At 40.2% G+C, this 72,089-nt stretch overlaps 3 protein-coding genes and 3 long non-coding RNA genes across 12 annotated transcripts; 2 read left to right on the top strand and 4 right to left on the bottom strand.

Moving 5' to 3' along the window:
* The first annotated feature begins 15,921 nt into the window (after positions 1 to 15,921).
* On the top strand, positions 15,922 to 36,802 carry LOC111254607 (uncharacterized). Of its 5 annotated transcripts, XM_022815614.2 has the most exons (28): positions 15,934 to 16,306; positions 17,445 to 17,620; positions 18,943 to 19,176; positions 19,805 to 19,875; positions 20,167 to 20,211; positions 20,577 to 20,702; positions 21,104 to 21,537; positions 21,804 to 21,954; positions 22,507 to 22,562; positions 22,761 to 22,829; positions 24,138 to 24,370; positions 24,761 to 25,003; positions 25,163 to 25,375; positions 25,688 to 25,805; positions 27,075 to 27,178; positions 29,043 to 29,221; positions 29,457 to 29,529; positions 29,816 to 29,920; positions 30,499 to 30,669; positions 30,995 to 31,217; positions 31,503 to 31,591; positions 31,957 to 32,178; positions 32,464 to 32,564; positions 32,766 to 32,993; positions 33,246 to 33,324; positions 35,314 to 35,439; positions 35,668 to 35,832; positions 36,175 to 36,802. In XM_022815614.2, exons 1-28 carry the CDS (start codon positions 16,201 to 16,203, stop codon positions 36,301 to 36,303), a joined length of 4,269 nt encoding a protein of 1,422 aa, XP_022671349.1. In that variant the 5' UTR covers positions 15,934 to 16,200; the 3' UTR covers positions 36,304 to 36,802. The 5 variants fall into 5 exon arrangements, with proteins under 5 accessions (XP_022671353.1, XP_022671352.1, XP_086832250.1 ...); XM_022815617.2 differs by lacking the exon at positions 35,668 to 35,832 and having other exon boundaries at positions 15,925 to 16,306; XM_086976124.1 differs by lacking the exon at positions 32,766 to 32,993 and having other exon boundaries at positions 15,930 to 16,306.
* LOC147754249 (uncharacterized) lies at positions 31,865 to 38,936 on the bottom strand. Its single transcript, XR_015317967.1, has 2 exons — positions 38,761 to 38,936; positions 31,865 to 38,589 (listed from the first exon to the last, which is right to left on the bottom strand). It is a non-coding gene; the product is annotated as an uncharacterized LOC147754249 (long non-coding RNA).
* A 192-nt stretch (positions 38,937 to 39,128) lies between these two features.
* On the top strand, positions 39,129 to 52,129 carry LOC111254609 (14-3-3 protein zeta-like). Of its 2 annotated transcripts, XM_086976127.1 has the most exons (5): positions 39,129 to 40,175; positions 44,303 to 44,819; positions 46,540 to 46,774; positions 47,140 to 47,351; positions 48,040 to 52,129. In XM_086976127.1, the coding sequence occupies exons 3-5, from the start codon at positions 46,550 to 46,552 to the stop codon at positions 48,266 to 48,268; spliced, it is 666 nt and encodes a 221-aa protein (XP_086832253.1). In that variant the 5' UTR covers positions 39,129 to 40,175; positions 44,303 to 44,819; positions 46,540 to 46,549; the 3' UTR covers positions 48,269 to 52,129. The 2 variants fall into 2 exon arrangements, with proteins under 2 accessions (XP_086832253.1, XP_022671356.1); XM_022815621.2 differs by lacking the exon at positions 44,303 to 44,819.
* On the bottom strand, positions 46,057 to 61,520 carry LOC147754248 (uncharacterized). Its single transcript, XR_015317969.1, has 2 exons — positions 61,308 to 61,520; positions 46,057 to 53,082 (listed from the first exon to the last, which is right to left on the bottom strand). It is a non-coding gene; the product is annotated as an uncharacterized LOC147754248 (long non-coding RNA).
* LOC111254608 (uncharacterized) lies at positions 58,172 to 60,570 on the bottom strand. Of its 2 annotated transcripts, XM_022815620.2 has the most exons (2): positions 58,782 to 60,570; positions 58,172 to 58,353 (listed from the first exon to the last, which is right to left on the bottom strand). In XM_022815620.2, exons 1-2 carry the CDS (start codon positions 59,826 to 59,828, stop codon positions 58,330 to 58,332), a joined length of 1,071 nt encoding a protein of 356 aa, XP_022671355.1. In that variant the 5' UTR covers positions 59,829 to 60,570; the 3' UTR covers positions 58,172 to 58,329. The 2 variants fall into 2 exon arrangements, with proteins under 2 accessions (XP_022671355.1, XP_086832252.1); XM_086976126.1 differs by having other exon boundaries at positions 58,172 to 60,569.
* A 3,576-nt stretch (positions 61,521 to 65,096) lies between the features above and the next one.
* Positions 65,097 to 67,495, bottom strand: LOC147754247 (uncharacterized). The gene is made up of 2 exons (XR_015317446.1): positions 67,273 to 67,495; positions 65,097 to 65,306 (listed from the first exon to the last, which is right to left on the bottom strand). It is a non-coding gene; the product is annotated as an uncharacterized LOC147754247 (long non-coding RNA).
* Between the last annotated feature and the right edge of the window lie 4,594 nt (positions 67,496 to 72,089).

Here is a 72,089-nt window from a genome sequence, read left to right as displayed (position 1 = left end):
TGTAACTCTTTTTATGTGTGAACTACCATGAAATGTTTTGTCCAAATATATTTCCAGATATCTTACATTATTTATCTGATCCGTTTATGAAGACCGATTGCTCGTACCTTTTCCTTTTCAATTAGATTGGCTTTGGAGCGAATTTTAAGTCTGTTTTGGACATTCAACTTTAAACCGTCCCGAGTACATACACTCGAGACATTTTTATACGCTGTGTCCTACAAGAGCAGCCCGAGAATTGATCTTTGTGGGGCAGTCGACTTCGTATCCATGCAGGTCTTCGTACTCGTGACTTTGTTGTGTTGTGTATAATTAAGTAATATTGGGTCAGATATAGGCGGCCCTTTATCTGATCATGCTATCGGGAATTATTCTCCATGGAACACTGTTGAAAGTGTTAGTGACATCTACAAGTACTGACGAATAGATTTTGCGGATCTTTAGAATAAGCTACACACCCGTTCAGTTTTCTGGACCACCCGTTTCAGTGCACCAAACTATGCTTTCACCAAACTATGCTAACCAGTATTCTTTTCGAACGTTTATCGATTTACGCTTCAAAAGTTTTGGCAGAAGTGTTTGTTAGTTAGGCAGATAAATCTATATCCCCTATTTCCCTTTGGTTTCAATACCAACGCCGCTTTGTTTGAGTCTTTGGGTAGTTTGCCCTTGTTAAGGATTTTTTCCGCTATGTCCACAGCTACTGCCAGAAACTGCCGGATTTTAACTGATTCGAAGATATGCCATACGGACCAAAAACATCTTTTCAGTTCTATGGGTGAGAGTTCTTCCTTTATTGATTGTGACGAGTTGGGTATCCCCAAATCAAGACTCGTTTGTTCATATGCTTGATGTGTGAAGCCTTCATGCTGAAACAATAATTAACGCAGAATGTAAATTTGATTCTGCTAGGGAACGTAGACCGTGAGAACGTTTGTGACTTTGCGTCAGATTACTTAATATGGGTGGCTTCAGTAATTTTTGTTAAACACTTCGAGTAACTCCCGCTAGTATTTCCTTTTACTGTTCGCACTGCTCTTAATATGTCGACCCCAGCTCTAACAATCCTCCCTGGCTTCCTTGGTACCTGTTCGAGCCTGCAAAGTCGTCCTTCTAGCATAAACAATAGCTGTACTTTACCAGCATTTTGATTTCATTGGCTTTGTGTTTTGGGAAGTATCGTAGGGGCACTGGTCAGGCAGTAGGCCCTGCTGAATGCTATATGAAGCCGTTCCTCGTCTTTTGTGGGCGTGTTGGGCCAGAAATTTTAGGAGTACCTCCTTGATGACTTCAGGGTTTTTTAATCTGAGTCTGTTTCTAGCTAGGGAAGTTGGTCTGTGTTACTTTCTTTGCTACGGAAGAAATCTATGTAGTTATAATCGCTGATATCTTCTTCGTTCTAAAGCATCTAACATTAAATGACTATTTTAATCAAACCTGTGCCTAGAACAGCAAGGTCTAAAAAGGATCCCTTCCTGCCATTGAAAGGTTGGTTTTATGGAACCACTTATGCAAACTAGGTTGTTTGCAATAATCCTCTATATTTAAAGTTTTACGTGCGGCATCGCAGTTAAGGATTCCATCAGATAATTGGCTCTTAGCACGAAATGAAGTGCGTTTATGCTAGAAGTCGTACTTAGGCCACAACATCTTTCTAAGATTAGTAGGCACAAATATTACCCATTCGCTATTACGGGGATTAACAAGGCCTTCTCTAATACAGCTACCTCTTTTCTGTACTCCTGCTTCTAGAACCTCATATTTCAGATGTTGTGTTTCTGGTCTCTGACCTATTTGGTTTTCCGTATATCAACATTGAGACATCGAACTGTCTGCATGTGCCTGCCTGTTATACTCATAGCGGCGGCAAGATTTGTTGCAATCCTTTGCAGCCAATTTCGTTCCGAGTAAAGCATATTCCTCTTCAACTTTACCGCGTTTACGTTCTCAACCGATACGTGTTCCTCTACGCAACAACCGAGGCTCTCTATAAGGATTTTTATAATGTTCTAATAGTTTGTTGACAGCGCCACGCGATATAGTAGCGATTGTACTTCTAATGTTCTTCGGGTGTTGTACCCAGATTCTTTAATAGGTGTAATACCTTCATATGATTTATGCATGTCTTTGACGGCCAGAAGCTAACGACAAAATGTACGCCAATAATTTTAAAATCGATGCAGAAGTTCGGACCCTGTCAATGAAGTTTTTAAATTCATTTAGTTTGAGTGGCAAGATGCGCGATTGAACCGCAGCAGACAATAATTTGACTGTTATAAAAATACCCACTTAAAAGGTCTTATCCACATAGCGGGTGTATATAAGTATTCTTCGAAATGCTCGAAACAAGTCGAGCTATATTTGCCTATACGAGTCGTTACTTAATAATGGATTACGCGCAGATACTCTTCTATCAATTAAGAAAGTTTTAATAGATAGAGTTTGCAGAGTGGAACGCAAATCTTAATATCTCTGTTTTCAACAATTACCCAACGTGATGGGAGTATACTTAACATACAACATTACGACGGCAATTCATCTACCATGTAATTATAGCTGCCCAAGTACTCAAAATCTTCATTTCGTTTTAGGCTCAAAGTTGCTGGCGAGATTTAAATGATAAGGCCCACAAATCGGACTGTGAATCTGCTTTTATCAGTTTTAAGAGCCATTAGATACTGTAATAAATTTTATCATGGCTTTCCAATGGTTAAATATAATAGCCCTACTAATAACATTTACGTTCGACGATAAAATCCGTGAAGCATTGTGCGTCTTCTGCTCTATCATCCTACTCTTCTGCAATTTATTAGAAAGGCAGAAGTAATATTTTCAAAGACTTAATGTTGGCTCATGATCATATCTCTTACGCATAACCACTTTCAAATTTATCCGAAATCATTTATTTATAATGAATCTACAATATGCACCCTTTTATAGCCAAGAACTTCTTGGAGCGATTTTTCTATTCAGACTTTCAAGGTGATGTTGAAAAAGGCTCCTGCGTTCGGCATCTTGTCGGGTGTACCTGCAATTAAGGCCATCAGAATTATGCAACATTACTCCCCAAAAAATATAGCGCATATTTGTATTTTATGTGAAACCTTGAACATGCTGTTGAGAGGCAGGTAAATCGAAGAACTTATATCCTGTAAGAAGTACTAAAATAAGTGGAGCCTTTGCAAAGTGCACCAAATTTGACGCAGTCATCAAAAGGCCTCTCCAGAGAAAAGGACTGCCAGCCACCTTAAGGTCAGGGCATCTTATATTTCAAACGGCTCGAAATCCGACGGCACCATCACACTTTTGTGACCACAAAAGGAATATTTAGTACCAATGGCCGCTGTGCAATTCCCTTATATTTTTATCATAAACCAATAGTTTTAGGACACTCGATGAAAAGTGTGGATGTCGAAAGGGTGTTTCTGTGCTAGCTAATGCTATTTCGTCCCAGCTGCCATTGAGGCACTGCGTTTGCCCCGCAAAAAATTGTTTCGAATCGAAGCGGTTATTGCACCTGCCATAGCTGATGACGTTAAAAATCTAACTGTTGTTGTACATTGTTAATACAAGGACGAAGCCTAGGGACACGATACACATCTGTGCCAGTCAGTCAGCCAGTCAGTCGAATTAGGCTTCCAGCAGCTGAAAAAGAGTCGTTCACAGGCGACCAAGTGTTTGCGGAGCCTATTTGCTTTAGTCGTTGCCGTGTTAAAAGTTTGGGGGACCAACTCAATTACAAACGATTAGGGGGTACGTACGGGTCTGTCACGAGGGATCAATGCCTTCGCGCATGTGTCTACCTCCGTTGAAATACTTCTCCCTTTGCTTTGTCTCTAAAAATGGATTGAGTCAATGTAGCTATCATTGTAGGAAACAGTAAACAGTAGGACGAAGCAAAAGGGCATGCTTAGGCTGAGCGTACAGCTAACTGCGATTCGATAACACAATTAACGTAACTTTTGACTGCAATGGACACATTGAAAATAATAAATGCTACCCGAATCAAGCGTGACTTGTTCGAGATCAGCCACTGGTTCATTCATACATTAAAAATATAGGATTTAGCGCTGTTTCGGTAAAGCCTTTACCAGGACGTCGTGACGTGCTTTGAACTTTCATCGTGAAGCAATCTCTCTTTAGTTTATACGCCTCGATGCCTATAGATGTACCACAGTGACTCATTTTTATTTGTACAATAATAATTCAATTTTTAGACAGTACATTTGCACTTTATACTGTCACATATATGGCCGCCTTCTTTTGAGTCTACCTGACAAGGAAAGTAGGTCTGCGTGTCTTATCTTTTGCACCATTTATAGTTCTAATATTCGAAAGTCGTGTTTCTCCAATTGGGAGGCGCCTATCCGGTGTTGGGTCGAAATACGCTACCCCAAAAAAACCCCATTTTAGTTTAATCGATGCTCTAGCAAAGAATAATAAGTTACCCGTCTATCGTAAACGATTGTACTCTTTAAGACCCCCGCCAGAAACTAATTTAACGACATAAACTGAAGCCGATTTCAGACGCATAAATGCCTCAAAGACGTTTTGCTTTTCCTGCAAGATCGACCACCGCTGCACGATTCGTAATGTTATTCTTTGTTGTTTAAGTTTCGCAGAAAGCGTTCCAGTATCCGTTTTTAACAATGGTAGAAAACTGCTGTAGAAAACAATAATTTAATTGGGCCTCTATAGCAATTGTTGCTCTAGCAGCAAGTGCATACTCTTAATATCTTATCCTAACATTGGTTCTCTGCTTCGTTATGCTAATGCGGGCCCCTAAGTATACCAAAAAAAGTAGGCGCAGTATTATTCTAAAGAAAAATATACATGATTAGTAGCTTATCTTTTGCCGGAATACGAGAGGGCCTAACTAATTTAAAATAATGTACGCAGCTGTTATTTAGACAGCGCATTTACTGCGAACTCATTTTACGACACCACAGTTTTAAGGTCATCAGGCATAGGCTAGGTTAAACTGGCACGACGGCGCGAGAGCCATGTCGCCGGATTCACTAGCGGGTCTCGAGGTCCCGTACTCTATCTCTAGCTGTCAATGTTATTATAATCTGTCCTCATCATTTTGAAAATTGACGCTCTACATCGTAGGCTATATATCTCCAGTTGCAGGTCTGGTGCTGAAATGTTTTTTCTAATTAGCTTATTAAGAGATCTAATATCATTGTTGACATAAGCTAGTGTAGAATTATCTATAAACATAGTATATCTGCGTTTGGAATTTTTTCAGATGTGTTCTATTATTCTTTTTTTCTATTTTATTAAACGGCTCTATTATTATTAAAAATTAAAACTAAAAAAAAAAAAAAATACCTATGGACAACTGTATTTAAGATACGGGACGACAAACAAAATTCACTCAGGCGAATCGAGCTGATGCATTTGTGTACTTTTGATAAACCTAGTTGCGATGTAAGTTGTAACAATCGGTTTGCATTTAAGCCTACGTAACTACTCAGCCTCTAAACTCAAATATTGTTATACATATTAAGCAGAACACTTGGCTAATTAATTACCCTAATATAATATTAACAGTAAATTAGTGTTACCCCAATATATATTGTGGGATGCAATGTGTGACCGTGCATTTGTCCGGACTGCCAATACCAGCACTGTGAATGATAAATTTATCGATCACAACAGAAGTATGCCATTTTTTATATTCTCATCTCAATCTGGAAATGGGTTATGTAGGATATATGCTCGTATCGAAATGTTTTTGAGAATCTTAAAATGAAGCAAAATATTCAAAGTTAACGCAAATGGAGTAGTCCTTTCACTGATCACTTGATTGAAGTAGCCTAAATACCATTTTGCCAAACGACAACCAATTTTTTACTAAAACATTAATTGAAAGTTTTAATTTTGTTGGCGATAAACGTTTGTAGAAGATGGAGACGGTATATTATAAGCGTTTTAAGAACTGGGCTAGCTGGTTTGGGCCCTGTAGCTTTCATTAGCCGTTGGTTAATTCGTTGAAAATTTCTTAACTATTCTACATACTGCTATTGTTGTCATACATCTCTTTATTGATGTGACTTTGAACTGTGACTGTTTTCAACCGGTTAATTCAACTCGGTGCCATTCGATACGCGTATGTGTTCGTTCTATTGTAGAGGACTCACTCTCAGGACTAGCGTCGAGGCCTGGCTGCCTTCAGTTCTTACAGTGATTTCATTTTCAAGACCTACGCAAAAGACAGACGAGACTATTCGCTAGGTAGGACTCACTATAGCTAGACCATAGAACAATTAACTATGCCGTAAAAACAGCACTTACAGAGCCTTCTTCAAGATTGTACCTTGGGTGTCTCATGAAGTGCTGACAATTTGGCGGTGAATCAGTTTACAAATTTCGCACGGCTAAAACTTGTCTATCTTACTAATCTCTCTGCCCCCTTATGCCTTATCTGAAAACGGACCCGTACGCAGAGACAAGGTACGCGCAATAGCGCTGTTCATTGAAGCAAGATTACGTTTATTAAGCAGCATATCATTAGTTCATCGATAAGTACTAGAATAAGATGAGCAAAGTAGGTCTAGTTTCGAGGCAATAGGAAGCCTTGCATGGAGGCGTTGTCGACGGCCTCGTACGACATACAGTGCACGATTGCCGATGTCTTAACTGTACACGATACGAGAAACAAATATCATGCCGTGCATAACTTATCAATAATTGCCACTTGCACTCTTTTTTTATTCTTCGTTTATCTTCGTTTTATTGTAGCTGATAAGTCATGCTTAGCAGACCTTTGATTGATTATTCTTATGCGTTAGCTTGTATTGCATATACGGCATAGACGGTAGATTCTAATCACTAGATAGTGCCTATTACTATAACCAAATCTCGTACAAGGTATTGTCCATTTTGACACTTTGAAGTATGAAAATTTGTTTCTAAAGTGAAGGCTTTTTTTTCAATGAAGACGACATGTGTGGCAAAAATCGATCCTATTAACGTAAACTAGAATAATATGTTATTGAGCATCGGGTAGGCCAACAACGCTGATAATTTATATTTTGAATACTCAAATGTAGAAACAATTTGTTTTTCCGAGCACTAGCTAGAATCGAATACAGCATTTTTCAACGAAGGCGGTCAAGGAACTCTGAAAGTATCGGATCGTCGGAAAAGCTTTCACCACATAACCTAGGTACTATAGGCCGCGTTGGGTCGCCGTTGGCGCCATTTGAAAACCTAAGTTTAGCAATCGTAGGCGTACTCCTATTGTTGGGATATCTTTATTCAGACTTAAGGTAGAGCACTTTAAAGAGGAATGGAGTTTCTATAAATATTTGCTATATCTTACAATGTTTTTTCGTTATAATAGAGATACAATTGCTGTTTAGGACCGTTAAAAAACATATGCTGATTAAGATTATGTTGCACTACTGAAAAAGAAAACGGCTTAATTATAGATCTATTACTTTTTTGTGGAAATTACGATGTGTAAATGGCTAATAGAGAAAGTCGGTGAATTATTGCTACAGGTAAGCAAGATCGCCAACATCGCCAAGGAATTATAAATTCACTATCAAGTAATTTTAAACCATCTGAAGAACGCTGTATAAAAAACAAAAAAAGCTTGATTTTTAGGTACTACGCGAAAGATTTAACCCGATTATAGTCCTATCTAGGAAACTCTACGGCAACGCAATGAAATCGAATGGTTTCTAAGCGGTCGACGACGGATGATGAAAAATCGTACTATACAACCATCATTTGAAAATAAAAATCAAAAAAGGTGATCCACAATCTGTGGCTAATACTAGGCTTATCACCGATAACGGTGATATTGTGTGTCTGGTCGGATTGGAAAGGAATCGTCACGAGGAAAGGCCACCTGGCGAAACGACTGATTCAGACCTGTACTGTCATTAACTAATAGCACTGAAGAAAGTCGGCCGGACCGCTAAACACAAAAGGCGCAAATGTTCCGCACACATTTTTTCGGATGGGAAATTTCCACCCATCCGCCGTATAGTCTGCGTCCTGCAAAGCTTCTTCCATGGCGTTAAACGGGCTTCAATGGAGGGACCTAAAAATAATTTGTTACAATTTTTTGTCAAGATATTTTACAGTGATGGCATTATAGTGTTATCGGAAAAAATAGCAAAAGCTCATTCAATACATTTTTTTCAAAAAAAGAAAGACCTTTAATTTGGTAATAAATTATTTTAAAATACATACTTTACATAAAATTGTTTTAAAATACATACTCGCTTTAATTTTGGTTTTACAATAGTTAACGGTTAATAGTAATCAGTTTGTCTTGTTTACGTCCTCAAGCGGCCTAATATTTACCTAAAATCTTAAAACTTACCACGAGTTCCGTTTTGAGAGCGCCAAATAGGCACGAGAAAATAACAACAACAACTTTATTTGAATGTAAACACGGGTAACGGAACCTATCGATTGGTACAGCGCCACCAAAACACGACAGTCGAATGTCAAACCAGCGTGACCAAAAAAATCGAAGAAAAGTTATTTGGACAATGTGATCGAGCCACTAAAACAGAGTGGTAAGATGAAAAATACATTCGTTTAATCGCACAGATTGGGGACATCGTGTCGTCGGCGGAAACTGAAGTAGTAAGATAACGTGGAAAATAGAAGACAATAATTTGAATAATGCGGTAGCCTCACTGAAACCGAACGGCGGCAAAAGTGCAATGAGGTTCGAGCGACGTTTGTAGCCGAAGTTGTGTTTCTGTTCGTTTTCATACAGATCGAGTGACAAACGTAATTCAGTTCCAATAGTTTTCTTAAGCTGGCCAAATTATGGCATCTTTTATATGCCTAGTGAGATTTATTATTTCCGTAAAAAGAAAGATAAATTTTCAATAGAGGAGACGAATTTTCCGCTTGCAATAAGCGGTGACAAATGTTGCCTAGGAAGTGTCAGTGGGCACCTGCCTTGTGAGTACGATGAAGAATCAATTGATTAATTAACAGGTATAAAATTAGGTAAGCTATTATTTTTTCAATTTATCGTGGGTTTACATCTATGGCCATTGCGTCTATATATTAGTGACGGATAATCATTCTTTCTTAGCATTTAGAAAAACAGCAAAGTTCTAAAGCTGCCAACTTACTATATATAATTTGGCTAGTCTTTCTAGTATTTTTTTTTTCGCCAAATATTTATATTTGTTTCTGAGTTGTAAATATTTATGTTGATATAATTGAAACAATTGCATATTAGATACTGTATAATAATGTGGATGTCGTTATGAAGAACATATTAGTCACGTCGCTGACTGCTAACGAAAAATTTGATTTGATATGTTTCTTCATTTGGACTCTAAATAAAAACTAATTCATGATTTTACTGATCGCGTAAGAGCCACAGAAGTAGAAACATTGTTTATAGAACCTGAAGTTGAAGTAGCCCCCGATCTTAAGGAGAGTCAAGTGAGCTTCATTTTGGGTTGCACCTTCGGTTTCTTCCCTCTGCTAATCTCCCATCTTGATTGACGATACCAAGCAATACCTACATCGTTCAGCGGAACCTGTCATTCCTTATATGAAATGGATCACCTCTAAAAGTATCACTGAAAACCATAAACTAATTTATTGGAAAATGAAACTAAAGTAGTTCAATAGGTATATCGGTACATAAGTTTTTTTATGTAACATCAATCATACAATATCGGCTGCTATGGCATTTTGATTTTTCTCTAGAACGCTAAATTTAACATAGGTGCTCATGCAAGAGTAAGTTTACTAGAGCAGAGATATTTACGGCAGTAAGTAATTTGGGCTCTATGACAACACGTCTTAGTGTCTGTTCTCAAAAAAATGAAGAGGAAGTGGAATTAAATGAGCCGCTACGCTATTTTATAGTAACGGAAGGCTGACTTAAAATGTTCAAACTTTGACAATGTTAGGACCCACATGGGTCACCAAGCCACTACTATTAATGTTGATGGATTTTTTCTTTGACTAAATCGCAAAGGGTAAGGTAGCTTATATAGGCAGCTGAGATTTTTCGGATTTATACTCTTTTCATTGAACAACAAGGAAGCAAGATGACTAACTCGTATTTTTACAACGGTTTCGCTTGTTCTAAAATTATATTTTCAAAGGCAAGCTGGAAGGATACTAGGTTTTATAAAAATTTGCGTAACTATATTACATGAGCGCCCCGATGGCCCGTTGTGTCAAGCTTACATGAAACCCCATACCATCAATGCCATATTTACAAAAACAGATTACAACTCAACTTATTAAAAAAACACGTACGTACATAGTTGCTCGATAAAACTAAAATTTCGTATTTTTGTACTTACTGGACCACACGTCGCGGTTGTCAACGGCGTGTCGCATGCGGTTGCCTCTAGAAGATGCTTAAACAACTTTGTTAGCATGGCGTGTCGCCCTGTCTGCTGCTATATCGCTAGGGAGGCACAAAATGATTTTCTACTGTAAACCCGACAGGATTATCAAATGTATATCCCGGCGATTCCTTCGGCGTCATAAAACTCTACGTTTGAAGACGAATGGCCCGTGTACGTTTTTCCGACGGCCAAACACCACAACAGCTTGGCATTACGGTCGACCATCCCACCCTATGCCACACTGATGAACGGTCATCTTCTGGCAAAATAGCGGCGAATTGGTTCTGTTATTTTAACTCAGTACCATATTTAAGGAGAAGACCATGCGCCATCCCCTTGAGCCCCTGTCGGTTCTATAAATATGGTTAAAACTTAAGCCCGGTTAGGCCAATTTTTAGATTGGAATCATTCTTGTTTCGAGATCGATTTTCTTCGAAATTCAGCTTAATTCCAATCATGCATAGAGAAATACTCTTAGTTAACTGTATGCAGAAGCTGTTATCAATTCACCACGATGGCGTTACAACACGTTAACCTTCATTCGAATGGACAGGGTCTTAACTAGGGCTGCAATCCGCTATCGTGCTACTAAATAGTCTGTTGATGTTAACGATTTCTTCACATGCCTTAAAAACGAATAGAGAGTGATTGACGTCATTATTGCAAACGTTCTAATAACTATAGGCTGCATACTTTCTTTGCATATAAATACCTACTACACTTACCTATTTCCGGATCCACACCAACTGTAAAAACTGCGCTTTTTTGTACCAGCCAGACGTACGCTATATCCATAGATATATCTTTACCCACATATCGCTGGTTCAAGTCCCGCCAACGACAGGGTGGCCCGTCTAAATTGAGACTCTTTCTTAGACATCTTTTCCCAAGGCTGCATCTAAACAAAAACAAAGGTTTCAACGAAATCGATTGGGACAGAAGTGTCGTTCCTGACAGACATTTCATTCAGTATCGCTACCATCGACTGCGATTACAGATTCAAATCAAAACCTAAACCGCTAATTCGTCATTTTCGAAATCTTCTTTCTTTAATCTGCAATTAATTTTTTTTGTAGCAACCATGCGTCAAGTACCATTGGTTAATGGACTCGCTAAAGTCTCACTTACATACATTACATAAACAAAAATCCAGCAAAACTCACGGCAGGACTGAGAGGAGGCCAGAAGTGCCAAAAATGTAAAAGCTAAAAGGTGTCCTGAAATTTGGAGGGTGCGTAAAGCTTCAAAAGGACTAATCGTTCTACCGAACGACTTAGTTGGCCGTTGGTGTTGTCCTTAACAAACGTGAAAATTTAGGTATGTCGAAAATAGCTTTTCGAACCGCTTTTTTAGCCTTTCAAATATAAACATTATTTAAGATCTTTCAGGTTGCTTCGTGAAAGTCTTTCTCAAACAAGGATTTTTCAGAAACCGCATGAAAACAGGCCATAATGTAAATCGTCAAGTTCTTTTAATTTTTAACTTTTAATTTTTCTGGGAGTTCGTCTAGCACAAAGTGTTTCGACAATCGCTGAAATTATGGAAATGACATATTGTTGTCCGTCGTAACAAATTTGCTGCTTCGATCCAAGAAAAACGACAGAAAACCAATTTCGATGAACAATCTGTCACAGTTTTCCTCATTTTAAACACTACTTTGTATACTGCATGGCAAATGTGATAACGATGAAATACTTGCATGTTTTGTAGAATCTTATTTGACTAGGCCAAGAAATACACCGACCTACATGGTCTATCGAACACGAAAAAAAAAACCAAAAAAAAAGGACAATCCTCAGTTTCTCCTTCGAACAACTCTTCACAAAGTATTATTTTGTAGTTAAAACTATTGGATGATTTTGCAGAATTTACTTCGTCTACAAGGAAGCCTTATATTTTGTTGCAATATTCTGAGATTTTCTATTATTTATGTAATTTTACTATTTAGAAATTAGAAGGGAACATAATAAAGAACGTTAATAAACTTTCAATTTTAAATTCAACAAACAAAAACTACCAAGCAAATCAATTACAATTTATTAATCACTCACTTAAGCTACTAAAAGTTCTAAGGTAGTTCTTATCAGACTGATTTACGGACTACAAACCTTGTAAAACGTAAGCCTAACGAAAATTTTTAGCTACGTATTTAGTTTATTTTTATTAGTTCTCTATCAACGCTAGCGTATTTTGCAAATAGAAAACAACTTCCACCGGCGTACTCCTACATTAAAATGATCTAACTAAAAAAAAGTAACGAGGACTGCCGCCTAGTACGTTTTACAACGTTCGGAAAGCGTTTCACATAAAGATACACGAATCAGGAATTGATCAAGGGTGTATTGGTTTAGGCCGTCAAAACGTCATGGATGTCGGTACTGAGTAATACTGAATTCATAAGATATGAGCAATCCATATATATTGGGATAATCGAAATCCCCATATGGAACGCGATGGTCTCGCGTAAACGTTAGGATCAATTAGAACTATTCTTGCTCAGTGGACATCGCTTGAAGGAGATTCTGAACTATAAAATAAACGTTCGTGTTTAGATCAACAGGAAGCACCGTTTAGTTGCTGACAATGCGTGGATTGATGAATCAGCAATGGCCGAGGTGCGTATCATGCCACAGTCTACTCGTATGTGTTTTGTCCAATGTCTAGAACAGTAATTAAATACATTATAGGTAGCTTCAATAGCTGTCCGGCTATGACGCTAGTTGTTGTGAACATAAGGAAGGCGGTGGCCCGTTCGCAAGGTCTATTTATCTTCATCTCAGGTTCTGAATACTAGCAAGCCCAATAGAACACTTGACAAGAGCTAGCACTATAAGTGTTTCAAGGACTTGTGCTTCGGATCAATCATGCACGACTATGCCAAGGTACAGCATACCTTCGAAATGTCTTCGGAACCTATCATGCGAGCGATCTACTTCGAAATGTCAAGCTCGTTGAAAATATAAATCTGCAGCGATAAAAAAATGCGCTCAATAAAAGCGATTATACTGGTTTTGATACAAGTAAGCAGTCGTGACTTTACAAAGCACACGAATAGGCTAAGTGTACACCAAGTTTGATACTAATAAATAAAATGATAGTACAATAAATACGTTCTACATTATTGCCCGTATTGTAAGACGACCGAAAGCATGTACATGTAGAACATCAATGTCTGGCGACGAATACACTGGGACCTATTCATTTTACAACAAACTACGTACATTATTACTAGTATTAAAAAAATTGCCTTTGTGAGACTGCTTTCTGTCGTCTGTGTGCATATTAAATTAGTCAGTATAAAATGCTAGAACGTTAATCTTTTGCGAAGCGGGACTATTTTATAATGGTGCAACATATTGCCTTCTATCGTCTTCTAGATACGTCTGTACCTTTTGGACCGAAGAATATACACTTGAATATCGTCACTCCGGCTTTTAGCAGACGAAATGCAGTACATTATAGAGGGTCAAAAAATTCGAGTGGTTTACAGATGAGTGAGGCCCATTTTGAAACTACATCAGCAAAGATAGCCTGCCGTATAAATCCTCTATTCGGTAAATGATGCTCTACTTAAAGTAGAGCCTGTAGAGTGGTGGTTGAAAAAATACCAGGAAGAGCCTTTTAAGCTCAAATACGAAGGCTGTGAAGGGTCCCCTGCGAACAAGAGTGACAAAGTGTCGAAAAATTGGTACAGCACTCAGGTTTCGTGCATTTTTTTTTGTATTATTTTGAATGGGTTCATTTTAGTATATGCGTCTTTTAATAATCGTTCATGGCAGGGCGAAACCAGGACGCAGGTACAAATATAGGGCTTAACAGTTTAATGCACTGCATAATGTAACAGTCCCTTGACAAATATTAAACCCCGTATGTGGTTATTTTTTTAAATATCACTTGTGTATTTTCAGCATGAAACGTGACACGTTGAATTTTAACTTTTTTACTAACGTTTTTTTTGCAGTGTTATATTGCGCAATAGGAGGGGTTTCTATTGTATACCGATATTTTCTGCTAAATGCATAGCGTGTCCATCACTTCTCTAATTGTTGACAGTACATATCAGCTGTAGTCATCATAATCGATTATATAGAACTATAGCAGGACAAACCGTAAAAACGTTTAAAGCTGTACGTTACTCTAGTGGGACCTGCCGCCGATTCGACTGTTCATCGATGTAACGGTGTGCGATCACTGTAGCAAATCAATTTTTTACTACAAGTCACGATTTGAGATAAAGATGGGTCACTGTTGTAGCACGAGAGCAAAGAGAAGCAAACGTATCTACATTTGTTTTTAACTATTCAAGATATTTACTACTTATTTGTTCTCTGGTGGAAATATCATCTTTAAAGGACGGTAGAAAACACAAATTTTAGAAGTATAATTATATGAATGATATCATCATTCGCAGTTAGGGAGAACACTTTCAGAAGTTTCCAACGAGCAGTGATCAAGACGTCTCACTCACTGATTGCCATGGAAGAAATTAATCACAAAAGCAGCTTACTGCAGCTTTCCAAAAAGGATATATTGATATATTTATAATGTAGGAAAATGCATAGGCTAAGGCTGTAAAATTTCTTAACAAGAAACTGACAGAAGCTAAAAACTTATGGGTTTTCAGCCCAAGTTTGCTGGATCCCGCAAGATAATTATGAGAAGGTACTTATAGGAGCAAAATAGTTCCTTAGTGGCTAATTTGCGAAACGATTTCCTTAAAACAGATGTGGCTACTCTACAAACATAAACATTTACCCTGCGTGACTTCTATTTATTCTGTTTTCGATGAAAGGCCATGGCGCATGTATGCCTGTGCCTAATTCTATTTGTTGTAAAACTTATCAGGTGTAATTACCAGTATCTTCAGCTGCTGTTGCAGAGTGTGCCGATATTCAGTGTCATCGTTCTATAGTCCGCTGTAAAAGGTGAAAGTTCTTTGATGAGTGACCATTGTCTTTATGGGTACGTTCTCAAAGTTGGCCGATTGTTGAAACAATGAGTACCTGCGGTTACACGGAAGATCATCAGCTTGATACTAACCCATGTAGGCCAGACTAAAAAAAAGATTCATTTTTCTGTACCTAAAAGCGATTTAGCATATTTCGTGACTAAATCCTTGTTTCCATCGTGTAAATATATATATATATATATATATATATATATATATATATATATAGAGCTACACAGAATTGGAAAAGTTGTGTCTACTTAATGAGTTTGCTATAATAAATACATTGCCAGTAATTTGGTCGCTGTATTATCGCGGGGTACAATTAATGATCGTTAGCACTATTCGGACAAAAGGACACGGGTGAACGATGCGTCCAGTGTGGAACGCTATCTGAATAATAGAAGCAAATCTTATGCTGTAAATAGTTAGCTCAAGGTTACGCGAGTTTCTAACTAATGGTAAAAAAAAAAAAAAAAAAAGGGTAACAGCAACGAAATTACTAAATGAGGAAGTCACTTTTGTATCGTCTAGATAGAAACTACTGGCCTTCATCTTTGCGCCCCTTCTATTCGATCAAGCCTCCTTGCAGCAGGCGTGAATGCTCGATATGTTTCGCTTTCGCCCAAAAGGAAACCGCTATTAAAGGAGGGCTTGCGATTGTCCGCGTGATCTCCATTGGTGTTTCCATAGTGACAAGAGAAAACACTTCTTCTGTTATAAGTGCATCTCTTCTACCCTTGAAAATATCAACGGCATTCTATATTATCTAACGACTTTTCAGCAATTTTACTTCAGTTTTTAACAGCAAACGTTTATCAACGTCAAAGAAGATAGGTCTTATTGACGGATAATACCATTCGCGCTACAGATACCGTCGATTTGCTCAAAATGAATGCACTCAAGATCCGAGACGTTCTAGCAAGACTCATATGTTATCTACTATTGAAGTTACTGAAACTTTTACACTGTGACTATCTCATAAAGGATGATATCCGTAAGTGTTACATTTTTGATCGCCTACCTAAGCATCAAATTCGTCTTTTCACAATTTTCACAAAGCTTATTTCTTTCGGTCAGTAATATTAGCTACAGAGTCTATACAAACAGCGCTTAATAAAAGGAGACAAGTTATGTTCCTTCACTGTAGCCGGCAATATTGAGGTGCCGCACCAACTAGCTTTTGCAGCAAATGGACATCAAGTCTTACTGAACCTCTAAACCAATATATTGTAAGCAATAGCAATAAGATAATCTTCATTGGTTTTGGTCTTATTTATCGAGAGTACTTTATCTAACGAACGCACGAGTCACCTGTTTGCAAATGGCGTACAGGGACCGAATTTTATGGATACTCGCGAAGATACACTCGTAACTGTACGATGATATTCCGTATGTTTGCGTACTTTCGACTTTAAAGCCACTTCTTTGTTTTTGGCCAGAGAAAAATTACTCAGACTCGTTACGGGCGGTTACGTACGTTCCTTCGTTAGCCTTATCCATGTATAGTATTAATCTTAATCTGTATAGTTTTTTCCGTTAGGATAGGACGTTTTTCCGTTATTGCATTGAATGAGCCCGCCATTAGGGGAAGAGCAAACAGAATGCTTTTTTTATTGCGGCAGTTAGTCTTGCTAAAACGATAGCTTAATCAGCTGAAAACTGTTAAAGGCTATGGTCTAATCGTAAACGACATCGAACCTGCGGGTAATCATTTTTTCTTATGGATCATATTTGGCTATGGCAGTTCGTGATTAATGCTAAGGAAGCATTCAAATAACATATTAGAAAGTAAGTGAGCGTAAATGTTTGCGTTCCGTCAAGCTCAGGCGACGATCAAACTACTGACTTTGGCCAAGAATACCTACTCAGAAAACCCTATATACTTGATAAACGCCGTGCAGTTAATTTGAACTTAACACGTAAACGGCCCCAGCCCCTGAAGATCAGAATAAATGAGTCATATCGACTGAAAACCCAAGAATTTTCCTTTCCAGTTCACGTCTCGCTGCAAACTGATGATCACATCTAAAAAACAATAAACAAAAAACAATATTAACATTTATTCACGTTACACTATACGGTATGCATCGACTATCACCACTGATTACCTCTTTTGCTTATTTAATAAACAGACGTATTCGAGCTCGTGCGGATCCTGCTATGCTATATATACTTCCGGTATGGCAGACAATCAGTATTCCCCACTTACAATTTCTGCTCGCCTGATCCCGTTCGCCGAGGATATGTTATGCGGGCAGAGGAACAAAAGCTCGAATATCCCGTTTCCCACAAGGATTTTGAAAATGAGGTATGAATGATAGTTGTAGAAATATCATTTTGCTAAGTTAATCGCGTGTAACATTCTATTCCGCCGCAAGACCGAACAGCTTCCAACATATTGCATGCGACTCCTAGAAATTTGACTTCGTTTTCTATTCAGTAAGGACTTCAGTATTTTATAAGCAGTGTTTTTAATAATAAAAAGTGGGGTGCAAATGAAATTAACACGTGGATCGCTTTCTAAGCAGTTAGAAGTCTATCTATATATCTATCTAGGAGGAATTCTCTATGCAGGTTGAACGTGTTTCTTGACTAAATAAGTATCCCTTTGTTTGATAGTTCCATTTATAGACGATTAGCCTTTCTGGAAGCGTAGAAATTATTGTTGTTGTACTCTTCAAATTATGAGAAATTAAATACGTCGTCAAACGTCTGTAAATATTAGCACTTTCTCGTCATCACCCCCTCAAGGCTCTGCAGTAGATGACAGTTCAAACTTAAAACAAACTGCAAGTTCCCGAGTAGCACAAGCAACTATGAGTTCTCAAGGTATGTAAGTTGGCTTATCATATGCATATTTTAAGCTGGAATACCTGTTCCATAAGTTGTCTATAAAGAATAGAAGTCGCAGTAGGCGCAACTAAGCGTCCTTGGTGATTAGCGCGGTAAGAATTGATGCAACAAAATGCACAAATGTCCCAGCAGCAGATTCTTCCAGTAAAATGATTTCTTCATCTAGAAGCTTTAGCCAACAGTCTCAAAGATATCTTCTAGCATTGCTATGAACACGCACTCATAAAGGTAAACGTGGTAAACCCATATTGTGATCCATATGTAATGGAAACGACCAGCTAGCTCTATTGCACCATTTTTGTTTCGTTAGTACTACCTCTGGCAGAGCATTATGTATTAGCAACGTCGACAAAATCCATCGAACCGTCGCGGTGGCCGCTGCCATGACTGGATACTTACATCGTTACCCTTAGAAGTTTTTCTCTTGAATTTTTTTCGTATTTTAATCAGTGATTTTGATCAGTTACCGGAATGAGAGCTTTTTATAGCCCATAGAAATTGTTCAGCTAGCAAAACGCCCTCTTTTTTTTTTTTTTTTTTTTTTTTTCATATCTCGTTGAGAGATGAACAGTTATAAACAACATTTGTGTGCGAACCTCGCTGTAAATAATTCGAAATGGCCAACCTAAATAATAAGTAAATCACTAGAGAGAAGAATATGACTAGAAGGAACGCCTGACGAAATATATCGCACGTTGAATGTGACCCAGACTGAAATGTGCTTGTAAAAAAATCAAATAATACCACCTGTGGCTGTACGCCCTGCTGCCATTTCAGGGTCCCCAAGAGCTGCTCTTAACTGGCACACAAACCTCAGGAGAGCTTTTGGTAATTCGTATGATCCGCGCAGAACAGCGACAAGCAGAGATACAAATTGTTCTAAGGGACTCCAAAGGTCGCGTATTCGTTTCGCCACATGGAGCCGCTCCGCATAGCAGCGAAAGTAGCAAAACTAGCATCAATGCTTATCAAGCTTTGCGTCTCGATATCAGCCAGGGCAACAAATATCAGGTATTATTACAGGACAATGCACGCCAACGCTTAGTCAGAGTACATGTACTCAACGTAACATTGCTATGTACGTTTTTAATGTAACGATGGTCTTGCTCCACCACACGATTACCTCGCTGAATGCTAGGCCAAGGCTAATTCAGAATACGCTGACGACTGGCAAACTAAAATTGAAGATGACGTTGGCCTACATTTAGAAATTTGACATCCTTTTGGTTAGAAAGGAGTAGGTTTATATCGGGAGTCGCGCTTCTATAAACTGTAAGCTTCTAACTAAGAATATCTTTTCGTTAATCTACAGGTCTATTTTCCCGCTATGTGCGACCACTATTTGATTACATATGGAAAATCAACGCCTTTATTATTATGCAATTGTAAAAGGTTATCTTATGTGTCGGGCAACACCTAACTTAAGGGTTACATGTGGCAAATATGCTTCCCATCGCGTAAAAATTTATTAGAGCTAATCCAGCGTAGTAATAATTGACAAAAATTTTTTAATTTTAAAAAAAAAGCTTTTCTTACTTTTTATTTTTGCCAAACCTACACAACTACATGATACTCGTTAGCATTTAATTATCTTCCCAGTGAATCCATAACATCAGTTAGTATGATTTATCATTCACAGGCTGGCGGATTGCGTCTGATGTGTATGGAGCCAATGCGAAAATGGAGAATAGCTTACAACGGGATGATGATGTTAGTACTGTCGAAAAATGGCAACGACTACTAGCAAAAGTGCATAACAGCCATTATTATCGAAAAGGGTGGTTTTTTACTTTTACGAAAATTTAATATAAAAATGGTTATAAGCTATAAATCATTGATCGCATCTAGAAATTGGAGAGATCTCACACTGGGCTATGACCATGTACGTGATATTTTTTTTTTTTTAATAGAAATGGCCTAAGCGATAAAACGGGACAGATTTAATAAATTTCTTATTCCGGCATGGCAAAGCCTATAAGGATAACTTTGCATTGTTTACAGCCAAGCGGAAACGGGATGTGCTGTTTACGTTAGCTTCGTGCTCCTGTAAGTACAAATAATCGACGCTAATTTAGGGATCTTAAGGCCATTTTGGAAGTGAATGGTACATAAACGGAGTTTTCCATATGCTATATGCTCTTTGTACAATTCTAGTAAATTGATGACAGTAAATAAATAATCACTATAGAGAAATGTTACTATTTACCATAAATACATAAAATAAAATGATTTTTATTTTAAGTGAGCTTTTGTTTGTAGGCATATTGACGATTTATCGTAAAGGACACAGCAGGTTGACTTAATTTTTTTCCATTGGGACTAGTAACCAAGCCTAGAACACACCCTTCAAAAACCAACATGTTCTTCGTTTGGCACAGAGGGTTTGATGTATCTATTGTTAATTATTTCAGCTGGTTTAACTTCACTCATGTAATGGACTGGACGAGCATGGTGTCAATAAACCGTTTGATGAAGTTTTGCCTTCAGAATGGAGGCCCAGATGATCGCTTGTCTGATGCCATCGCATCTATTGAACTGTAGGAACAGATCCTAATAGCAAACCTCATTCGATAGTTTCTTTTCAAGCTTGTCTCTTATTTTATTATTGTCATTATCTTTTCTTTTGAGTGAGCCTATAACACGGTATATGGAACAGGTTCCGATTTACTAAGCCCGTTTCGAATAAACACGCCTCCCTCTGTACTTATGCCCAACTGTCTTAGCCTCAGAGTTGGATGTTTGTGGAAGTGGAAACTTGTTGAGGCATAAAAAATTAAAAATCTCTGAACTTTTCAAGGCAAAGAATTTATTTCAAAGTAAGATTGTCAAAATAAGAATTTCAAGATAATTCAAAATGAGATCTATTTGTGTTCTATTGAGCTAAAAAATTTTATACAACATCAACACCAACTGCTAATTATTACCCTACGACTGACAGCTGTCGAAAGCACCTAAAAGGATATGAGCAAAGCGGCTATTATGTGGGAACGATTAAGATAAATGAAAATAGCAGTTTTCACGGTGGATCCGCGGCGACCACAGGTCAGTTCGAAGCGGGCGGCGAAAACGCGTCCTTCTGGGAAGAAAAGCTTCATCTGCGAGGCAATTTCATTCGAATACGTCACCCGCAAGGATTAGGAGTGGATCGATCTGGTCTGAAGGAAATTTCACACCAGATAGCTGTCAGTGCCAGAGGACACATTGTGCAAATCAGCACTCTAAACTTCTCTCACACCAGCCGTAATCTGGCGTTTGGAAGTTTTGTAGGAACCTCTGGATTCAAAGACTCGCTTGAACATGTGCTGAATCAGCAGAATGCGGAGGCCAAACTCGAGGACGTTCTCACATCACCAGTTCTTCAACTTCAAACGTGTGAGTGTTCATTCATTTTTTCAAAATAGAAGTTCCTAAACTAGTTACTAGTAGCCACACGAATAGCGTAGATCACGGCACTAGCGCTCATCCATTTAGGCAGTTTTTCGGCTGTATGATTTTCGGCTATCCATTATTTTCTGATACTAAGCAAGCGTCTAGCAGAACTTTGCATAATAACGTTTGCATAAAATTTTTTTCAAAATAACTTATGATAGCAAACCGCATCAGAATTAAGTTGCCTTTGACGCTTATGACATTTACAGTCGAGTTATCACACGAGTTTCTGCGTTCTGAAGGTGCATCCCTACAGTCTTTTAAGTCTGTTTTGGGATGGAATAACAATCTGGATGTGTCGGCTTTCGATGCCATGATTGACGGCATTAACGCTGTCGGCATAACGATCCGAAGCATCACGTAAGTAGTGTTACTATAGAGAACTTATGGTCATCATCTCATATCGGTGACATCTGGACATTTTGTTGACTAAATTGAGTGCACAGATGGCCCGACCAGCACACTTTGGACGTTGTACCAGAAATGGTATTTATACTGTTCTAACGTAAAAGCTGCTATTCAGATCGAACATATTTGAGATTTTATTTGTTGTTCTACTTTGTCTTGTTTTCGAATGTGCTTTATAATCACCATATAACTATTGTTTTAGTAAATGCTTTGTGTGAAGTGTGGGAACACGAAGGCCCGTTTTCATAAAACTCACTACACGATTAACAACGATACAGATGATTTACTAACATCCGCAACAGAGAACGAAACGTCGAAAAACTTAAGCAGTTCGTAAAAAATGAAACTTTACGTTATAATATTATCCCTACTTCTCATAGGTTGCCCGAATATTTCGTAGTTATATTTTTGTGTTAAGAAATATCATTATGGGTAGAGGTGTACACATATGGCTATAAGGATACGACCAATATAAAGGCACAACCCGAACAAATTTGATTACAGAACTGGAGTTAGCAGCGTCAACCTTTCACAACCGCCACTCAATATACTCGATTTCGGTAAGTAGTACCATTAAATAGGTTAGGATGGCATTTTTCTTAAAAGGGTTTGGGTAGTATAGTTTACGTATGACTTTTATACATTTTCGCTCCGAATCAGCCCTTCAGCTTCATTTAACAAGAGTGCAGACTGATAAAGGAGAGTGGCACCAAATCACCAGGCAGGAATCAATTTGGTCATGTTTCTTACGTCGCCAGGCGAACGGATTCTCTGCTCAACAGCATGTCCCCCTCATGTAGCTTCTGACCCTGATTCCAACACATCCGGTGAGAAATCCTTCATGTACTTTAGATGCCTCCTGACCAAGCAATTTCTTTAGGACCTCCGAGTCGAAACCTCACTCTACCGCCCGTGCGATTAAATTCTGTAAGACACGAAGCGTTTCATTCCGTCATGAGTGTGCGTCGTGCATGCCATTAACGTGTAAAAAAGACCATCCCTGTCCTATGCCAATATACCTTGGGAGACTCTATGACCTGTAAGCATCTGCGTGAGGCAGTAGGCAAGTTTCGCTCCATATCGTGTGATTCAGATCTCAACGTTAAAGATAATGTTCCTATGTGCCGCGCGCGAAGCGAATCTAGGTATAGCATCCCATTGGTCTAATCAAATGTTTATAATTCTTCTTTCGGCATCTTCTGACAGTTCGTTTCATAATACATATCTTCCTGTTAGCTTTAAGTAAGATGTGTATTATGAGACTTAAGACAGCAGATCCATGGGAGTCTTAAACAGCTTACTTGATTTTGCATCAGCCATTGAGAGGTTCTTGTTTCTCTATATTTAGCAGAATTCTTGCTACTTCCACAGGCATCTGATCACTGGCAAAGTTGACCAAGTGGAAGTCCTTTGTAGTACTGCAAAGACGCTACATATATATATATATATATAATATTTGTATAGAATCCCCAGTGTTTACTTAAAACTTACTCTATTTTGATAAACTATACTAAAATTATACAAGTACAGTTAGATGAACAATATCTTATTGATTTTTGAAATAGACTTAAGAAAATAGTATGAGAGATGTCAATAGCTGATCTTAAAATAACTTTATGAGTAAGTATTAACAAACAGAAACATTAAGTAACAACTAAATTTGACCCTTAGTTAACAAGAGTTACTTTCTTTGAATTATATATATGCTTTTCATAGAGTACTGCCCGCAGCTACTTGGTAAATTTTTATCATTTTTCACAAAATGTCGAATAAAGTTTGGCCTGACAAACTGTTATGAGAGCATTTTTTTCGTTTAATAACACTCCTACTTCCGGAAGTGTTATGCTGATTTTTTCTACCAAGTTTAAATGATATATGCTTTCCGTTTAGCTGAGCATAATCCATCGTGCTGAGCACATACATAGCTTTTAGCCTAAGGCTATCTATTGACGCTGGAAATTAATGTTTTCGTCCACAGACAACAGGGTCCGAAAATTAGGTCTTACAAAATTTTAAGGAAAATATTACAGTCTTATTACAAATACTACAAGGGTGATCAATTTATTGATGTGGTGCACTTTAATTGGTACGCGCACGGCTCTTATGATTCGTTTGTATATGTGCGTGCTCTATAGAAACGCCATCGGCCGAAGTCCCGTACGTAGTGTCGCTCTTCGATTCAAAATGCAAAAACCGCGATCTTACCGGAGGAAAGGGGTCGTCTTTGGCGGTTTTATCCGAACTTTCACATTTAACAAGCAATGAAGCCAAATTTGTTGTACCCAATGGTGTGGTCGTCACCACCGAGGCTTTCCGCAGGTTTTTATTGTCCCCAAAGGTGTCAGCTCTTGAGAAAGACCTTCATAAGGTAATTTTGAAACTGTTCAATTCTGAACCGCTATTAGGTGTTTAAACGGTTTACTGGCGCCGGTCGGCCAAGGTGTTTCGAAAACTAAGCATAAGCTCTAATAAATCGAAATCGGGCAGAGAAGCCCAACCTTAGGTAAAAACGCCTTAGACCTTTGATGGCCGCGTCGTCGCGTTTTCAGTTATGTGAAAAGTTGCTATCGAACCTCTGCGCATTCATAGTATAGCTGTTTTTGGTTTTCAGTTGTTACCTGTCACCAATTTGATTTAGCCAATGCGAGTCTATGTCTATGTCTATGGTTAACTCGTTTATTATTTGAAATTCTATTGAGCCTCCTCGAGTCGAATTCATTAATACGTTCTAAAGACAAATAAGAACTGAAATCTACAGGTGTTATCAACCTCAACGGTGGAGGAAGTCAAGCTGATCACCGATCAATGCAAACAACGGGTGCAAAACGAGCCTGTACCTTCTTGCATCTCAAAACAAATCATCGATCGCCTTAAAGAAATTTTCCCTGATCTCCCATCAAAGCGCTTTGCCATACGCAGTTCGTGCGCTGGAGAAGATTCCGAGGATATGTCAGCAGCGGGGCAAATGGATACGTTCCTTGGCGTGAGAGGCGAAAAAGAGGTGAGAACAGCCGGAGAACCTCGGGCTCTAGTACAAGCCCCACACTGATTTATTATTCTTGTTATACGAGGTTAACTTCTGAGTCGGTACTTCGTACGCTGTTTCACCACTTTTGCTTTTATAAAATGTTCTCCAACCCTATGTTTCCTGTATATTTAGATTATCGCTGCTATAGTGAAATGCTGGTCATCACAGTTCAGTCACATTGCTATAGAGTATAAACGCCGCTATGGTCAAGAGCTTTTGAGCGAAATGGCAGTGGTTGTAATGGAAATGGTAGCCGCGGATAGCGCAGGAGTGATGCTCACCTGCGATCCTCTCACCGGCGACCCGTCCACGATTTACATCACCTCGAACTTCGGACTTGGAGAGGTCAGATCTATGATGACAGAGTGTCCTAGAGAAGTCATTATTGAAAAAATAGAAAATTAAATGATGTGGTTGCGTAGTCGAGCGTACCAGTTAAGTGTTTCCTATTTAAAGGTTATTCCAAGCAGTAAGTTGAATTAAACGCAAAAGTATCACTAATGCGGGCAACCCTTTTCCTTGACATTTTCTTCAATAATAAATAAACTCATTTAAATGAATCAAACAGATAAAATGTTCCGACAGTTTTAAACTAATCTGCCAATTAAAGTAGATGTTCATAACGAATTCGTGTGAGATTTGGTGTTGTTATTACAGAGTGTTGTATCGGCTCTGGCTGATCCGGATACGGTGCGCGTGCACCGCGACATTAGCGGAAAGATCACAGTGAATCAGGTCGATATCGGCAAAAAAAACGTCAAGATTATTATGGATGGTAGGCTATCAAGTATTATTTCAATTAGATAGATTGAAAATTGTTGTTATTAACAATAATTGCTACTGCAATGGAAAAGTTATACACAAAGGAACAAAAGACTTCTTAGTTGGATGCAAGATTTTTTTTTTTTTTTTTTTCATACTAAAACTGACGCTACTACGACTGCAAAAGTGGTAAACATATTTCTTATTGTTTGTTCAGATGTATATGTATTAGCTCGCATTACGGCATATGCTAAGTGACCTAGGGACAGTTATTAAATGACCACTGTTTCGCACAGACTGTTTTTTTCTCGATTTGTGTTTTATAAAAGTGCAATAAGTGACTACAATTCAACATGAGCACATCTTTTTTGTTCACGGAAACCGAAGAATCTCCCATAAGAACCGTAACGATACAAGAAAGTAGAAACAAATAATCACCTTTAAATTTCGGGCTGATTCGGGTTATTTTTAACGGCTTCCTGCTCACAAAATCACCTGAAACTACTGTAGTCGCAGGGTGTATTTTTCTTCTATTGTACCCCAAAGTGGTTCCCTGCATATAATGCATCCATTTTTCAAAGGGCTTACCTACGACCGGACACAACTCTATCTTATGAGGCCGAGTAAAGGGCTCAGTTTTAACGGTTGGATTTGGTTTTTCCGGGACTACTGCTCACCAATTGTCAATTTCGTTCATGGAGTTCAGTCAGAATTAGCCCAATATCGAATTTTTTAACACTACAGACTGATAGGGAAGAATGGCTAGCGCCATCGGATCAGATGGTGCGCCCATTTGACCAACAAAAAACACCAAGGACCAAGATTGCTTTAATGCGTCCTTTGACATGCACCCATACTTCAGCTTCAGGTTTTGATTGTCAGAAAATGATAATTAATAACTGACGACTATTTTAGTGCATACTACACAATTTCAGAGCGTAAGTTTGATAACTAAGCTATCTAGCAATCCATATCTATAAAAATCCAAACAAGAAACTGCTACTTAATAAAAACTACAGCCATGTATGCTGCACAAATGTAAGACAAAGACAGCTTGGCGAATTTCCGTGTTTCCTACATTAGTCTCAGACAATATCAACGAAAACTGTTAGTAAGCACTAATATGATTTCTTGCGATGCTATTGATCATATGTAACTGATGTAGTAACAACCTGTTCTGTTCATAGCTTGAATATTTGTCTCGAAATAGTTAAATTTCACGTGTTTATAACTATAAACACAGATCGTTTTTATGATTTATATCAATTCTGTCGCTGTGCAGAAGTCGGCGGGACTCGCGAAGAAAAGCTTGCGTCCTCAGAAGAAGCCACTGATGCATCTATTAGCGTCCACCAGGCTGTAGAATTAGCTCGTGTTGGTACTGAGGTGAGTTTTTTTTTCAATTTGAAATCCATTTCGCGGCTTACATTATGCCAAATTGGCGCATTTAAATCTAGATAAACAAACAATTCGTATTAAGTGGCGGCCATAGGATTATCAGGACATTTAATTCAGCCACAAGGTCAAGAATAAACATCTAATGCATTTCATAAGGAAACATAGATATAAAAACTAGGCTTTTCCTAATCGAACCGGTAGCAACCGGCTAGCATAGTAGGTGTTCTTATATGATGCATTTAAGTTATATGATCTAGTTTTATAAAGTCAACCAACTAACGGTACAGTTACAATTGTATCTGCATAGATCAAGGCTTATACGAACGCGGTATACTAATTCCATGACGTTATCTAATAAACTGTTTCAAAATGTTTATCCATTCTAATTTTTTTAACCGGTAGATCTGGTTACGCGCTTTGCCCTTAACTTATGGCTCGACCGTACGTGGGTCGGTAAATACCTTTGCGGTCCACACAACTCACAGCTATTTACGCTCAAAATTAGAGAATTTTTTTACCTATATTTAATTTTTTCGCTAACTTTTCCGTGAGTCGTTTTCATACTGTAACAACAAGTATAGTGAAATTTTTTCCTAAAATCAACGCTTGAGTACAACATGTAGTCCCCTTTGGTCGTGCCCTACTTTATCTCTAGCGTCAACACACATGATCAACCGGTGTACAAAATTTTAAACTTATTATAAGGCCTTTCTCATGACTGCCTTGATCCAGGTAATAAAACTAAGCGTTGTCTTCATTATTAAATTAAGCATCACGTTCATACTGAACTTTTCAGTTTTTACCGAGCCTTTCACTATTCGGTTCTAGTCAGGCAACCTATAGTAAGCCCAACTTATAAGTCAAAAAGTTAAAACTAACTTTAGACAGTTTCTTCATGAATGAATCCGTACAACCTATGGATTAAGTTTTTGGGCCGAATATTGACCAGAAATAGCGCGATGGCCTATTCTAAGCGATGTAGTTAGTAGTGTCTCACTTGTAGTAAACAGTGATGCTGCAATAAACATTGTTCTCACGTTAGCAACAAATCCTGAAGTCCTCATCGATACTTTACCTTACATGGACGCTATGAACAATTATTGTCTATGCCTTTGCAGCTGTTTGATGAAATGAAAATCAAAATTCTCATGGTACGTAATCAAATGCCAGTTTTTCTAACCCTTTCCTTGTGACATCAGTACACCGACGAAAACCGTAACCACTCGGTCCTCTTCCACCTAACGAGTTTATGCCAGTACTAGTCAATATCTACTAACCGTTCAAGTTGTATCAAAGGTTATTTCTTTTCGAGCGAAACATTTGATTCGTCGATTCGTTCAGTGTTGGTCTTATATTGCGCAAAGGATTATTGCAGAACCCCTGCATCAATAAATTTGTCCCCAAGCATCCGAGGTAGTTTGCGCGCCGTCGAGATTTTGACCTAGTAGTACCTATTTGCCTACTACAGTACTTTCGGTTTATAAAACCTATTTTAACCATTAAGCTTGCACTGTCTGGCTGCCTAAATTTTTCTGCTTTCAACGGCCCAATCGGATTTCTCCAGGTCCTGCAAAATGGTCCACTCAAGGCGACGGTTGGCTTGATGAAAAATCGAAAATCCATGCGCTTCCGATTTTCCGTTTATAACACTATCTACGTAGTACATTAGAAAACTCAGAAGGCTTGATTACAGCTCTGGGTTTGCGTAATTGTGTAAAACGTGCCATAGCAATCATAGCAAGCAGAAGGTGAAATTTAGGCCAGACATTTTGTGATTAATACTTTGTAACATAGTGATATATGCTATATAACGCATATGACTTACCATGTTCATTGTGAGAAACAATTCTAGGTCGAGAAGTGTTACGGTGATTGGCGGGACGTAGAGTGGGCTCTTCAAGGCCATACATTATTCCTGCTTCAGGCACGCCCGATTACGTTCATGGACAAGCCATCCGATGAAGAGATTTCACTGGACATGGAAATCCCCGCTCGTAACGAGAATACCATAATTTCTACGGCAAACGTTGGGTTGGTTTTTTGCTTTCATTTTCAAGTTTAATTTTGCCGTAATCATATGTTACGAAACAATATTCTAGAGAAGTTGTCTATTAGATAGAGCTGATCATATAATTATTCATAGATTTTACCCGATTTTAGGCAATCATCGAATAGGATGATGGGCAAAGCAAACGATGTAAAATTATCTGTCTGAGCATTATCAGAATCGAAAGACTACTTGAATACGAATTGCTTCCTTTTGCAGTGAAGTATTAAATCGAGCTATTACTCCGTTGGGTATTGATCTGGTCTGTAAGCAGTGCGGTATCTCAATGAAGGTTAGTTAGTACATGATAAATCCCATCTGAGTTCAGCTGAGGCAGTATGTGCTATATATTATATTGGAAAACTATTGGTGGGCTAAATTACGTTTAAAGCTTTTCTGACCAACTAGGCCATTTGTCAATTTATTTTTAACACATTTCATGCGAGTAATAGCTAATTTTTAGGACTATAGTACCAAGATTTCAACTAACCAAATAAACAACTGTTAGTTAACTGTCATAAACTACGTTTGTCACGATCTGCATCTTAATATTCGCCAACTTTTCATGTCCACTTTAGCAATATAAGGCCAAGTCTAGCCGAATGCGAAGAGCTCCCTTGAGTCCGTATTTTGAGTCGATACTGAAGGTTTCGCATCATCACTACTTCATTGATTTGATTGAGGTATGTCCTAATCTGCATAATAATGATAATAATATTTTGAGCTTTTGTATCGCGTTTCCGACGAAGCGTTTGCTTTCAGCAGACACAGAGAAGAACTGACATCAACCTTGATCATTTTTTGACAATACGTTGAAATACGTTTTTCTACGATACTAAAACGCAACCCTGCCGCAAAACAGTTCGCCACAGCTAACGTGCCTTTACTAACCGTAAGCATCTAGAACTAGTAGTTCCCGCTCTGGATAACAAACAAATTTCGAATGCGATGCTGCAGGCTGCGTCCGACCTTGTGTAGTTGTGTGCTAGTACGAACACGAAGACAACCTATCGGACGCAGGCAAAATCTTCTTCATCTGCAACGATCGAAACTAGCCTATTTCATATATCAGTTGCTAAAACGAATATTGTGAGGTTTACCTATATATTACTGAAATAAACTTATATAAGGATGTCGGCGAGCTTCATTTAATACTAGTACCTATATGGGCCTACGAGTTGGTGAGTCAGTAGCTCTCTACCACTTACTACCAACTACGATTTATGAATTTAGGTAAAATAAATATCTCATTGTATTTTAGTGGATTCGCGCGTTTGCAACGAACGCCAAAGACATACAAATTATGGAGTCCCTAATGCTTAATGTGCGTGGCAGAGTCCCTGACGACCCTTTATTTTACGAAAATATAGATGACCCAAGTGACCTCCAACCTTATGTACCCTACTGGGAAAGAACAGCCGACACCATTCATGTAAGTGTAATCCTTTTTAGAAGTTATTGTTCTAAACATAATCACTAAACCTAATCTAAAATAAACACTTCATCTGGAAGAGACGCGAGGAGGAGCGAGTAAGGTCTACCTTAAAAAAAAGTGGTTTTCATATGCTTCCTTAGAATACGGTTTGCTGAGGTCGGTTTATTTGTTCTAGCGAAGCATCAGACCTGCGATGAGGCTTTACGCAAAAATGAATAGTGTAAAAAATGTCAAAAACCAGTATTCCATACAGCGAGCACGAGCAGTATGACTGTTTGTTGGATAAATGTTTCTTCTTGATGCTTGGCTTTGTGATCTGTAGATGAAGTATATCGCAAAGCTTAATTGGCGCTATAACTACTATTTATGCCACAAGAGGGCCCGCTTTCCAATGGACAACATGTCCGTTGAGGAACTCCTAGACGGACTTATTATAGCCTTAACTACGTCGATTGACTGCGCAGTTCGACCGCATGTCAACGCTAGCAATGGATCATTGCTGTGGAGCAATGATATCGTGAACTACATAAAATCCATTAACGATGGTATGTGTTATACTACGCCGTACGCTCCCGTAAACTTGCTAGGAACTCCCCTTTTTAGAACTACCTTTTGCGGGTTTCTCATTAGGGGGTGCTGCTGCTGCTGCTGCTTGACTTCACTAATGCGACACTGAAACATGCTATATATCTTTGCGGTACCCTTAAAAAACACCTTCTTTCGCGTCTGAACGCTCAGTCTATATGTAGCTATAGAATTTGTATCAAGAGTAAAGACTAGAATATCTAATATGGTCCCGTTTCATAACCCTGTTGTCTTACATTTTGCAGAATCGACCGTAACAGTCTATGGCTATCTATCTAGACTTCTCGGTTCGGCGCACGACGTTGTCAGCTGCGAAGTTCCAAAAGTACTTGAGGTAAATTTCTTTGTGAGTTAACTACAACCGTTAGAAATTGCTTTGGTTTGGATACAATGAGTAAAGATCGCGTTTACCGTAGAACTATCTAAAGCATCATTACAATCAAGCTAAGATTAGTTACAATTAGAAAAATGTAGAACAAACTAACCCTAGACATCCTCCCTTCCCGAATACATAGTCATTAATAATATAATACTATATGTCTATAATAATACAATATTGTAATAACATAATATTATATTTAGGCTGCGGTAGGAATAACACAGTATCTGATAACGATAAATAGCTCGCCATTTATTGATATACCCGTGTGTTCGTAACTAACAAAAGTGTTTGCTTGTGTGCAATGATACTCGCCGAAGAAAATGTCCCAGGTGATCCAGTCGGAAATTGGCAGGGACAACTTTCTGAACGCCTCGAACGAAGAGGCTTTGACCTTGCTAAAGAATGAAATGAGCTATCCGCTTTCCAGTAAGGCCTTGAAAAAATTCCTTGAGGATCATGGACATCGAGGGTACAATGAGTTTGATCCGTATCGAAAACCATGGGCCTTAAATGCGGTACCTGTTGTCGCAACCCTGCAAGTATGACTGCTGCTTATCTAGCCAGATTTTCACAACATAAAGTGAACCATCCAAAGCCCCTTCTATAGCTAGCAGGTTACTAACTGCAAAAAATCCTTGATAGATCGTTTATAAATGGGGCTTTGCAATTAATCTGTTTTACTGCTATCCATATCTATTTAGCAGTCAGTGTAATTGTTTTGTTTTAAGCACAATTTCGAATCCAGTGTCGATATGTCAATAAGTATTTTTTTAGGGCCAATATGCGAAAAGATGATTACGTCAAACACTGATTTCATCCCACAGGCAATGTTAAAGAGTGAGTCGGTAGGCCTAAGGAACAAAAAAATAGATAGTGTGTGGGCGTCCATAAAGAATATACCCTGTAAGCTGACTTTTTGGCACAAGTAAGTATGGTTGGTTATTTTCGAACTTATGCATGGTATCACTCATTACGGTTTCATCTTTTCATTTACTTTAGTACAAATCGATTGGCTCAATGATTCGAAATGTACTCAACATATCTATATATATGTAACTGTCAGAAATGCGAATTTTTCGTAATACTCATGTTTGCTGCGCGTTCACGTTCTGACTGTTTACCTAAGGCTCCGGTTAAGCGTGCTAGTGTATTTTGCACGAAAAGGTGTTGGTATTCGCGAGAATACCAAATCCCTCTGGATATGGGCTCAGCATGTGATACGTCTATGGTGTTGGGCACTAGGGCGAAAGCTGAAAGCTGAGGGACGCTTGCCAGATGAGGAACTTTTATTTTTCTGCACACTAAGCGAATTACATAAGGTGATCAAAACTCGTGATTCTGCTATTATCTCCAGGTACAACTATAGTGACTTCCAATATCATATACAACCAATATTTTGAAGAATATTTCAATAGAGAAACGCTAGCTTACAAAACAAAATCCCAGTAAAGGGGTGGTTATTCTTTAGAGGAAAACTTCAAAGTCCTTCATGCTTCGATTTAGAAAAGGGGTCCACTGATGACCGACATTATTTTGTGGCGCACTGTTCCAATAAACGCAGTGAATTTAAACAAAATATGTTAGCGTGGTGCTATCTTTCTTTCAGGGCCTATCATCGCAAACGCCTATTCCCCAAACTTGTCAAATTGCAGTTCCCAGAGTACATCCGCGGTGACCCAAAACCGGTAAAGTGTTCTATATTATATAATAAACTTGGAACATATTTTTTTGTGGCAATCGAGCAAATGGTGTACTAGCCAGCGACGACCGCATCACTGGAAAATGTGTCAAGGTTAGCGTTTAACAATAATCTAAATCAACATCTGACGTCTTAGCTTCACAGTTCAGTATCTGCTGGCCTCAGCTTAAATTAGTATAGGAGGTTTTCGATGAAGGAACGTGCATTGGCGCTTAGGGAAACAAGCCCGGTAGCTTAACCATCATGAAGTCCTAAACAGTTTCTCTGCAGATAGCCTTAAGCCTAATTAGGCTTATTAGAACTTCTTCCTATGAGAGACTTAGAAATTAGCTCAGTGACATAGCTGGCTATCAATTAGATATCTAGATCAAAGTGAAAGAATTGAATAGCTCTGGTAAGTAAAAAGCCGTACGTATTTTCCATTGGTTAGATTGCAATCAAAGCTTTTCTTATCGATTTTTACCTTATTTTATCTTATCGATTTGTGAAAAGCTTATGCGTTAAGTAAGCAGAATGTCTTACATAGTCGACGGTTTCACTTTGGAGAATGAACTTGCCTAAAGTCACGCAATGGCTGCCCGTCTTTACCTTTATTTTATTAAGCTTGCCAGCAATGGGTCGTATGCGATTTGTCAAAAACTAAGCGCTTAAGGAAAGCGATACGAGAGCGAAAATGGAAGGGGGTTATTGGGTACACCACAGCGTTCTCAGTATGCTACACGAATTCAATAAGGGAAACCTTGCTTGTATTGTGCTTAGTCGGCTTGGCGCTAGCAGGCAAAATAGACGGAAACATAGAGGGCTTCATTGGACGACATTTGTTGTTTGTTTGAGCTATGGACGTTCCACAATTGTACCGTAGAAATGACGTAGTTATCCGATGAAAGGGATGCTTACATTTTTCGAACACGCAGCAGTACGTCGAATTGAGTCTATTTCGAAAAGGCTTTATTTCATAGGTCAAATCTAGCTTTAAAGTTTACTAGGCAAAAGGCCGCGCTGAGTTTCTTTCAGTGTTGCCCCGTCTGCTTCTTTTTGTCCAGATCCATAAAGTTATTAGAAGGATTTCTCCGTTATTATTGAGCCAACACGGTAGAGGTTTTAACATCGACCTTTATAGGAACGTCTGACCACAACAAGCAGCTACGCTGGTCGACCATCGAATAATCTTCTCGTTCAAACCCACCATTTGGCCAGAACGGTTAGACTTCGAAAGGATCTACACACAGTTCTAAATGACAATATCGGTTTATAACCTATCCGTCATATTAGCTTCAATGTACCTATTGATCAAGAACGCCTCATACCCCTTTTGTAAACACTAGCGAAGTCGTCCTGTAAGCACTGGCATTTGTCGCTATGTAGTTCCAGCTGTGGCGCAAAGATTGCTTAATTGAAATGATTTTTCCTGCTCATACCAACGCCGTTAAGTAGGTTATGCAAATAAAAGTATAATTTTCCTCTGAGGATTGGTCTCAGATATGTACGTACATGTATTAAGTCAACGATACATCGTAATTACATCGAACGCTTGCACAATAGAGTCGTCCTATGACAATCTCATTTGCAGATAGCTATGCCCGTCGCTGTAACACCCAGCCAGTCTACTATAACTACTTATATAAAGTCTGTCCCTAAATAGGACAGTAAACTTAAGTTACTTTTGGTTTTATGATACAATGAGAGTCCGACTCATATTAAAAAGAATACAGATTTCAATTCGGTACGTGTTTCGATGGGGCCGAAAATCTCAGTATCGATTTAAGCCAGCTGTTTCCAATTGATGATGAGTACAATACAGTATGAGTAATACTTAGAATAAATAAAGTCTTGAAGCCTTGTCCATAGATATTCGTTGTGAGAGTGGGTTTGGTTAATGGATGTTAAAAATAATAGTTATTGTCACTAACGCTCCAATCGACTGTTTCCGTTTCACGTTTTTGTTAACGCGTATGTCCATCTTTTTACGATGTAGATTGCGCAGGAGGTTCCGACGTTCGACGGCGACGTAGTACAAATGAAGGGCTTTCCCATCAGTGTGGGCAGAGTTGAGGCCAGAGCACGCGTGATCAACAAAATTGAAGAAGCGCACACCATTCAGGTTTCTAATAGCAATTTCCATAAACATTTTGAAGCATCTATTGAGAACATTCTGCTGGCATTAAAATAGCTTAGTAATTATTCGTAAGGGCATTACGCTTGGAGCTCAGGAATGCTTCAGGGAGGAACTTCTTCACTAATAACTGACCTCCGCATAGTTGTGTCTAGTAGTAGTGAACCAAGTAGAAGTAATCCCAATATGTGTTTGGATCATGGTATATTTGAGCAGCGTGGCGAAATATTGATCACGTACGCGACAGACATCGCTTGGAGTCCCTATTTTCCGCTACTCGGAGGTATCGTGACCGAGCTCGGCGGACTCATGTCTCACGCAGCTGTGATAGCTCGTGAATACGGCTTACCTTGCGTAGTGGGGCTTTTTAATGTTACCCAGGTAAATAGGAACTGGGTTATTTCTAACGATTTTCTTGCGGTGACAAACTTTATCAAGTCTCCTTCGAGTCAACTGTTCTTAGGTTTTAATATGAGACTCAAATCTCTATGGCTCTATTATGTATTGGTGTTTCAACTTTGAATGACTAATATAGTAAGCATACCATAGGTGACCTTCTTTACCATACCATAGGTGAATTTTTGGTCGACCGTGAATACGTATTTCATGTATTGTGCTATAATGGAAAGCAGTCACTGGAGCCATTTGTCCTATATAATTATCATGCTTTGCAAATCGACTTTAGCAAGGTGTGATGTTTTTTGCATCATTGACATGTCGCAGGTTTTCCGCACGGGAGACCTTGTTCTCTTGGATGGGGCAAATGGGCTTCTAGTTCGTATTGAGGAAGCTAAGGACCAACAGAACTATGCTGTGCCAGAGCCGAGCACCACAGCTACAAGGTTCCGTTAGATCATCGATAAGCTCTCTTTGGAAACGCGCTGTCTGCGGTCGTCTAAGCGGATAACTCTTTCAAAAATGGATCGTTCGCCTATTGAATATAAAAACTTGCTAAACACGTTTTGACATGTACCATATACATATATTCCACTGAAAATAGAGTGCAATACAGGCTACTTCTTCTCAATGCAAAGGAGCGCCTGATGTATCGCAGAAAAATTAAGTTTCTCCCGACGCTCTCGATAAACGTAAGGAACAATTATGGACTGGTAAACATGCATCCACGTAATCGAATGACACCGTTCATTGGTAAACATCAAAGAGCGGGCTTCTACTCGAAGATTTACTCATGCCGTTCTACTGTACCAAAGCCTCTGAGAGCGATACGTACGGAAATAGCAAAAGAAATATATTCATAACATTATAAACATATTGTATTTTCCTCAGTAGTAAAAAAATCGTCTTTATTGCCTTATGAATAAAGCAAGCAGTTTAGTATTCGGATACAGTATACGTAATAGCCGTAGTAGCCCAGTATGGTTTTAATTTTAAACATGTATTTTTTGGCCCACACACTTCCTCTAGGCATGCTCGCCCTAGCGCAGTGGGCATTGATTGTATTTGCCATACTGATCTTAAGGACACATTGTGATCCAGGTACGAGCCCGGGCATGGACTTCGTTTTTTTTGGTATTAGAAGCATACTGTCTGTTGGCCTACCTAACGGCGATACCGGACGTCAAATTACATAGAAGCATGCTAATCCAAACCCGAAACTATGAGAAACTTTCATTCCAAGTATTTAGTTACTTCCAACATGTTACATTCGAGCCTTCTCTCTAAGATACGAATTCTGGATAATTAGAAACGAGTTTCGTTAATATTGTACAGCACCGTTATATAAAAACGAAAATTGTATGCAGTAAACGTGAATGCACTTCTCTACGAACCTATGCGATGGCTTCTGTTGCCAGTTAGATCCAACAATCGTTAGTAAGAAGTTAACCATCCGGAGGATAAAACGAAGAGTTTCTTGTTTAGTCGAACTTCCCCAGAAGATGACAGACCGTTGAAGTAATGGCTGTTAGGCAAGCTATAATACTGTTTGATTCGATGCGTTAGTTGGGATTGATTCCGTGTCCATCGGTCTCAGCAAGTCAAAAGTAGCCTCTACGAAAAGCAACAGAGGGGAAACCTGGTGGCTGGGACGTTGTAGTAAGAGGCTTTCTTAACTAGACCTTCTGTTGTAATTTATATAAACCCTAAGATGGTAGAGCAGGATAAAGAGAGTAAAAGCACTTGATAGGAAAGGATCCGTTTCAGTGTACGTCTCTAAGGGGTACCCATAGTAACGAGTAACGGTTTCCTGATAAAGGATTTACGATCGTGATCTATAGATGTTTCAAGTACAATTAATACTCTACAAATGCTTTCTAAAGCGAATGGCTTTTACCGACACTGGTTTAAATAACGTAAACGTAACTGAGTCAAGCAAAAGTCAGATGAAAATCCTACATATTTCGTAGTGGCTCTTTTTTCTTAATGTAAATACGTGAATTTCAACCACAAGATGACTAAACAAACTCTAATCACCATCGAGAAGCCACCAACTACATCAGTTATTTGTATTTCTTGAAGAGTCCTTTCGTATTTACACACAATTTTACTGAACAATTAGTAATAGTGTGATTAACCCTTTTATTTATCTAACCTTGTCACGAATGCATGAATCCAACTTGACATCTCCAGGTAGACAATACACGTTTTTAAATTTGGGCTCATAAAGACGCACCTCTATTAATAGACATAATTGGTCTCTCTATCAGGCAGTGAAACGCACGCACGTGCGTGCTCTTTTCGATAGCCGAGTAATTTGTTCACATTACCGAGCGTGTTTGAGCACGCGGAAAATGGTCGTTGGCTGTGCGATGGGGGCCTTGGGGGCTGAAATCGTTTGGTTTTCTGATAGTTCCAACTGCACGTGCGCCCAAAGATCTGCACGTCCATTAATAGACGGTTAAAAGGCATCCGTTAATACACTAGTAGACACACAAAGAATTACACCTTTATGCACAGCACCCAGTATTGCTGCTAGAACTTAGTACCACAGGTCGTTCCACGTTGGTAGCGTTTCAGTGGAGGTAACCGCTAGCTGTCACATTCGCTGCCGGCCGCCACGCCGGAAAGAGCCGCCGTAACGCTGTCAGTTAGATTCTGTGACAAAATCCGCTAGTCGATAAGGAAAAATATTCGGATCCGTTGGATGGTGCTTTTAGACCGCTTTTTCGTTGTTCATCTCTTTAATAAGGGTTTGGCACGAACCCCAAACACCGAAAATAACAAAAGGTTCATTAATACTAACTATTAGAAAAGCTTGAATGACAAAAAGTGTACAGCGTTTACATAATACGATCAGTTTTGACGAATGTCGGAGCGCCATCTAGCTGAGTCTGTCGAGTCGTTCCTCACCTTACTCCTACTGCTCCAGATGAAAAACCCGCACCAAGTCTCTGGTCTCGGTTCTAGGTCGGTTGCTTCTTAGTAGCCCACCTTTAGATGCTTATGTCGCTGGTCATGCTCGTGATGGCCGCGTCATTCTTACCACGCCGTTGTAGCAACTCACGCCGTGTCTATGAATGTGTGTCTATGTGTGTGCGTGTGTATGTCTACACCTGAGATGCAGATTCTAAGAGAGGTGTCAGCATTGCATTGGAATCGAGTTTGCCTGGCCCTTTACATTCCTTCCCGGTACGGCCCTTCCGCCCTCTCGTGCTTTGGCGGTGCGAGGGCCCTAAGCGGAGCCGGTTCTGCGTTTGTCTGCACGGCCCGGCCAGTCAAACCCAGAGGGCCAAACGCTCGGGTTCTGAGCGCAGGGCACCGGTTTGCACTGGTCCTGAGCGGGGTCCTGTCTAGCGGTCGGCCGGTCTCTGGCCTAGCGGTGGCTGCAAGACGATCTGGCGTCCATTCAACACTGGGTTGCTTCTCTGCTCGCGTACGCCATCCTGTCGTCCTTTACACTCCCTCGTCAGCCTGCTACTACCATCAGCGCCGCCACAGCCACTGCCCCAGCCAGCTCTCTATCTCCAGTGGCCCCAACGAGTGACCTGCCTCGTTGGTGCTCGCCTGCCTGACTCTGGCCGACTGCATGCGTAAGCCACCGTCGCCGCTGCTGCTCTACCCTGGTCCGCTTTGGTCTGGTCGACTGGTCCTGAAGCAACAGCAGCAGCAAACTGAAACGACGAGATAGTGGTAAATTGCGAAGAACGGCAGCCGACTCAAAGAACCGAGCAGCGAGCAGCCTCATCGACGAATTATCACCCACCGACAACTGAACCGGCCAAGTCATCCCTCTCGAGCTGTGAGAGTTTTGAGAATTGCGTTATAACGATCAACTATCGCCTGCAGCAGCAGCAGCAGCAGCAGCAGTGACGCTTTGTGAGGGTGAAGAAGAATTGCTGGTTGACCGAGACACGTTGCGTTGTGTGCTTTGAGCGGTGGCAGCGGCTGCGCGACGGCAGCGCAGGTGGCGGAGGCGATTCCGTCGAGAGAACAAAACCTAAAAGGATTTCCGAGCCGCTGCTGCTACGATTACTCCCTACAGGACGATCGTGAAGTTGCGTGTACAGGAGTTGCGTCGTGAGTGACCGATAAATCGGGCGGAGCACACACGGCCGTGAACAGAGGCGTAAAGTGTGGGGCGACGTTTGCGTCAGTGAGGTCGTCGTAATAGTGGAAGTTGGTACGCAAAGACTACGTTAAAACGCACAACGTTCATTCATCAGCCGTCGTTGTCGTACAGCCGACGAGTTCCAACGGCAGGAAGAAGCCATGGCCGATCGCGAGAAGCTCGTTCAGCTGGCGAAGCTAGCCGAACATGCCGAAAGGTGAGAAAAAACCCGTTCTCCTTTCACCTGTTATTGCTGTTTCGACGAAATAAAGAAGCGTTTAAACAAGATCAGTTTAAAAATAATAATAATGGATAATTATTATTAATAAGCTTCATGATAGTCTTATATACGTGTGGCACTATCGGACCTATCTACCTACTTTGTAATTGATGTACGCCCTACGCAGATGCATAGACCTTGTATACGACATAGCAAGAGCTTGTTTGTAGCTAGATAATATATAAAGGTGAATTCGGAGGGAGTGACAAAAAATAGCCCCGTTAAGTTTGGATAGCGTCTGATTAAAGAGCAGGGTATGAGCCCGATGATATATAGATATCACTCGTTCACACACACATGTGTTTGCATGTGTGTAGGGAATATGTGTCATCGTTTTTTGTTAAATGTGGCAGAACAGAAGGCCGACTTGCTCGCTGAAGACAGCCACTGGTAACAATAACGAGATTACAAATTATCCTGGCTTAGGGGACCTGGTTTTTTTACGCTACTCTTTTGTTCGTTGTTTTCGCGCTTAGTAAAAGTGATTCTACGTCGTGAGTGTGTCTGTGTGCGATACAGTCTATTATGCCCACCTCGCCCCCGCCCTTGTGAAAGATTCTTTTCCGATCTCATAACTGTTTATGCAGATTAAAGCGTTGCCGTTGGGCTAGAGTTAGCCGCAGGTCGACGTCATTCTTCGACCTACCCAGCTAGCTTGAAGCTGAAAAATAAACGTTTCTAATATTTGCCTTTATGTGAAGCACTGTATAATATTTTTCTAGCTTTCTCTAGATCGGTATGGTTCTAGGCGGCTGGTTAGAGCTATTCACTAAGTTGCACAATTTAACAGATGCAAATACGTACCTAGCTGAGTGCACCTTACAAACTATTACCACTTTGCAATACTAAACTTCGTAAGGGTTTTGTATAAATCATATACTATACATATTCAGTGATACCGCAGTAATGGGAACCGGAAGCGGAAAGGCACACGAAGGCGACTTAGCGGCGTGTCTAGAACGCGATGGCAGAGTTGCTCATGTGTGATAGTAAGGGGTTGATGGTCACTGTCTGTAGATTCACGATCTACCATTGGGGCCTCTACTGCTCTTCTAAGTCAGATGGCTGCAGTTAGCCTCCGCTAGAGCCATTACCCTATTTCTCCATGAGCTCAATTTCCCCTTCTCCAGACTCCCAATACAGCCTTTACGCGGAGCAAATCGTGAAGTTGCTTTGAGACACTATAGACCAATGAACCGGCTGGCGCCGCGGTGCTCGATCTCCACTTGAGTGTAACGTAAAACTAAAACCCGGAATAACATACAGGCACAGATAACGACGTGTGCACAGATATCAAACTACACTTACAGCAGAATCAGCTGTACGAAGCAGGATAAGTGGTCAGGACGTATTTGCTGCTGCCGATGGTAGTGTTGAAATCATGCTTCTGCTCTCCCCGCCAAATCGTACCCCATACCCTTTTACTACGCCATTAAAATTTAGGTAGCCTCGACCTGTTGTTACTAGGCGACGACTCTGGCCGGCATTACGATTGAGGGTAGTTGTATCCTGCACGTAGCATCATGCCTGCAGTAAATAAGCTGCTATTTACAGTGTTCTGCTCGCAAATCATTAGAGACATACGTAAAAGAACTTGCAAGAGGTTCCAAAATAGCGAAACACAGCATGCCCACCTTCTCTTGCTGTTCATAGAATGATCGAACATGAAAAAAATGGATAAATGCATATAGATTAGTAGGAATATGAATGAATCTCTCGCGTAACTTTACATTTTTCGTATAAGTACGATTTTTCTAAGTAGCTATTGCGGATTGAATAAAACATTGGATTAATAGACGTCTTGAAGTTCGTATACATTGAGATGTATGAGGCAACTGCACCATTATTTGACATGAATACATATAAATATCTAAAGAAGCTAAAAGTTCTGTAATACTAGTTTTGTTACATAGTGACTAAATAGTATAGCTTTTGGGTGCACCAGTTGCCGGACGATTAAGCCATGATGCCTCTAGTCTGATGTGGTTCATCGCCAACTGACTGGTCATACAGTGATCGCCGATCGCACTCACTATTTCTCCCCGTCCCGAGGGTTCCGCTTTGGTGACCTGTCGATGGCCCTTTGCACGAAGGCCACTAAATAGCGTCATTCGTTTGGTGCCTGCGACAAGAACGGGCCTGGACACATCACGCACACATACGTACCCACAGACCGACAAACATACTGTGTTTCCCGCTCGCAACAGAACTACGGTGGCTCTATGACGCCGCGTGCCGACTGCGAAATTCGTGGTAGTAACGCAAGCGAATGGACGAAGACGCACTCAACATTCGGCGGAGGACTGACCGATGCCAACGACACACATAGTCAGTCAGCACGAAAGTTCCGAAAATTTCGATACACGCTATGTAAATCCACTAATATGTCTTAGAAACGACATTTTTGTGTTTGGGGATATTTGAGGATTGTGTGAGCCTTCACAACAGATATGTACGCTCTATGGCGACGATGGGTAACTCAACATCGAACGGAGTGTGTCGGCTACCCGAAGAAAATATGCCGCGTTCAAAATATAATAGGGCAATGTGATTTTTTTTGGCAGATAACATTGCATTGTCTCAAAGGTCGGACGAGACGAACTGCCTATCAATCAGCTAGAATTTAATTCATTGGCGGATTAGCAGGTCAAGCTTTTACTGTGCTACACTTGGCAGTTTACACACAACGTTTATCACAACGTCATAGCACAATTTAAATAGGGCACTTTCTTTCAGCTATACTGCGCCTTCGAAGTCCACTCTTTTTCTTCATACAACCATCGTTGAGCTTCTTGGCCCTCTAATGTTTCAAACTTCAATTTTGCACCACATTGAACCGAACGTAGTTTGATGTGCCCTATTAATTAATAGTGACTGAATATTTCAAGATGGCGTATCTTACAAATCTTACAGCTCGATTGGCATCCGTTCGCTTCTACATACAGATATAATTTCGTATTTTTACTAACTTCATAAAGACAGTTCAATTACATTCTTCTGTATTGGATGGCAAATTTCGTAAAGTTAGCATAATGAACTTCCCTAACAGATCAGCATTCTGTAGCGGGCTGAGATGTTTCCCCGTTTAACTTCTTATCACAAGCGTGATAGGAAGCGATGCCCACACCGAAATACAGTCACGCATATTACGGATATGAGGAAAGTAGCATTTGTCTCCAAACCTCAATCTCCTCAGTTCTTCTAAATAGGTCATTTGACCGACAATCTCTATTTGACTAACCCGCTGCTCCATTCATTGTATTGCCCCAGAAGTGGCAATAGCGGTGATCGCCGCCTTGTCCACGCGCCTCCTGACCGCCTATATAGCATTGGAAGCTCGGCAGTATGCAAGACGAATCCAGGGGGGCCTCGACGTTTATAGAAATTCGAGGCACGTCGCTTCTGACGCACAGAATACCGGTCGGAGACCCGTACAATGGATTCGCTACCGAACAATCCCCTCGTGTATTAGAGGTCTGTGCTAGCCAAGTTCAACCTTCTGTACCGACGTCGCAATAAAAATTAGAGATGGGTATAAGGGACGAAAGATACTTGATTTCCCTCCTTTGAAGAGCACGCCATTTCGAGCATGCACTGAGAGACACTGAGTTAAAAAAGCTTGATTGAAGACGAGGGTCGATGTTTGATTATGGCAATAGAACATTTCATATCTTTATTCGTTCTTGATTGGATATGGTATTCGCCCACTTTTCTCACGTTTTGAAACAATGGGTTCTGCTTCGGCCTGCTGCTAGTGTACGAGCTCCTTACGTTTTACATTTCTATTAAAACGGATCCGCTCAAATCTTTTCAAAAACTCTCTGACCTATTTCCGCCATAGTTAAGCTGGTTGAACGCTGTACAGAGTGTACACTCTGTATTCCCATTTTCCGTGCGCATTTTCACCGAACGGCCCCACTATTACTTCCGGTCTGGCTATATTTGTGTTTTCCAGCTCCTAGGCCACGAACGAATCAGTTTTTGCGATTATCAAACCCTGCAACATGTTTGACAGCGACTACATACATGCACTCATGCTCACATGCTTAAATATGCCATTCCAGAGCTACAAGGAGGAAAACCGACTCCAAGATCTATTGACGTCAGCAGCTATTAAGTCCGTGAACACTACTCATCGAATACAAGCGCAGATGACGAGTCGGCGATCGTAAATGTTGCTTTTGTTGCTACTGTCGCTGGTGATTTAGTCCATCGAATCGGCGGGACAAATCTATATTTTGTTTATAAGAGTTTTTATGTAACAAGTACGACTTCATCGAGTTCATCTAACGACCACAGCACTTTGTTGCCAAGCGAGGATGAATAAACATGAATAGAATGAAGAAGCTTTTACAAAACTCTACCTTATGTAGTTCCAAGTAGACACTTAGTTAGGAGGTGAAGTATAGGATTTTTTTGGCGAGTCATACCGTCGAACATCGAGCACTTCTAAACGTGCATCATGTACAAGTGAAAATCTCTTCAGTAACCTTCAGTGTAGTGAAGGGCTCTTTCTGAGAGGAAAGAAAAACGGCTGCTAGATATTATTCCTCATCGGAAATCTACTTATATAGCCATCACGTGAGTTGTGTTGTATACTAATGTTTATTCGTGCATTGGCATAAATGTTTTAGTAGGTTGCAGTTCATTTTGAATTTGTACAGTAAGCCTAACCTTGTACTACCCTTAACCTAAGTGGGCGAACTTGGGGTAGGGTGAATATTCAAATGTATCATTGTAACACCCGGGAATACTATGTAACTTTAAAACACGCGGTTCTTTAGACCCGAAGAGGGTCGAATCACTGGTTGACATTTACCTAGTCGCTGACAGGACGTCCACCCGCAGAACAACGTATAAAGCATGTGACATTACACATCTATTATTGTTATTATTATTATATTGACAGTCTTGTGCAAAAATGCGTCCTTTCTTATATTTTAACTCTCTTGCTCAACGTATAACGCTATCAATTTCAAATAATTGCCCGAAGCCAAATAAATATGTGGTTCTAAATAGAAATACCGTCAAAAATTTACAAGGATGTTAGACGATTATTGTTGCGCTCGGAGCCGCTGAACGTATACTTGTACATCTTTTGGAGTATTTGCAATATCTCACTCATTTAATTTGTAGCGAAAACTTGAAGCAATGAACGGACCCGCAGACAGTCCGGCACAATGAAAAAAAAAAAAGGTTGCAAAGCGTGTGAATAAGAGGTCGTGATTTTGCTTAAACTCTAACAAACGCAATCATACTTTCAGTGACGAGCGTCGCTGAAAAAAAAAGGGAGGCCTATACAACTTATTTCGTTAGAAGTTAGCTGATATTACCGGCATATTTCGTCGAACCACTGCGGTGACCCTTCTTTCTAGCGTTTTGACGAAGACTTGATCATTACCAAGTTCGCTGTGTCCGTACAGGAACTCATTGCTTCCGTACTCCATTGTTATTATTCCAGCGGCTACCTTGTCTCCTAACTTCCACACTTAAGCCAATGGCAGTGAAGACGCATTCCCTTTGAAGGGAGCAGCACATTTACCTCACGTTATTTCATCGAAGGTTCCACCAACTATTTTTTTTTTGTGTCTTTATCAAGTTAGTGCGACCGGTCCGTGGCATGATATCGTAATTTAGCCTTGGAAGTTTATTAATTCGGGTGGTGGTGCTCTTAAGCTAAGGATGCAGCAAAATTAAACAATTATGTGGTTTTTAGTAAGATACATAAGATTTTCCGAAGATACATAATATATTGAATACGACTTTTTAAGCTTCGTTTTTTTTTTTTTTTTTTTTGAAGCACAAAGCACAGACCCTCGCCAGTGAAAATCTTTTATTGCAATTCGGAACGCGCGGTAACTGAGGGCTGTAGCGGAATAGCCTCCACGTAATATATAGCACAAGCTACAAACTAACTGTTCTCTCTGTATATACTGACTCTTATATATTACTATAAATATTATAATAATAATGGCTGATGTGTTCCCTTTAACAGACTTTTAAGATAATACTATCACATGAGGTCAGATTATCCTCATTCTAACTGATTTCTATGCTTTTCATGGATTCACATACGTTATTCAATAATATACAGGTAGTGTGCCATACTAGGCGTTAACTTAAATAAGGAACCAACTAAGTAAGGACTTCTTTATCAACGATACAATTATATCATCGTATGGTCCATATTTTCATTTTACCCCGCACGCCCTTATAGGGGGTACTTAGTGTTAAATAATATATATTAAATGTATGTCGATAAAATATTTTGCTTCTTTTTGTTTAATTTATCTTTAAATAGATACGATGATATGGCTAGCGCAATGAAGGAGTTAACCGAAGGCAGTGCTACGGAGCTGTCTAATGAAGAGCGGAATCTTCTTTCGGTGGCCTATAAGAACGTAGTAGGAGCTCGACGATCCGCCTGGCGCGTAATTTCCTCGATTGAGGCAAAGACCTCACAGGCCAACCAGCAACAGATCGCCGGAGAATACAAACTCAAAGTCGAACAGGAACTGAAGGATATCTGCAATCAGGTAGTAAAGCTAAACCGCGTATTGAAGAATTGTAAACATGCCTTTCTCTACTCCTTAACCTCTACAGAAGTATATAATATATTTCCCAAAAGCTATGTATTTTGGCATATCGGCGTGCGGCCCAAGCGTTTCGCTAGCATTAGAAACTTCGTTATCGGAATACAGATGTAGGCAGCTTTCAAAAACAATAACAGATACTGTCGTACAGCATGCCGGTACAAATTATTTATTAACACAAAGGGTGTGTGTCCGTATTTTAACATGGATCACTAATAGAACAGTAGTACCCTATATGGCTTATATTTTCGTGTTCACCATATACGTGAATTCAACGTACGTCAATTTCTGTTTAATACTCTTCGCAGGTCCTTGCCCTTTTGGACGGTTTCCTCATCCCAAAGTCTAGCTCGGCTGAGTCCAAGGTCTTCTACCTAAAAATGAAAGGCGATTATTTCCGCTACCTTAGTGAGGTAGCACAACCTGCAAGCCGGGAGGAGGTGGTCAACAACTCGCAGACGGCGTATCAGGAGGCCTTCGAAATGGCCAAGAGTAAGATGCAGCCGACCCACCCAATAAGGTTTGTCCGAACATTTCAAGTATTAATGGCCTGACTGAGCCTGTTTCCAGCCGAACCCTTCAAGTACTTCTATATCAATAAAAAAAATCAACATATTTGTATAATGTAGTCGAGTAGCTCGGTAAATTGTAGTAATTAGTTTGAATGCTCCACGGTGTTAAGCGGCATCGCTCATAATAATACTCCCTGATCCACCTTTCTGATGCAGCAAAGTATTATCTGATGCTTGTGTGAAGTCAGTGAAAGCAAAATTTCAGTGAAGTTTTCCTTTACAATTATATTATTGCCTATATTTATGACCTGTTGATATTTAGCTAGTGTTCGTACCTTTGAAATTTTCCATACGGGTCAACTCAGTCGTATACATATTTCAATAAAACGAATAAACTCTTGTAAATACACTGTGATCAAAACTTCAAATAACTATTGATATTAGACGCTGGATGTTACCTAGAATATGATAGACTGTGATCTAAACGCTTCGATCAAAGGAGGCTACCTCTGGGTAACAACGATTGGTCAGAGAGGCAAACGATTTCCAATGTTAACTCTTGCTAACCCTTTAGCCAAGGAAGTAGAATACGCATAGGTTAAAAAAGACTGATCATCATCATTTCATTATATAAGAACATTTATTTACACTATCACTTACTATCAGAACTTTGCATTTATTATTTTTTCACCACAGATTGGGTTTGGCGTTGAACTTCTCTGTATTCTACTATGAAATCCTGAACGCGCCGGATCGGGCTTGCCACCTGGCGAAACAGGCGTTTGATGACGCCATCGCGGAGCTGGATACGCTCAACGAGGAATCGTATAAAGACTCTACGCTTATCATGCAACTGCTTCGCGATAACCTCACGCTGTGGACCTCTGATACGCAGCAAGAAGAGGAGGCGCCTCCCGCCCAGTAGAGTACCTCAAGCACCTATTCGACTTAAGGGGATAGCCAGACAGAACGACGTTACCTATACAGAGCCGAACTGATCCGTAACTTACTCCTCCTTCGATCCAAAATCTCGTCATACTGTATCAATAGAATTTTTTTTCAGATTCAGATAGAGTGTATGAAATCATCACAGCTATTCCTTCGAAAAGTTAAACTTCAACGGGTCGTCTGTTTATTTTGTTAGCAGCTGTCTTGGCATTGGCGTCGTTCGCTTGCCGGGTAAGGGCCAAAAAAAAAATAATCTCTAAAACAATAACTATTTTCTATACTTAATTGTATTCAAAAACGCTGCCCATTTGAAACATTATAGGTCTCTATTTAGATAGGGCTTGTTATCTCTTTGTTTTGTTCTTTATTATCATATGTGCGCCCATTGTTTGATAACGGCATTGGAACGGTTAGAGCGAAAGGTTAATTTCTTTCAGCTCCATGTCTCGGTACTAAATATTCTAAAAAAATATTGAAGTAATGCGCTGGAGTCCAGCTGTGACTGTAAGCGGCACGGATACAAAAGCAGTCTTCTCATAGGTTGATAAAAAAAATGGCGCATAGTACGCGACCACGTACCTTTCATTACCCTATTTCTTCTTAATTTGCTCCATTTCATCCACAGTACCTAGTCCCGTTATCGTATATTAAGCACGCGCTATAGGTCCAAGGTTGTTCCAACATGTCGAAGACGACGACGACGACGATGACAACAATTCAATATTTCAAAACGTAGCCACATAGAAGCCCCTGGTGAGGAATACCGTACACAACAGCTGCACCGCAATGCTCTTAGCAGATACTTACGCGCACATCAGAGTAACAATATGTGAGCATACACCATGCAGAGTGACTTGTTATTGTCTGATTTGCATTCACAACACAGTCCATTGAACCCGGTCCTGAGCATACGTGTACCCAAGCCGGAGTGGTCTTCCGCCTACAGGGTTGACGCTGACAGCACGAGTTTCCGCCCCGAATGTCAACAACGGCTATTCAACTCACTGGGTGACTCAATCGGCATGTTTTGATTGTCACAGTAATCGAGATGATGACGAGTAATTATGATATTGTACTGTAGCATACGACGACACGTAGGCCCAAAAAAAACAGCCCAATGGGCTTTTTTCAGCGGTCACTGGTTGCGTCGAGCTCATTTCCAGGCTACCGAAGTCCTATACGGACAAGCGATCTACAGGCAAAGATCATCGAAAACGACCTAGCTAAAGTAACCGGTGAAGATCAACAGCCGATAGAAAAATTCGGACATGATCTAGATCACTTTTAAAAGTGTCGCTCTATTGTAGGCATAAGTAAAAAGATTTAAATAGCTGCTACTTGTTAATAGTAGTTGAAAAAGATACATGTATGTATTTGGCTAACCAATCCTTGATCAGGGCGCAGTGATGATGTCTGTTATTCAGTTGACGATGGAGAACGTACGTACGGTCCAATTTCAGTCACTAATTTATTATTGAAATAAAAATTAACGGTTTTATTATAGTCCTGTACGTTCATAAACATGTAATTTTCACCGTTAGTAAAAACCTCTGGTGTGCCCCCAAAAATATCACCTGTTTTGAAAAAAACCCGTGATTTTATTCCGCTTTTACACACACAAACACACAGCATTTTTTAAACGACACCAATTATGAGGATGACAATGAGGGATACAATCGAAATATGCGAAACCATCTTGAACCTCTTCCATACCAGGATACATTGACAGTATACATCATTGCATGCTGCTATTATTATTATATTTAGAGAGAGAAACTAAGACATGATGCATATATTCATATGCGCATATATATTATAATGAGTATAGAGAGTTTGTTTAAGCGGGAGGCCGAACCTCTATTGAGCTCGTTTATAATAGTAATAACAGTACGAAGTAATAGCTGAGCAGAGGAATAGGATAAAAAAACGAACGGAAGAGATTACGAGCTGACTCTAGTCGCCGATCTACCAGCAAGCAATGTCTGCTTAAGCACGCTATTTAATACTTACTTTGATTACTGGTACCTAACGCTGAGATCTATGATTCACAGCATCTCTCATAAGAGCTATCACAAAACACAGCAACCAAGCGACTTAGTGATTACAAACCCCCGTACGGAATTTCGCGTTGACTTAAGCACAGGACGTTTTCCTGGCAGGCAATCCAATACCGGTTTCATAGATCGCGTGAAAAAAACTAAGCAAAGAAAAACAACGATCTTTATCGTCATGAACTACTACCGTCATTCTTCCGCAAACTAAAGCCTCCAACGTCAACTAGTACCACTATTACTACAATTTACAACCATTGATATTATTATTATTATTATTATAGTATAAATTAGCAGCTAGTTAGAGCGAGAGGGCGAAAGCGGGAGCGAAAGAGTGCGCGTGACAGGACGCAAGAAAGATATTCGTTCAAAAATAACGACGTCGGCTAAAGACATAAAGGTAAACAGGCAGAACGAACATGTAAACAGATTCACGGGCTAACAAGAACAGCACTGATTGATACCAATCAAGTCGAAACTAGCATGAAAAGTAACTATAGGCATATTGAAGAAGCGGTGACGAACACAAGATACAAAACTCACCGCGATCAACAATTACGGACCCCGATTTTTCTAAACAAACGGATCACCCTAACCAAGACTAATGCAATGGGCCGTTAATACACTTCAAAAGAAAAAAGAAATAGGCCAAATTTCTCAAAACACTGATATTTCAATGTAAGCCATAATCGTCTACTACCGCTGATGCGCAGGGGACAAGGAAATGTCCAAAGGATAATAAATACAAGGCCAAGATAATAGATCAGGAGCGAGATGAATAAGAATGCGGCGATCACGATCGAACGTGGGTTGCGATAATAGGCCATTTTTTTTATTCCTTTGTTGCGGTGTAAACAGTTATTGGGAAGCCACGATAGATAGTCGTCGTCGTGGTAATTACGCTTGGGACTATTAACGGTATCACCAGTCAACAATAAGCACTCCGTCAGGCTTCGAATGGCTTCTATTCCTCTATTTTCATAGTGAAAATTTTCCTATTAGCAAGGTTTCAAGATGAGCTTCAATGAGCCAACTGAACTGAATCAAGGGCCATACCCTGCCTCAATGCGCGCGTAGGGCACACGTCTAGATGAAGGAAATGATGAATAAGTAACGATGAAATGATGATTATTATTATTATAGATAATTTAGAATAGTAAAGAAAAGGCATGACCACGATAAAGGGAAAAACACAATATTTAAGGTAATTATAACGGTAACAAATGTAACACAATACATTACAGACAAGCGGTGAAAAATCACTGTTATAATACTACAAATAAGTTATAATACTACAGGTAATCATCAAACGAGAAAAACGCCAAAACGCAGTACTTTATTAAATTATTAAAAATTCGACCGGAGAAGCCATCATCTGTATACCAGCGTATGCGACGTCGAGCCGCGTGTCTTAAGCAAAATAATGTAGCCTTTATGAAGCTATTTGAGGTCCCTTCCCATGTCGAATCTTTGACGTTTCTGGGAAGTAATTATCGCGTAACGAGTTAACCGGAAAGTGCGCAAGTTCTAACAAATCGAGAAACGATGCAAAGAAAGAAATAGGCCGAATTACGTTATATTGAAAAATTAAGCTGTTTTAGACGCGCGGCCCGTCCGGCAAGACTGCCATCTTTTGCAAGACTATAAAGTAATGCATACCAGCAGATATGAGTAATAGTAATTATCATTATATACGAATAGAAATTTTGTTAATTGATCACAGACAACAGATAACAACAACAAACAACGGCAGAAATAATAAAGTATTGAAAAATTCTTAAAAAGTTTGCAGATCGTCATCGTTCTAATCAACTAGATGATTGATCTATATAATCATTTAAGCGCTTTCTTTCTTGGCGGCTTTCCCGCCAAATTTCAAATGCGTTTTCATCGACATGGGTCTCTATTGTCCGTTTTGCATTTGGCAATATTTTAAATTAGACGAGCGGCTTGCTTTATTGTTAGATGGGGTATTTGTTTTGCCCAACAGCATTCGACCTATTCAATGCTTTTTGTTTAATCAGCTCTTAATTTAGCAACGTCGTATATATATATCTAGATAGTTTCATTACGATACTATCCAGCTTATAATAGATGCGTCTAGCAGACGACGAGCTACCCCAAAGACCCTCATTACATTTACGTTCATAGTTCGAATGTCATAATAGCACTAGCGACCCTGGCTTTAAAATGTAACAAAATCGAGTAACCAAATGTCTTAGTAATTCCTACCTATCTCACAACTGCTCGTTCGGTAAATAAATACGAATGTTTTATCGTAAAAAAACATTATTACATGTTCACAGGGCTTGAAATGATAAGTTCGTGCATCAAACGATAAGCACGTAATTTACTCGTACATATGACGCTCTGCAGCGCAAATCGATGTAGGATACAGGCAGCAATATTTAGATTACGTCTAGAACATATAAATTAGAAATAAAACACAGAATGATTCGTGTTATAGACCGGCGAAACGCTGATCCACACCGATTGGACTATCGGAGCTTTTTTAGCAAGCTGTGCCTCTGAAATGGCCAGACGAATGATCTTAGAACGTATCACCTTGGCCGTGCATCAAAGTGTCTTTCGTCATACGTGAGTTACTATAGCGGGTGTCCTGGATTGTTGGTTCCCATTCCGAAATGCCACCACTCCGCATTGCTGATGGCTATCTTGTACACTCTGGATTCCTCATATACGTCGTGTGCTTGTCGCGTCCTCGAAGTCATTGTCATGCCTTTACACATCGGGCAATGAAGTAAATCTAGTGAATATTTAGGTACACCTACACACCAGCCTATCATTGCTATCTCAGCTGGATTGTTGCGTTCGTTAATTGAAGCAAAACAAATGGCTTCAGATAATATCAACTGTGTCAATATAGCGCCAACAAAAGCAGCTTCAACGGTGGCGTTGTCTTGTATTCGTGTTTTCTGTAGCCTTAGCGACTCGTCAATGCTGGCTAGCGTATGCTATATGTGCCGAGCGACCGCTAACAACGAATGTCTGCGCGTCTCGTTGTGTGGCCACTGCCGCCATGGTCATCACGCTACAACCAGGCCTTACATATATCGATTATTGTATCTTGCTATTGGCTGCGGATTTCGTTTCATTATTCCGTCCAGATCCGACCTACAGCTATAGGCTGGTGCTACATGCATCCGTATCAATGGTACAGCAGTCGCAAGGGGAAGTTGATAAGAAGTAGCATCAGTGTTTCACGTACAGCATTGAGAAGAGGACGAGAGAACAACACGTCTGATCACTTACATGTTTATAGGTGGTGACAGGATTTATTATAAATGCCGTCTGCGCAGCGTAGACTACGCTTGACTTCGTTTTTTTCACTCATGCACGTATCGGTTATATATTTCGGCTGGAGGCATTTTAAGGCGTCACGTGAAAGACGATTGTTCGGTGTAAAAATGGACTAAACTGTTTTAGACCTTTAAGCGTGTGAGACATCGGAGATGCGGCAGTTGATTGCCTTTTAGGCCAAAAGGAGCTAAAGAGATTATTGGCAACCCCTATCAATATCCTCTAGCTGGACAAGGTGTGACGACTTTTGTTAAAGGACCTGTATACGAAAATCACATTAAGTCTATCTTAGCTGGAAGTGCTAGAGGCCTTTCTGAGCCGGCAATCCCCAATGCAGTCGTCAATATTTTTCGCTACGATCCCTGTCATACGGCTGCTGTTCAGAGTCCGAACAGACTACTAATTCACACTCAGACAGCCGAAATCATCGGAACCGTGTCACGCGTGAAAACTCATGTGAGCTATAGCACCATACCACCACATCCGCTCCTTTATCGACTTGCGCACCAACCTGGTATTACCGTTTCTGTGAATGGGATTAGATCTTTATATTCACAAGATCAGAGTGCAATGATCAGACAGCTTCCAACTGTTAAAAACATGGTAATTCCAGCGCCTCTCACTGTCGAAGTCCCAAGGCTGGTCGTGAATGTGCATACACCCGTTGTGGGTTAAATCATGACAACCGTGCCCCGTCATGTTACACCATCAATTGAGGTTCCTCCTGTGCATGTCAGTCAGTCTGTGATGTCCGTCTCAAACGTGCCATTGGCTGTTGACCCTATCTCGATGGTCAAATTGCCACTAGTTTCCACAAAAGTGGCTTCTGCACCGGCATTAGCTGGCTTTGCGCCTCGTGTCATAAAACCTTTGGCACGTGTGGCTATATCAAATGCTCGAGTTGTTACACCGACTTTGCGAACCTCATATGTGGTAACCGGAATCCGAGCAAGGGCGCGCCGTTTTACCGTCAGTAGATCCCTACATAGTTCGTGCGCCCGTTGCGTCGCCCCATAGAATCACCGCGACTAACACAAGCTCTTGCTCTCAAATCTCCTTCGCTGTACCTCACCAGGTAGTACCGCACGCCCCCTCATTTATAGCATCCCCTGTAATCACGCGTATTGCAACTCCCCTGAGCCCTTCTCTTGTCAGTTCGTCATATTCTGGGGCCACTTCGATCGCTGGCTATTCTGATTCGAAAAAATCCTCCAAAATCTCAATACCTTCTCAAGACGTTTTCTACGGTAGCTAATCATCCATTACCAAAAATGGCGAGAGTAGTTACTCAAGAAATTGCCCCTGTCCATTCAGTTACCAGCGTGTTTTCTTGTCAAACCATTAACCCACTTCTGACTCGAATTACTACCCCAACAGTGACAGATCACGCTATTACGAAGCAAAGAAAAGTGCAGATTCCAGTTCCACCACCGATAGTGTCACAGGTGGCCACACCTGCCGTATCAAGAACTGTCATTACATCAAAGCTGGCAGTTGCAGCACCATCTGTTAGGGCCATTGTCACTCATGTCCCCGTTGTGGCCAGTAGAGCTACGCCTATCTCTATAACGAAAGTTGCAATCCTTGCCCAGGCTGTGCCCAAAATAGCGACTCGAGGTCTTATAGTTCTACATCTCATATCACCGGCTTGCGTAGCATGGGTTAATGTTTTTGCGCCCCAACTCGGACGAGCCATCACTACTGTCCCGACTATGGAAATCTTCGGCCACGCCCGAATTTCCAGTTTCGACCATGACAAGAATTCGTACATTCGGCAGTCGCTCCGGCGGCAACAAGAGTTGTTGCGACTCTGACTCGTCCGGTCTCAGAAATTTTCGCTCAGGATCCAACTGTGGCGGCCGTCCGAGGTCCGACTATCCTATCAGTATCAAAAGCTTCTGCTCCTGGTCCAAGTGTAACAGACAAGCCTGTCTTTACTGTTCTCGCAGGTACAATCATCTCTAGCAGATCAGCTAAGACATAAAGACCGCATGGCTTGAACCCGCATTTCTGTGTTCTGCGAGAAATTTTGAATCTGTTCTTGTTGAAGACCAACTGTTGTACATGCTTGTAGCATTATGGTGGCCATGTAATATCTATTTTTTTAGTTGATTTGTTGAAAACATGGAGAATCGTTTTATTTTGTTTGTTTCCTTTTGTTTAAGGTGCGGTTTCCGCATCCCCTGTGGGGATGTTTTTCCTTTTGTTTCCTCAGCTGAAATCATCGAAGTTGTTACTCACTTCGTACCAGTTGACGTCAACGTTGGATCACCCGTTTCCACGATTTCTACAGCTTTTAGGCCTGTTCTCATTCCAACAGGAGTCGCTACCAGTGGTTCTTCTAATATTGGCATTAGAGCTATTAAGCCTGCGCAGCATAATGTTCGTACCCAGATGCTATACTAACGCGGATCGCAGAACCGACTGCCGCTCCGGCGGTGACACGCACTGCGTACTCTACTGCGCTTACGTTTGCTAGTCCTGACTCACCAGTTTTTAGTGTCCGAACGCCAGGGTCCCGCTATTGAGCACCTATCACGGGTATATCTTCTAACGGGTTCATGAAGCTTGTCGCACCTACCTATATCGAGCTCAATCGCCGGCGTACCCGCAGCTATAAAATTTTGCAGTCCCGAAATGACGCGAGTAGTTCCCCGATATGCCAGTGCTAACCCGATAGCAGTTGTTGCTCGAGCAGCGCCACCTATTCACAGCCTCGTTATTACTCGCATGTCAGTTGCAAATGCTGCTTCCGGAAGCCTGTCGGGCCAGTACAGAACACACGTTGTCAGCCCGGTTCTTGCCACTGGCATTTTGGATATGCCCTGTACCTCTGCTGCGCACTTTCCAGCGCCCTTAAGTTCGACGGTTTTCATTCCAGCTTTTACGCAAGCACGAACTTCGACAGTGCCGATATCTGTTAGCTCGGGTAGGCTGCGATATAGTCCGGGACTGAAAGTATCAACACCCTCCATAGTACCTGCTGTATTCCCGACCACCAACCCTGATTCGAACGTGCACGCCAGCCGTAAATATTGGCATTACGGGGCCACGTTATGTTTTCGCAGTTCAGCTTAGCTCACCTATTATTTCCTCTACTCTAGTTCCCGTATCAACAAATGTTCGAATTGGTGCTCCGGCAGTGACTCAAATTGCAAGTTGACCGATAGTGAACCAGGCGATCGCAGCTGTTTCCACCGTCAATAGCGTTTCTGGTGCGATGACCTTGCCCGGCATGCAATCATCAGTAGCAGTCCCAAATACAAGTAGTATCACTGGGGTATCTGGCGCAATTTGTACATCCTGTATAAATAGCATTATTTCTACAACAAACGATGCAGCTCCAGCAATCAATGTATCACTACTAACAACAGGCCATACTGTTCGAGTTGTGAGTGCAACGATTGTGGCTTGTCTTATTGCTTTAACCCAAACAAGCAACGGTATTACGCCGGACCAGATAACTGTGACAGGATCAACTAGTCCCAAAATGCATGAAATTCACACCAACTCAGAAGGCAAAATCGTCCTCGAAAAGTATAAATCTGGCGTTCAATTGATTCGCATAACCGACCTCAGTCAACGCCCAAACATGTCAACGTGAATGAGCCAGATCCCCGGATAATTCGGATCGTTTCGGAATCAGAAGAACCAGTCCATATTGAGCGTGTTGTTCATGACGGTGACACCCAGTTGTTTGACGTACAAAAACCTGTTCAACCCTCTGAAAGAATTATACAAATCGAATGCGGACCACCTACTCCTCCCTAGACCGAAATAAGACGTAACACTTTTCCTACTCAGTCATAGCAACACCCACTACTATTCGCACAGTTGTAGCAGCTGCAGCTCCAGTGAGCGAAGCTGGCACAGAGACACCTCAGGTTCTCAGTTCTAAACCTGCGACAGTCGTCGCTTTAGCGTCTATGTCAGCGACTACAATTAATGCTCCTGCTCCAGCTGTTAATGCTTCTGCTGCATCAGTTATTGTAGCTCCCGCTCCGGCTGCTGGTCAAAGACTACGAGAACCGGCATTTCAGCCGCAAGCCCGACCGCGGTGATTTCTCTGCCAGCAGCTTCCGTAACTGCATCGGATTCTAAGCGTGTTTTAGTGGGACGAATCATATCCCCAGGAGATTATGGCCAGAATAAAGTTGGTTCACCTAAACAAGCTTTTTCAAGATCGTTCTTGTCATCTTCATAGCAATTAAACCTATGTCCTTAATGACCATGGTCAGCTTGAAAGCACTGATTAGCAAATACGAATGAGCGAGAGAGACAACCGACAAAATTTCTACAGCAGTATAGTAAGATGGAACGGGTTAAAGGACATCTGTAATGCCGTGTTACTTACTATTATTACTACATGTACGATTACGGATACACCCTAAATTATTCTACGAGGCTCCATGTATAGGAAGAAACTTCTATGAACGGGGGTACAACTAAGAGCCCTCTAACTTTAGCATGATCATAAATGGTTTCAATGCGAGAAAAGACAAATTAAATTCTGTTATATCTAATTTTATAGAAATAGCGTGTTTTGCTTTTATTTCGTATTTTCACAAGCGCACTGTAGCAAGTTTGCCTCTAGAGTTAGAGACTTCCGGCCGGTATATTTGCTGCATTCGCTGGTATATTACAAGAGTATCAATGAGGACGGATGTTAGAGACCGTCTAAGAAGGCAACCTGAAAGTTTCCGCCGATTAGAGAGGCTGCTTGTACTTTAAGTATTATAATGGCATGACTATGGATACATGCGGGTTATGCAATAGTTTAGCGATAATAGAATATGTCACTGCATCGCTCAAGAAAAAAATGAGAAATGGGTTCACCGTGGTAACTCAATGCAAACTGATTGGAACCACGCAGGTTGCTGAGAGTCGGCAAAGAGGAAGCCCGCCACCAAAGCCTTTGCTGGGGATCTGGGTCGATGATGAAGCCCAATCGGCAAGAGGTGGTTCTATAATGACGCCGTATAATCTATGCGGAATGATTGTTAAATGCTGATCTGGTAACGTCGTTGTAATGAAGCTGGTTTATGAAATGCTGATTTGTCGACGTGTAATTGAAGGAATACGGGGTTCGGTGTCGCGTGTCCCCGAATAGAAACGCACCTTAGAACGGTCCGGAGTCGTACAGCCGACCTCGTGAATGATGGCCAACGCCGCCATGCAGCCGTTCTTTACGCACACTTCAACAGAGCAGCTTTTGATCAGAGAGGCCAAGAAACCGCCTACGAACGCATCACCCGCTCCATTAGTGTCCACCGTACCAGGAGAATCAACGTCGATCACTTTTTCGTCGACGGTATAACTATCAAGTTTACTGCCTTTAGCCACGAGGACGGTGTTTTCAGCTTGCGTGATTACCGCGAGACGAGGTGATCCAGGCGGCGCCATAAATGTTGAAAGGAAACGAGCTGCTTCTTCGCGAGTGAGTTTTTGATCAGGTTCATAGTGAGCCTCAATGAAGGCTTCTAATTCGCTATCATTTCCGAACACAATATCCACGTAGGGCAAGATAGAACAGATCTTTTCGCGATGAAGGGCCATTAGGAAGGACGCTGAAAGATTGAGACACAGCACCTTGCCCCTCTGATGGGAGTGATGGGCCACCTCTAAAACCACTTCAGCATTGCCCGATAAAAAGTAGCACGTGACGTAAAAAAATCGAGCACGTTCAACAACGGGCTCCCAAATGCGCTGCAAATGCTGAATCGAATAGCGGGCCGAGGCCCCTTTCGTTGTAATGAGCGAACGACGGATGCCGTTCTGGCTAAGAAGAACGCAACACGTTCCTGTCGACTCCTGCTCTACGTAATGATAGCGAATATCAACCCCGCATTCACGAGCATTTTGTTCTAAGTACCGGCCATACTGGTCATAACCAATAGCACCTACCATGGTTGAGATTCTGGGCTGTCGGAGGATCCACTGCATCACCCGAAGGGTATTCTGTGTTGATCCGCCGGAAGAGAAGCGAGGCGTGTACCTTTCACACAGCTCCTTCGGGAGGCCACGCTGGCTATCTCCTGCGAGGATAGAATCATCTTGCTTCAAGCCGAACCTTTTCAGAAAGTCCAGATCCACATCGGCTGTGATGTCCAACAAGGGATCGCCGAAGCCGACGATTGTGCCCTCGGCAAGTGTACCGGTGTTCATTGCTGTTTTGTTCCTCTTTCAAAGCGAATTGTCACAGCACTTAAGGTAGTTCGTGTTCCGCAGTTCGTCTTCTCTGAGAACCTGTCCCGCTATATAAGGACACACGTCCCACTCTCTACAGCATCGGTAATGGCGACGGTGGTGGCTAAATCGTAAAATCGTTTTGATCAGATAAGCGTGCCGCCAAAGCTACGAGAGGATGCGTGGTTTTTCACCTACTATACTGGTCATTTACTGGGCAGAATAGTGATTTTCTCGTATACCGGTTCGCAACCCTCGTACGTCCTCGCGCATCTCATGATGTTAGACGAGTTGTTCTCGAAAAAAATTATACAGTCTACAGATAAACCACGCCACCCTTTTGTCAGCACGACGTCAATGGCTAACAGCCAACTAATAGGTGAGCATCCAAATCTTGCGCCTTTCCAACGATAGCTCTTAGGCAGACGAACTGGTGCCAACCACAATGATACGTAAGCGACGAGGAGAAGCACGCATGCAGGCCGTCGTAGACGTTCTGTAGACAGAGTTGATAGCGGGCCATCTTGTTCTCATACCAGCCCTTTTGGAGCAGTGCAATTGTAACACGCCATACCGTAAAAGACTGTGAAAACCACAGCAAACACATGCCTATACTACATTAACACACACACACATCCATACACTTTTAAACATGCACAGTTATAAACATAGATTGTCGATAGCGGTCATCGACGCTGCACATCTACCAACGCATACGGAGCTTCGAAGACAAACAACTACAATAACAACAAAAGACTCAGCGGTTCTACAGATGTTTGACTGCCAACATGTCTCTGTCGCATGCGCCATGTCAACATGTTTACCTGTAGCTACGTCATAAATGCGTAGGGCTAAGTAATACGGCAGTTTATTTACAAGCGATCGGTAGCACCAGTATCAACAGTAACTATCCCAGCAGCAGTGATTCGAACAGGGGACTAAGGGAAACGCGATACTCTTCTACTGAGCGATAAAACATCGTTGTTAGACAGCCAGATGCAGACCGTATTGGGGGAGGTTGGCTATGCAAGCAAGGAGGTGGGGTGAAAGAAAAGTAATGCAGAATGACGCCAGGTATCTTGCATTAGTCGCACGAGCTCATTAACACGGCGATACTGTGTATCTAAAGAGTGGCAAACGAATTTCTCGACTTTTACTCACCTAGAAACTCTTAAAAACCAGAAACAGCAGAAATAGGTATAATCACAAAATAGCGTGGGGGGGGGGGGGTTTCGTCGACTGACTAGATTCCAAAAGTTGCGAGAAATGGTTTCAATTTCGATTCGATGGTAATTTCTTGAGGCAAGATTTATGTTCCTAGAATAAAAATGTATGTACGACGCGTGGCGCGTATTCTAAAGCTCAAAGATGTAAGAAGAGTTGTGCTGAAGCTTAATGTGGACATCTGCCCGCTGTAAAGCACGAGATTGATATCGTTTGCTATACCGAAGTACTCACCTAGTCACTTAACTTCATTAAATTCCAGATATTCAACCTCACGAGATCTTATAGCACTAATGTAGTGGCCTCCGGTAATGGCCCGAAAACAGCAAGCGAACTTCATTCTATAGCAGAGCAGCTACTTTAGATCAAAGAGAAAGAATTATTCCTGTGTCATGCGAACTGGCCTATAAAGAATATCAGAATGAGCGGGATTTGCAATCGAAATGTAGTGAGGCCTACCGCTGGTGCATGGACACTGGCGATGGCGAATATTCTAACTGGCAAAATAATTTCCCCTGAAAGATCCCCGTAAGAACATGTCGTTGATTGGTGCGCATTTTTTTTACCCTATGACCCAGTTTCCTGTGTAATGTTATGACGTTACATTGACCAGACGTCCACGCAGCGATTTCTTGCCATTTACATTGCAAATGATACTCGCAGTACAGTAAGTGGGCCATAATAGATTTAGAGCTTAGAAATAGTTATATATACATATTTAAGCAGGCGAAGGTCATTATCCAGGTAAAAAAAATTAGTCCGTCATCTCTCCTTCGTGCAGGCATTGCTATGCACCACCATCCTACCTGCGTACGCTAGTTGCATATGCCTCCCGCTATAAAAAAATGACGCTGCGAATTTTTTAAATCCGTTCTAGGTCTCGTTACATCTTGTTTTACTATCGGCAGAACTACCTTTGTTAACTAGCACATTTAGTGGGTAATTCCGATGGCCGGATAATGGGGAACTTTCGTTTCTGGCTAAGACGATCTATTTACCGTAGTCTCCCTTAAACTGTGACTTCAGCCAAATGAACCTCATTTGCATAAAAAAAAACTAGTTAATCGTAAACGATACAGGTGCCTTTTCTTCTTTAAGCTCATTATTTCTTCTAAGCGGTTTGGGCCCATTCCCTGACCCTGATTTGGTCGAAATGGTAAATTGCCTAGTTGACCAAACACTGGAGTTCACTGGAGCCAAAAGCGTGCATATGCTAATCTCGTTAATTATCTAGCGAAACGACAGCAGGATCCCATAAGTCTTCATGACGACCCAATCAAAATTATCCACATCGAAAGCCAAGCTTGAAAAACACAGCTAGATAAATACACGGTAGCTATGTAAGTTAAGTTGAACGTGTGCTGAGTTACGTTAAAGATTCAAGATGATAGATACTGCGATTTTTTTTACGAAGACCAGCATGCTCAACAGCGATCCTTGGTGGTACAAAAACATTTATAGTTACTGGCTGTCATACATATTTATTGTGCTACAATACATTATTACTACCGCGGTCTTTTCTTTTTTTTTGTTGGAAACGACAAATCGATTTCGACCATTGATTTGTCATACAGTTAAAAGATGTTCGAGCTATTATCCGACGGAATATGTACATAACTATCTGTTATCTGAATAAATTGCTTAAAGCACCTAGCTTACAATCGCAAGTCGCAGATTGTACGCACGCAATTTTGCCGAATAATCTCTTATCCTGCCAGCAGTATTTGTTGGTTCGACAGTAAATCAGATATTTCGGAAAAGTCGATTAAACTAGTAATGGTATATTGCATCGTATAGCCAATATATGTGGCTGTTAGGTTCCCTTGGGACAATAAGAATTACTTCTAAAACTCCGTGAAAATTATTAAAGCTGCTTAGAATTAGAATAGAAATAGAAAATACTCCACAAGGTCACTTTAGCGTGCTTACGACGATACGAGAAGTTGGACTTTAATTGTAACTACGTAAAGCCTTTCCAAACTATAATCAAGCTTTTGTTATGGCTAGTGTTACTTAAGCTAAACTTGAACTAACCTATACGAACAAGTCCAGCGAAGCTTTTCTATCCGTGTTATCCAAAAATATGAACGAGTCTACTGCGCATTCTGTTATGGATTTCTGAATCTATTTTTCCGAAGAGAATCGTCATGACTGCTAGGTTTTCCATAAACAGAGCTATTGTTGTTCTGCTGCCGGCCAAGCGTCATGTTGTATAATCGATATATGTTTTCGGGTCAAGACGGGTTCTCAAGATGACTCCTATGGCCAGCCTTCACTCGATCAAATAGTTACATCTATTAAGATCCGCAACGAAACAGAACGTGCCATCAGCCCCCCTGATTAGTTGACTTTCTCCAGCGTAAGCAACAGTAAACACTTGCCTTTCATATACTGATAGACATAATAGAGAGAACACGTGACGATGGGCGAATGTTGCCTATGAAATGCTTGAAAAAAAAACTTGCTAAAGTTATAGCCATGATAAGATGCGAATGTGAATAACTTCATAGGAAAGTTACCATACGTATCACTTTCTAGTTATTCTAATTGTATAGTACGTTAGTCGAGGCTACATTATATCTCGTATGTTGAAAAATTTTAAGTATACATATATGCAGTACTTCCCGTGGTTACGGTACGCAGTTATCTCCACTATATTGAAGGTACATTTTTCTGAATACGCTGGTACACAAGTAATCGTCCGAAACTTCCGTTAAGTCGAAACCGCTTTAGATTATCATTACATCCATTATACTTGCTTGTACCCTCAATTCAATATTGCGTAGAGCGACACCCAGCTACGTAGAGTAGCCGCGGCTTACAACACGTCGAAGAGATGGCGACCAATGAAATATCTTTCAGTAGCCATAACGTAGTTGAGCCGTTACTTTCTCCATGTTTCAGTTACGTTAAGTGGAAGATTTAATTAAATAGAAAAATTGTGCGTACGTTTGTGCGTTTGCATATTGGCATTTATTTGAATTTACATGTATTTATTAGCGCGAATAATCAACTAACAATAGTCCTGAATGAGCTGTCGTCGAACGTGACACGGATCCCAAAGGAACAGATCAAAAACGTTCAGAAGTGTCGTATTCTACCGTATTTGGCCCGGTACGTACAGATTTAAGAACATCTATGTAGCACAGATCAACGAACTATTCATGCCAATTTCACTGATACAAAGCTAATTCTATGCTGGAAAAGATGTAGACATAGGTCACTCTTTTGATCAGACAGAAAGCTGTACTGGTACAATTGTTTTTGGTACTGACATGAACAAATGATAGACTAGGTAACGGGCACTTGAGTGCTATGTTTATGGAAAATGTATCGCTATATTCATCGAAGGCATCTAAACACATCCTAAACTTTTATTGGCGCCTTTAAGTTACATCTTTATGTAGATTCTATGCAGCATGATAATGAAGTGCTACGTTATTGGCGGTGTTCTGTTATATACGGTGCATTCAATACACATTCTCATCGTATCTCACACCGCGGTTGACGTCTGTATTAAAAGATTCCAAAATCGACGGATGTTCCCACGAAAAGTGACTCATTTATATTGTATTTTCTAGACGGCCGTGTAACATCGTTTGAAATATCGACGTTTGAGGTCGACAATGTCGCGTCGGGCGATATTGAAAAATAAAAATCTGAAAATATAAACTTGGGTTTGACTGGAGGGTATGATCGAAAGGCGATTTTTCGACCACATAAAAAAAAATAGGAATGATCTGTCTTGACACAATTGAACGGTTACGCAAAAGCAGTAACCTGCAATAGTTGTAGAAAACTTTATCCACACAAACCTAGAAGTATATTCATTTTTTGTTCAATTATTACTACTAATATATACTAAACTACGACTATATCTATTGATTTTTATTTTGTGACAAATCGAGGTATCGCTACGCCCTAAATAGTCAACACAATAGGTATATATATATAATATTATATGTGGTCTTGCATAACACGTTACTCTATGAATTCATACATACAAGTATGAAAAAGTCAATGTTAAATACAACGAACAAACAGTAATCAATTTTATTTTCAGCAAATTTTTTGCCAGTACAATTTGGCTCAGTCGGTCTCGTCTATGAGAGACAGAAAAACCATCTGTCGCTTACCCAGAAGGAATGATCTGTTTTACTGAATGAAGAATACTCACATGTACTACTAAAGGAAATCAGTGGCTTTGCATTAGTCTAATATATGCCTTAATAACTATTTATAGTGTCGCGAATGGAAGATGATCACACAAGTCCACCGTTCCACGTGACGACCCGTGAGCGTCCGACGCGCAGCGAATTAAGTGCCGACGATAGAAGCCAAAGTTGAAATCGGTCGTGGAACCGATCGTGCGTAATTGGCGGCGCAAAAGTTGTTTCGCAATTTAAAAACGTTCCTTAGCATATATATATATATATATATATATATATATATAAGACTGCATTTATTAAAAAATTATGCTGGAACAAATTTTTTACATGTGCTAGATAGGGTTGTCATTCCATAACAACTTCCCACAAAATAATCCCTCTTTAACCCGCAAACAACTTTTAGTCGTAAGCTTGCGTCAGAGTATATTAGTACATACATAAATCTGTCTACCTAGGCTACATGTAAAAATTACTAACGGAGCTCAATCTTGGCCTTATTACAGGTAAAATGCAAGAATTAGAAACGACCAATAGGTGCAAAAAGTCTCAAAAAGGCTAACCGCTTCGGATTTCGAAAACAACGCATTGCATTCCTAGTTGTGCTCTAGCTAGAGTAGAATTCTTTCTAGTGGCAAATGATCGCATATCCATTATGACAAATAGTGCGTTAAAGCCTGTTTTCATATAGGAAACGCACTCTATATTTATATATATATATATATATATATATATATATATACATATATATATATATATACATATATATATATATATACATATATGTATATACATATATACATACATAGATACATATGTATGTAATTATCTCCTTTTTTCGTATATTAGTTGTTGCTTTTTGAATGATATATATTTCTTTGTTGGAATGACCGAATTTTAAAGGAACAAGCTGGACCTGAAACAAACTATTTTATTTTATTTTATAATGGATTCCTCTTTAAGCTTAGTAAAATTTGCTGGAAAACAAAGTAAAGATCAGAAAATATTTCTGATCTCTCATCGTTACTATTACATTCAGTTTGTCCGAATTTTTAGGTTCGACTTAGGATATAGAGATTAATTATGCGAGTATGATTAGTTTGATTAGATTACTAGCTATTATTAGTAGGTTAATAGTTAAGAACAGATTGGTGAAAAGATAAGAAATGTGAAACAAAATTGTTCGGGAAGCACCCATCTTACTTTTCGTGGCGGAGTTCACGTCACCGTATACGGAATTGCGTGATCGCTTAAACGCGCTGTATATACACGTATACTCCAAGGACAAATTGCTATATATTTTGAATTAGACGTACGAGGAACTGATCACCCAACCAAAAATGAACTATCGTGACTGACTGACTGACTGACTGACTAGTAGGTATAGTTGGTCTGTGCTACAAAAAAAAGATTTGAAAAAAGCTAAATCGTGGGCCAACATATGAATAGAAAATAGTTAAGGACAAAAAATTGGGCCTCTGGATATTCCTAGAAGGACTAAATAATAGTGCTTGCGCAGCTATAACGGGATTTAACAAATCAGATCACATCTGACGTTAAAAATATGCCCCGTCACTCTTCTCACGTTACGTTTCGAGCGGAAGATTAGACTGTGGGCACAAAATATATCTGGATCAATCGTTATCTCGAAAAAGATGTCCTCTACCAATACACTTGTTAGCTCCGTAAACAACGGATACCGCTCTTTCTTCGTTTAGCGTTTACTCAAGGTACTGTAAGATCGAAGAGTGACTTCTAGTGCTTATCCAAAGGGGGACCCAACTAGTCCCGTTTAGCTCATGCATTTATCTTCCAAGTAGGCGTCTAGCTAATAAACTGCTAACTTTTACAAAATTCATTTTTCATTTACTCTTCGGGTACTCCGTGTAGTAAAATTTAAAATAAACTGTATACAGTTTTTATGGCCAACTTGTTTTGTAGCTAAAAATTAATCTCAACATAATTATTTCTTAGCAGTTTTAAAGCTATGTTTTTATAAGTAGGATAGTTTTCTTGCGAAACGTTGTATTTACCGCAGCAGACTCGTTGCTAATAGAAGTACGTTCCTGGTCGATAATTATCAGCATTTTTAAGTCATGTAAGCTACGGCGGGCGTAATTGCCATCAGATAACAAGGTCGTGTAGCGCATTCCGGTCAGTTATCCAAAAAAGACCGACGTTTATCACTGGCCTAATGATAGCTATATCTGGTATATTGTTTGTAAGCAATATACCTGTATCTTTTTTTCGAAGCAAAGTCGAACATTCTGCTCTGTCAATGAAAACGCGCGATTTTTGAAATTTCATACCTACTCTAGCGATCGTCTATTTTAATCCTGGTTGAAGATAAATTTTGTCGCTTCTGCTCCTTTACGATTACAATAATCGTTGCTACGATTTTGCGTATATCTGATGAACGTAAAGTTCTTATGTATTGCCAGTGCCGAATGCGTGGAAAAGAGCTCTTCTCTCTAACCGCCACAGCTTCCCGGCTATCTAATACTATATGGCGCTTAATTGTGCAATGCTTTTCCAGTTTCAGCTTTGAACGATAAAGAACGGATGGGGATATTTGATCGACATGACTTTTTGTCTGATTCGGTCAGAATCGATGTAAAAAAAAAAAAAAAAAAAAAGATTCAGTTTATTTATATAGCCTTTCTACTATTCAAGGGTGTCTCTGCACAACTTCAAACTATATATGAAAAAACTGTGTTACGGCGTCCGTAGGGAGTTCCAATGGATTATAGTTATTCGAAAAACAAAACCCAGGGAGACCTTCCTGTCTCTGGACGAGTGAAACGGTAATCATGTTCGATTATCCCGAGCCTGGTAGTGGCATCATCTGATGATTATCTATTGAATAGATTACCGCAAGACTGTGCACTGCACCTTTATTCTCCGTCTTAGGAAATGCTTGTAACTGACACCTTCCGGTAAAGGTGTAGTATCACCAAAATGTATATTTATCCGTAAAAACGCTTCGTTAAAAATAGGTATTATTCAAAAAACAGCTGTCTCGAAATAAATGCGACCTTCATTTTCACGCAAAGCATTACGAAAACGACATTTATTATCTGGCTATAAATAGTAAACTTTATCATATACAAGCTGCAGTGTGTTAACGGTCAATCGCTGATACTAAAAACATAATCATGCCACTCGTGTTGCTAACTTAAAAGAAAATGCATGCATATGTGAATCAGCTGTGCTTATTAGTATAATGATTGCATGCACAACATATAGTCAGTTCAGTATAAAAACTTATCCATGCATGACTAGGAGCTATATGAAACAATTCTGATATATCCAGCCTCAAGCTTATTCACGCAAGGAACTCGCCATTACAGACACAAAACATACGAGGAAACAATGTCAAGGATACGAGAAGGTATACTATCAGTTTCCTTAAGTTAAACTTGCATTTATTTATATTTGCAACTTAGAGCAAGTTCTAAACAAAAAGCTAACCTGGTCGGACAGGCGTCCTTGCATAAGCAGCTGTCAGCACGAATTTGCCAGCTGATCAGCTACTTCTTCAGATAAGATTTTTTGCGTCCCCCTGATAACGCTGTACTTCTAGAGACATAATGAAACACATGAGTCCTCATCAAGAAAAGCAACAGGACACGCATTGCACTGAAACCATGTGGTCACGCTGACACGCTATGAACTTTACGAATTTGTTGCACCAGCGGTGGAACGTTCCATCGAATCGAGCTAACATCGTAGCGTTCCACGTGTCCCATTTATCTATATTCGTTACTTTTGTGCTCGTGCCTTATCCGTGCATAGTCTCTATTGGACCCATATAAATAATTAACGCTAAGTGAACATCTCCTCGCGTGCGTATCTCGTCAGGTTCAAGCTTGTCTTTTGTTACCTATTTTATATTATGAAATATAAATAAAAACAAGTAGTTTTACAATTTGGGTAATGCTTATTTAAGCCTGATCAATTTATGTACCATGTTCCGTTTTCCGAGTCGCCTGCGGAAACCTTATTCGTGGCGTGGCTAATCGTTTAGTTTAGAACTATATGCTTCAAAATAACCTATATAATCATTAGCCTATCTTCTGCATGCAATGACCCTGCCATTCGTCGGCTCGTATCATTATCTAAAGTTTATTTTTTATTAAGCAGTTCGTAACTGGACGACCATTACACGATGGTTATGTGCAGTTAACTGCGTTTATGTGTGCACCATATATAATGTAATAGTTTGGCTAGAAACAAATACTGAATGATTTAAAATACCACTAAGCTCAGCGGAAGGCCTCAGGAGATTCTTGATACCATTTGCTACGAATTTAGGCATACTGTGGTCGGGTTAGACGAGTCACTGTTTCCAGTTAACGCTTTGTCCGCCCAGATAAATAAAATAATTTCACGAAATAAGAAGGCCAAGCAGGAGGTTGCACTGTCTCGGGCAACTTCCTTGTGACGGGACGTTGTCAGTGTTCATCGGGATACAAGGCACCAATCTGGACAACATTTGATTTAACACAAAAACGAGACATGAGAAAGATTGTCGGGAAGAAGCATATGGGAAAAATTTTACCACGAATTATGGAGAAACAACGTTTGCTCTAGTTAATTTAGAATTAGATCAGCTGGCGTATGCAGCTGACGAAATCCGTTATTAGATATAGTCTGAGTTAGACCACAAGTGTCAAATGGAGGCAATACGGGGAAACACAATCAAATGCTACGGGATGCCAAGCCTAAGAAGACTTTAAGAAAGAAAAAATCCCACATGTTATATGTTCCTTTTGTTGAAACAGAAGTGGAAGTGCTTTCGCTATCAAACTGAAGTTAACAACGACGAGCATACACACATAGAGATAAGAATGCCCATATTGAAATAACCACATGCCTTGGAGGCGGTGAATCTAGGTCCAACAGTACGGTCGATATCAAATTATAAAATGCCTTATAGTCGCCATCATATGAGTCACACGAATGTATTGAATTAAACAGCAGTAGGCAGGAAAGCACGTGCACTTCTCTAGTGCTGCACGAAGCGGATTCTAGCGGACTTTGCCTTCAGATGCTAGCTACATATTCACAGGAACAGTTTTGTACAGGGAAAAGCGTTCGACAATTTTCCTAATGATCATATAACAATTTCAAAATAGTTATGTTTCAACGGACGTGCCTGCAAGTGTATCAGTGCCGCCATTGGAAGACTTGATAATTATGTTTTCGTAGGCAAGATTATGAAGATGCAGACGATTTGCAGCAATAAAGTAATCCTGCCATCTAATTATCTATTTCTGTCCCAACTGTACGAACATTGTTAACCAAAGACCCCCTCCTACCACCCCTCTATTACCACCTAGTCTGAAAAGCGCATTTTAGGCTCGTTCATGGATACGCAATCGCAAGGCCGGTATATAAACTAGAAAAACATACACCAAAATAATTCCTTTTCAACTTACAATTGTCCATAATCGCTTAACAAGTGATCGCGTTAACATCGGTTCTTATGTTTAGGTACCATACAAACACCCTAATACACACCCGAGACCTTTCGTGAGCTGCACGCGTCACGTGTTAAATAAACGTACATTGCTATCTTAAATATGTATGTTTATTTGCTTAGTTTCAACAACATGTTAGACAATAAATGCTGCTAGTGGGGCAATTATTTTTCTAGTGATTTCATAGCTGTTATTCCATACTGATTAGTAAAATACCGTCCGAAATCTTAATTAATCACCACTGTTCGCAAAAATGCTCTCGCTATTGATGAGCAGCGTTTCTTTAATTTGCCTTTCTTGAGTACAATGTAGCTTGATTTTTGTTTACCAATTCAGGTTTGACATAGTTAGTGAGTACCGAAGCCACTGAACAGAGCCGGAATTTCCAAAAGGCAATGGGTGCAAACATAATTCAAAAGCACTGCTGTTTAAGAACAGCCTTTTGGGGCTATATTAGTTGCTAACTGAGCTTGGTCTATTCAACATGAGATCGAGCTTTAAAATAATGAAAATAGGAGCAGGCATTCGAAGGTTAGCAGGTTTCTTCAGTAGTCGATTTTAGAATAGTGTATGAGATATCCTTAGCAGAGTGTTCCCTTCGACAGCCGTCCACGGCGATAGATGTGAAGCGAGAAATGATAGCGTTATAACGTTGCCATACTATTACACGAAGTAACACTGGACAGATTCTTTACCTTTGACGAGTTACAAGTTGAAAGTACTTATAAAAACGACGGTATGTTAATAGGCCGCCGAAATACCATGAGCACTTGTAATAAGTTTTGATTGATTTCTAACATCTTTTACCTACAAGCAATGTTGTTAGCTATAGCGCAGCATTTTGGTTTAGGACCGTCACTAGGTAGGTCATTTACGAGATGCGGTGTATTTGCAACTAAAGCAACATAAATGCTATTATATCTACGCGAGGGCTGGCTCCAAATCCTTTCGCAGAATACCTTTGCTTGAAAAATTTTCATTACGTAGACGGTGTTACGTACACGGTAGACCCGCCAAATTCTAAATAAGATTTGAATTTGCGACAGTTCCATTCTGGAAACGAAAATCATCTGGACTTTTTCTTCGTATAAGTAAGAGGACATCTTTACTTTAAAAAGCGCATCAAAGGGTCAATGCGTATTGAGTATCATTGATAACAAATAAATATTTAACAGAGTTGATTTTGACTACTGTCAATATTTAGTTATTTGTTCACAGTCAAATGGCCGGTAGACGTACGTACTCGGTTGTTAACGGTGCAGTGTTTGTAGCAGGAAGGTGTCTTAAAGCACCGCTAATAACTCTACTTTAAAATAACATGGGCGCACGATTTAACCACTCATCAGGTAAACAGGACCTAGAATGCA

This window comes from Varroa destructor, unplaced genomic scaffold, assembly GCF_002443255.2.
Source record: "Varroa destructor unplaced genomic scaffold, Vdes_3.0 BEIS01000007.1, whole genome shotgun sequence".
Classification (NCBI taxonomy): Eukaryota; Metazoa; Arthropoda; class Arachnida; order Mesostigmata; family Varroidae; genus Varroa; species Varroa destructor.
The sequence above is the reverse complement of the archived record's forward strand: the minus strand, read 5'-3'. Positions and strand labels throughout refer to the sequence as shown.

Excerpts from the sequence above, each read along its gene's own strand:
- LOC111254607 (XM_022815614.2), top strand. The coding sequence starts at position 16,201 with ATGAATGCACTCAAGATCCGAGACGTTCTAGCAAGACTCATATGTTAT. Across the intron at positions 21,538-21,803 it reads AGTTCTTCAACTTCAAACGT|TCGAGTTATCACACGAGTTT; the intron begins GTGAGTGTTCAT and ends TGACATTTACAG. Across the intron at positions 33,325-35,313 it reads TCCGCGGTGACCCAAAACCG|ATTGCGCAGGAGGTTCCGAC; the intron begins GTAAAGTGTTCT and ends TTTACGATGTAG.
- LOC111254609 (XM_022815621.2), top strand. The coding sequence starts at position 40,120 with ATGGCCGATCGCGAGAAGCTCGTTCAGCTGGCGAAGCTAGCCGAACAT. Across the intron at positions 46,775-47,139 it reads TGAAGGATATCTGCAATCAG|GTCCTTGCCCTTTTGGACGG; the intron begins GTAGTAAAGCTA and ends TACTCTTCGCAG. Across the intron at positions 47,352-48,039 it reads CAGCCGACCCACCCAATAAG|ATTGGGTTTGGCGTTGAACT; the intron begins GTTTGTCCGAAC and ends TTTTCACCACAG.
- LOC111254608 (XM_086976126.1), bottom strand. The coding sequence starts at position 59,828 with ATGAACACCGGTACACTTGCCGAGGGCACAATCGTCGGCTTCGGCGAT.